This window comes from Mustelus asterias, chromosome 1 (genome assembly GCF_964213995.1).
Source record: "Mustelus asterias chromosome 1, sMusAst1.hap1.1, whole genome shotgun sequence".
Taxonomy (NCBI): Eukaryota; Metazoa; Chordata; class Chondrichthyes; order Carcharhiniformes; family Triakidae; genus Mustelus; species Mustelus asterias.
In genome coordinates this window covers 86,805,335-86,877,423 of record NC_135801.1, presented here as the reverse complement: position 1 = coordinate 86,877,423, position 72,089 = coordinate 86,805,335, and the positions used below count along the sequence as shown (strand labels likewise).

Here is a 72,089-nt window from a genome sequence, read left to right as displayed (position 1 = left end):
AGCATGTAGCCTGGAGCCAGCTGAGTCCTCGCCTCCGGCAGGCCCCCGCATGCCAGAGGCCTCAGACATTCCCTCCTCCACCCGATGTACATCAGCAGATGTGTCGTGCTCACCAGATTGTGACCCAGAAGCCTCACCACTAACTGGACCCACCGACGTGTCTGTTTCTGCGATGGTGAGTTGTGAGGTACAAACTGATGGATAAACGGTGCCACCCTCGGAGGTCCCTTCACCCATATCCTCCGAGGACTCGCCCGAGCTATCGTTCTCAGGATGGATGGGAGCTGTAGCTGGGGCCTGCGGTCCAGAAGGCCCCGGGGTGTCAGGATCTGTCCCTGAAACACAGGACACGAGGTTAAGTGCAAGGGAGGGAGAGGAATCCGGGATGCCAAACACATGAATCACATGTCTCCCTTGAACATAGAACATTGAACCCAGACAATTACATCACAGGAACAGGCCCTTCGGCCCTCCAACCCTGTAGGGACCAGGCTGCCCATCTGATTTGTTTGCCCCTACCCTTCCGGGGGCCATATGCCTCCATTCCCATCCCATTCAGATAGCTGTAGAGATGCCCCTTAAATGTCCCTATTGTTTCCACATCCACAACCTCCCCGGCAGTGAGTTCCAGGCACCCACTATCCTCTCTATGCAATAAACATGCCTCGTACATCTCCTTTACACCTTGCCCCTTGCACCCGAAACTTGTGCCCCCAAGAAGTTGCCTCAAAGTGAGTGTAGGAATGACAGGTGGTCACGTCTGGAGGGCAGACCGACCATGCTGTCGCTGACAGCCCGCGTCTCCTCTTCTCTGGGGAGCTCCAGAGCCCGCTCCTCGAACGGGGTGAGCACCTGGAGGTCTGGCTCACCACCCTCTGTCTTCGCCCTCTCACAGTCTTCTTCTGTGAAGACAGAAGGAACCAGGAAATAAATGGTGGTGTGACTCATGCAGAGAATCAGGTGGTGACCTTCAGAGGGCAAACACAGTGGGGCCCATTGGGGAGATGGAAGGAGGTGCTTGGGGGTCAGGAGCTGGAAGCATGCAGGGTGCTGGGGATGGGAGGATCTGGGGGAGATATGGGGGAGCATGCTAAATGGGGTTCAGCACTCACCCTTGATGCACAGAAGAGGTCATTGATTTTTTTCCAGCACTGCCTCGCGGTTCGGGGGGGCCAGTGCCCTGGCACTGAGCAAGGCGGTGACTGCCTCCCAGGCCGCAAGGCCATCAGACACCATGGGTCTGCGTCCTCCTGGGAGGAAGAGGGTGGCCCGCCTCGCCTCAGCTGCATCCAGCAGCCTCCCCAAGTCATCCTCAGAAAATCGGGGGGCTGGTCGTGCGCACATTGTCCTGTACTGCCTGCCTGTCCATTCTGAAGTTTTCTATGGAACTGCCCCTCGTTAGGGCAGATTAGCTACAGGCAGTTTGACAGAGCATTCCAGCAACTTCCATACAGTTTGCTTGTTAGCAGTGAGGAGAAAGCAAGTGAGCACTTGCAGGTGTGCTGCTGGGGAGGGGGGTGTGAGAGAAGGGGGAGTGTGGGGTGTGGTGGTGGATGAGTGCCTCAATGATTAGAGACAGGGGAGAGAGAGGGAGGTGTCACACAGCCATCGGAGTGTAGGTGAGATGGGGCCTTGTGCAGGAGGGTCCGTGGTGGGGGTCAGGGTGATCACTCTGCCTGATATCTGGAGGGTGGATATCTCTGCCTGAGATCGGTGGGGGGGAAGAGGGGGGTCCGCTGCCACTCTGCCTGAGATCAGTGGAGGGGAAAGGGGGAGGGGGCCGCGATTGTTCTGGGTGGCGGAGGGTGGGGGGGATAGGTGAGTCTGTAATGTTGTGGGGGTGGGGCAATGTCTGTGGGGGCCAGGGGGAGGCATTATCCGGCCCGGGAGCGATGTGACAGGCGCAGCGCAGTTCAGAGTTCCGATCGTTTCAGGCGCGCTAAGCCTCACCAACAGTGCGATTCGGACTCGCGATTTTTTTTTCAGGCTCAGTGCGTATGGGAGCGCCTGAAAGCAGATTTCCAAGTCGGATCTGAATTGTGCCCAGATTCAGCACTTAGAATGAAAATGGTAAAATCAGGCCCAGTGTCTGCTGCAAGGAGTGAGGTTGTGGGAAGGTGGGGTCGAAGTCCACCAGCAAGGGTCCTCAGTGGGCCTCAACTGGCAGCGGGAAGTTGGTGGGTCTCCAGCTCTGATTTAATGCCCTTACCACCAAACCCGCCACAGGGCTGGGCATTAAATTGCACCCCATGTATGTATTACTACAGCCTCTCTGTACATTGGGATGCTCTTCTCTTCTTCAGTGACTTGGGGCAGATGGAGGAACCTATTTCTTCTACAGCTCTTTAAATGCATCAGGTCAAGTCCCAGTTGTTTCTGTTACAAAGATCCAGGCCGTTAGCCTGACCAGGGACATTGAGACATTAGCCAACTCGCATTTCTACACACAATAACTCACAAACATGCTTCTAAAACATGCATATGAGCTGTCAAATGATAATCACAATGTTGACATTGTGAGAACTTCCACTGGGTTCACGCCTTCTGTTTAGAAGACAGTTAATGAAGTTTACATTGCACTTTGCTGCTTTCTGGCTCTCACTGATAGCTATGATTCTTCTTTGATTGGACAGTTAACTTTGGCACAATGTGGTTTGGGAAAGATAAAACAAAACCTAAAAGGAAGATTGGGAGTTAGAACACCCAGCTGTTACAAAAACAATAGTCAGAATTAATTCCATGGAACATACAGCAGTGAGTTCATAACTCTTTCAGCAAATGGAAAATAGCACTGACAACCTTCTTTACCTTGTATAAGGGCAAAATACTGCTGTTAGCGTCCATTAAGAGATCAGTACTTCCCCCTTGCAGAACAAATGTGCAGAGTGTAGGAATGTGGCAGATATGGCCCGAGTGGGGTGGGGGTGGTGAGTGGGGAGTGGGGGGTGGACGGGGGGGGGGGGGGGGGGGGGCGTGAAATAAGATGGAAAGTGAGATTTTTTTTATAGAGTCATAGAAGTTTACAGCACGGAAGCAGCCTTTCAGCCCAACCTATCCATGCTGCCCAGTTTTTATCACAAAGCTAATCCCAATTACCTGCATTTGGCCCATAACCCTCTCTCCCCATCTTATCCATGTAACTGTCTAATGCTTTTTAAAAGACAAAATTGTAACCGCTTGTACTACTGCCTCTGGCAGCTTGTTCCAGACACTAGATGTGGAAAACTAAAAATAAGAAAATAAAGTCATAAAAACGGATTAACAAGATGAAAAGAAGAAATGAAATAAAATGAATGGAAATGGGGTGAAGGTGGAGGAGAGAGTTGCTGCTCTGAAATTGTTGAACTCAATGTTCACTCCGGAAAGCTGTAAAGTGCCCAATGGGAAGATGAGATGCTGTTCCTCCAGTTTACATTGGGCTTCACTGGAACATTGCAACAGGCCCAGGATGGACATGTGGACAGGAGAGCAGGGTGGTGTGTTGAAATGGCAACAGGAAGGTTGATGCGCGTTATCACACACGAGGCTTGATGCTCAGGAAATAAAGGCTTTTATTTGCTGTAACAAGGCAGCTACTAATTATATACACGATCCCAGACTGAGGGGTCCCAGACAGAGCAGAGACCTTTATACCTCTCCCAGGAGGCGGAGCCCGACTGGGATGTACCACAATACTATAATACAAAGGTGTAACAACCCTACCCTAACCCCAACAGCAACAAGTAGAACAACCCATCCATAACCCCAACAGCAACATATATACATACTTGTAGTACTGGCCAGACCCTGGCTCAGTACTATCTAGTGGGAACCAACGATGGTTCACCACATTCACCCCTCCTTTGAAGACAAAGGCCGGCGGGGTACAAAAACAGAATAATTTGTCATCAGTCTATAAGTTCAGACAGTCAGGGGGACCGCACCGTCATTGTGACCTCCTCAATACCGGCGATGACACCGGAGTAGGCACTTGCGGTGGCGTTCTCCCCAAGGCGATGTCCAACTGTTCCTCCACAGACTCACGGGCCGGTTGACCCTGAGGTGATGGTAATCCATGGAGTTCCGACACGCCCTGAAGTGGCGACCATCCTCTGGAGTCAGGCAAGCTGTACACGGGAGTAAAAGGGTTAAGTAATGGTCCCGATGCTGCCCGCGCCGTGTCCGGAGGGGAAACAAGAGTTATGGGGTTTGTAACAGGGGTATGGGAGCGACAGGAGTTGCTACGTCCCCTGCTGGCGCCAGGTCTCGGATCGAGACCGTGTCCTCTCGCCCGTCAGGGTATGCCACATAGGCATACTGAGGGTTGGCGTGGAGGAGATGGACCTGTTCGACCAACGGGTCGGACTTGCGGGTCCTTACATGTCGCCGCAGGAGGACAGGTCCTGAGTACGTCAACCAAGACGGTAATGAGGTCCCCGAGGAAGACTTCCGAGGGAATGAAAACATCCTCTCATGGGGAGTAGCGTTGGTTGCCATACACAGGAGTGAGCGTATGGAATGGAGCGCATCAGGCAGCACCTCTTGCCAACGGGAGACTGGAAGGCTTTTTGACTTCAACGCCAGTAAGACAGCCTTCCAGACTGTAGCATTCTCACGTTCCACCTGTCCGTTACCCCTAGGGTTGTAGCTCGTGGTTCTACTAGAGGCAATCCCGTATGAGAGCAGGTATTGCCTCAAGTCATCGCTCATGAACGACGAGCCCCTGTCGCTGTGAATGTAGCTGGGGTACCCGAACAGGGTAAAAAGATCACGGAATGCCTTGATAACCGTGGCAGCGGATGTATCAGAGCAGGGAATAACAAAAGGGAATCGAGAGTACTCGTCAATGATGTTGAGGAAGTACACATTCCGATCTGTTGAGGGAAGGGGGCCCTTAAAATCGACACTCAGTCTCATGAAGGGACGAGTGGCCTTGACTAATTGTGCCCGGTCAGGTCGGTAAAAGTGCAGTTTGCATTCCGCGCATACCCGACAGCTTCTTGTTATGGACCTGACGTCCTCCACCGAGTAGGGCAGATTGCGAGCTTTTATAAAGTGGTAGAGCCGAGTGACCCCAGGATGGCATAGGTCATTATGGAGAGCCTGCAAACGGTCCTCCTGTATACTGGCGCATGTTCCACGCGAGAGGGCATCCGAGGGCTCATTGAGTTTCCCTGGACGATACATGATGTCATAGTTATAGGTGGAGAGTTCAATTCTCCACCGCAAGATCTTGTCGTTCTTGATCTTGCCCCTCAGCGTGTTATTAAACATGAACGCCACGGACCGCTGGTCCGTGATCAGGGTGAACCGTTTTCCCGCCAAGTAATGGCGCCAGTGCCTGACAGCCTCCACAATGGCCTGGGCCTCCTTTTCCACCGCTGAATGCCGAATTTCGGGCCCTTGGAGGGTGCGGGAAAAAAATGCGACGGGCCTGCCCGCCTGGTTAAGTGTGGCGGCCAGGGCGAAATCAGATGCATCGCTCTCCACCTGAAAGGGGATGGACTCATCAACAGCATGCATCGTAGCTTTCGCGATGTCGGCTTTTAATTTATCGAAGGCCAATCGGGCCTCTGGTGTTAGGGGAAAAGAAGTGGACTTAATGAGCGGACGGGCTTTGTCCGCGTAATTGGGAACCCACTGTGCATAATAAGAGAAGAAGCCTAAGCATCTTCTCAGTGCTTTTGCACTAGTGGGCAGGGGAAGTTTAGAAAGGGGGCGCATATGGTCTGGATCAGGGCCAGTGACCCCGTTTTCCACCACGTATCCTAGGATGGCTAAACGGCGCGTATGAAACACACACTTCTCCCTGTTGTAGGTCAGGTTCAGGCGAGATGCAGTGCGTAGGAAATTCAGGAGATTTGTTTCGTGGTCCTGCTGGTCATGGCCGCAGATGGTGACATTATCCAGGTACGGGAAGGTAGCCCGCAGCCCGTTCTGGTCCACCATTCGGTCCATAGCACGCTGGAAGACCGAGACCCCATTGGTGACACCAAAGGGAACCCTGAGAAAGTGATACAAGCGACCATCCGCCTCAAAAGCCGTGTGTTGTCGGTCCTCTGGGCGAATGGGGAGTTGGTGGTAGGCAGACTTGAGGTCTATGGTGGAGAACACCCGGTACTGCGCAATCTGATTGACCATATCAGATATGCGCGGGAGGGGATACGCATCCAGCTGCGTGTATCTATTAATGGTCTGACTATAGTCAATGACCATCCGGGGTTTGTTCCCACTCTTGACCACCATGACCTGCGCTCTCCATGGACTAGCGCTGGGTTGTATGATCCTTTCTTTGAGGAGCCGCTGAACTTCAGATCGAATGAAGATCCGATCCTCAGTGCTGTAACGCCTACTCTTTGTCGCAATGGGCTTGCAGCCTGGCACAAGATTCTGGAACAGGGAGGGTGTGGTGATCTTCAGCGTCGAGAGGCTACAGGCGGGGCGCGTTGGGTAATTTGGAGGCTGCAGTTCTCCCACTGAAAGCGAAGGGAGTGGCCCACCGTACTGTAGGGTTACGCTCCTCAAGTGGACCATGAAGTTTAGTCCAAGAAGTATTGGCGCGCAAAGGTGCGTCAGCACTAGGAGCTTGAAACGCTCGTAAACTGTGCCTTGCACCGTTAAAGTTACCACGCAACTCCCTAGCACGGTGACAGACCGGGACCTTGATGCCATAGAAATTGTCTGTTTGACAGGTTGAATCCGGAGTCCACACCGCTTCACAGCGTCTGGGTGGATAAAGCTCTCAGTGCTCCCGCTGTCAAACAGACAATAAATCACGTGGTCATTTACCTGAGTGTCCATCATAGACTTGTCAAGTGTATGAGGCTTGGCCTAGTCCAGGATGATCGACGCCACCGTTGGTTCATAAGCGCCACTGCAGGCAGCTGAAATTGACGGGAATGACCCCTGCTGGTCGTTCGCGGTCGGTGCCGACCAACATGGCCGCTCCCATAGGTCGCACGTGGGTGATGGCGCCAAACTCAGCGACCCCTGGTGGTCACACATCTCCGACTCCGTCGACCGTAATGGTGTCGTCCTGGCCTCGCACGTGGTCGAAACCCTCGACGATTTCGACGACGAAGAACCGGGCTCTGAGGAATCGCAGGCCGCACTGCTGTTCCTAGAAGCAGATTTAGATCGGCGCACTTTCGAATAGTGCCCCTTCTTACCGCAGGCAGAGCACAACACAGCTTTAGCGGGACACCATCGCCGAGTATGCTTCGCTCCCCCACAGAAGTAACACCGCGGGTCGCCCGGAGCTGCTGCCGTCGTCTGGCCTGAGTGTGAGCACGCCATTACGCAGCATTTCGAACCCTAGGGACGAGGAGGGATTGGCGACTGCTCCTGCCACGTTGCCTCCACGTGGTCTTCAGGATACAATACTAGGCTTTTGGAGGCCGTCTCCAGCATCTCCGCTAGTTCTATTGCCTGGCTGAGGTCAAGGTTACCTTTCTCCAGTAGTTTGAGTCGAATGTACGACGATCCAACTCCCGCCACAAACGCATCTCAAGCGAGGTCGTTCATATTCTGCTCAGCCGACACAGCTTTGCAGTTACAGCCCCTGGCTAGCTGTAGGAGCTCGTTCGCGTATTCCTCCATCGTTTCGCCGGACTGCCGTCGTCGAGTGGCTAAGAGGTAACGAGCGAGTATTTCGTTGGGCGGTTTAATATAACGCTTCTTCAGAAGCTCGAGGGCCTTTGTGTAATCGGTGGCTGCACAGATTGCGAGGTAGACGGTGTCGCTTACCCTCGCATGGAGGACCCGGAGTTTGTCATCATCTGTGGTGACCGCTGCGGAGGCTGCCAGGTAGTCCTCAAAACACTTCAACCAGTGGTCGAAGGTGTTAGAGGTGCCCACCGCACGTGGATCTAGTGTAAGGCGTTCAGGCTTCAGTATCTGCTCCATACTCTCTCTTTTTTTTTCTTCGATGAGAGTTTATTTACAGCAAATAAAATTGATGCGCGTTATCACACACGAGGCTTGATGCTCAGGAAATAAAGGCTTTTATTTGCTGTAACAAGGCAGCTACTAATTATATACACGATCCCAGACTGAGGGGTCCCAGACAGAGCAGAGACCTTTGTCCCTCTCCCAGGGGGTGGAGCCCGACTGGGATGTACCACAATACGTGAAGTGCTGCTTCACCTGAAAAGAGTGTTTGGGCCCTGGGATGGTGAGCAGGGAGGAGGTGAAGGGGCAGCTGTTGCACCTTCTGCAATTGCATGGGAAAGTGTCTTTGGCAGTGGCTGAGGTGTTGGGTGTAACGGAAAACACACTGACTACAACCAGCTAGATAGGAGCAGACCTATATGAGGGCAGGGCTGCACAGCTGACCAATGGGGAAGAGGCATTGGAGCATCTGGCATAATTTCAAAGGTAAGTCTGTTTATTTGATGAGATGTTCATGTCCATGTTTGCATGGAAATTAACTGGAAATTATTTTCACATTGACCCACTGCCAAAACGAGATAGCAGGTGAAAAAAAAATAATCCACCCTTGCATAGTCACCGCTCACCCCTCCCTGCGGAGCTCCCCCTGCCACCCCCCCACCACAGAACTCCCCCCTTGCAGAGCTCCCCATCCTCCCCATGGAACTCCCCTTTGCAGAGCTCCCCCTCGCCCCTGCGCAGAGCTCTCCCTTCCCCTGCGGAGCTCCCCCTTTGTCATAGCCCCACCCCCACTCAGACTCCATTCCCACAGAGGCCCCACCTCCTTGCACAGTTATGGTGCCTGGTGGACAGATGCTGCCTGAGACACAGGTCCCCTATACAGTGGATACAGTGGCACTCTGTACAGACTCCCCCAGAGGCCAAAGCAGTGAGTCCTGCACCCACAGAAACACGCTTCAGATGATCCACACTGAGGACAGCGGCCTGAGAAAAACTATAATACCACCGACCGGCATAACCACATGTTCAAGGCACCTGAGCAAATTGAACACAAGGTTCCAGGATTATATTACCACCTAGTTTAGAACTGCCATTCGAATCTCATCTTTCTACAACAAAGATGGCTGGGGCTGGAGGGGGCGGTGGTGTAGATTAATGAGACATGATGAGCTATGCACGAGCTGCAATAGCTTAATCCATTCCTCGATGTATGTAAATAGTATTGTTAGCTTATTTAACTTGTATGTTACAAAATATTATGTTCATAATTTCTGGTTGCACACACTATTACATCACATGACATTAATTGTTCCAACTGAACAGGGAAGATATAGACTGAGTGGTCAATTCTAATTGTAATTTTATTTTCATATTCAATATTCAATTAAATTGCTGTTTGAACACATTACTTGGCTTTATTATGTCCAGAGTACAGTTCCGATCCCAAGTGTGTCTCTGAAGGGACTTTCACTTCCCATTATAACGGTCACTGGAGGTCTCCACCTTCCACTCTCTGCAAATCACCTCAGACTTTCTTCCAGCTGAATCCCAACATGTCTACTGCACGTTGGTCTGGACGTATCCTGGATTGGCGTGATATCCCACTGGCAGTGAGGATAATTGGACAGGGAGGACCACTTTGGTCGGGGCTTCATCTGCATCCTATTAACAGGATTAAAATGGCTTCACACCGGCTTCTGTCGGCCGTCATAGCTTGCTAAATTGTCCTCTCTATGCAGCTTCACCTCTCTGTGCCATCGTACCTAAAACTGCTGGGACTGGATAAACCTGCCCTACATATTAAAAACATCAAAGGATATGGGGATATCGCAGTGAAATGGTGTTGATGTAGAAGATCAGCCATGATCCCATTGAATGGTGGAGCAGACTCAAAGGGCCGACTGACCTACTCCTGCTATTATTTCTCATGTTCTTACAAACACAAATATGGTGAAACCATGTCCTTGTATGAGTGTGCCAAAAGTAAACTGACCATATTATCTGAAACAAATCTGGGGACACATAGTTCAATATTTATCCGTGCCATCCAATGTGGCAGAGTTCGCTCTAGTCCATCTCTCAGGGCATTCACACAGCCTGGCTCTACCACTCATTAGACTGGTTACTAGAATTCACTGTTACTCAGGCATTGTTACTATGGGAACCATTTTCTCTTTAACAAAATTTCACAAGATATTGTGTGCAATCTAGGGATTAGGTCGAGAGGATGAAGTCGAATATAAGTACTGCAACCACAGGGCATGGTCTCTGCATAAATTAAAATCTCTTAATGAATACATGACTACTGTTTGAAAACAGGTGATTGCCATCTATTGCACCAATCAGAATCCTCACTTTATTGACTAATCACTGGGCGGTTTGGGGTTACATGGCTCCTGACTTGAGTGCAGTGACTGTTACTACTTAAAATATTCACCCATGGCTGGGTTTCGTGATCAGCATCCTTCAATGGACTACGTTTGCCCAGGGACACAATACCTCATCTGGGAGTAGACCCTGGAAAATGGGGACCTACGTGCAGACTGGGTGGTCATGTGGGTATTGGGATGACACAGGTACAAAAGGGGTCATGTGTTGGGAGCGTGGGATTTCTCCCGGAGTGCGGGCAGAGGCACACCATGTAAATGCAGCTCAGTTACTGTTAATAAACATTGACTATTGTTAGTTCCTGGTCACCAGTTATTGGAACCCAATACTTCTACAATATGGTCACCCTAAACAAAAGGCTGTGGATTTGATCAAAAACATTTAAGATTTTTACCATATTATTTTCTTCCCCTGCTATCTCATTAATATTTTCAAATGGGTTTGTGTGTTTAATAATTTACTTTCTACATTCTGACATCAAAGTCAATTTTTTTTCAATTATCTCTTTTGATTTATTTTTCTAATTTTCCTCAATATCTTCACAGAATCTTTAATTTGGTTTTTCCATTCTTGTCTCTATTTCTTTAAGTCTTTTTTAAAATATTAGTCATTTAAGCTATTTTTAAATATTCTTTTAACTATTGCATTCGAGTTCTGAAACTGACCTTCTACTTCTGCATGATGGATGTTTAATTTAGACTCACTCCGGCACATCTAACTAAAAGTAATCCATTGTTGTTTGCTGATTTGCCCTTCAGCGTTCTCCCCATTATTTTCATCATTTCAACACTTATGATCTAAAAGCTGTCTCATAAAATTTGATGTAGCAGAAGGCATTTTACCTTCAAGCAGCTAGGTCAGGGACAGAGGGCAGAGAGAGTGCTCCACCCACTCAACAATTCCCTCCTGATACCCCTCCTGACAGGAGATTCTCATTTGAAGGCAAGTGGTGGGCTGCCTGAACTAGCACGAGGGTGAGGGACAGTATTGGGTCCACTCATTCCTTTGAACAGACGAGGGGACAGCACTGGTATGGGGTTTAAAAATGCATTTCTTTATTGAACAGAACTTAAAGAAAATTAAATCATGACAGAGGCGAAAAGAAAACGCAAAGCGAACTTGGAGGCTGGCTTCTATGCAAGCCCCTGTACTGATCACACTGAGCTGAAAACACACACTAGAATCCAAACTATATCTCAACCCTTATCTCGTTATTGTAAGCGTCCTTCACATGCTGTCTCTGTCTAGAAATAACAAGTCTTGCAGCTGTAGGATTTGTTTTGCCTGCTGTGTATCCTTCAGGAATGCAGTCAATTTTCAGCTAACCTTTAGCCTTCTGAGTTTTAAAATGTAGCCAAGTTAGCAGTCATTTTTTTAAGCTTAGCAGTTAGTTACATAGGCAGAAATATCTTAAAATGAAGTATTTGCATAGACTGAAGCAAACAGAGCTAAGCATACAGAGGATCTCTCAGATAGTCTACCTAATGGGAGGATGGGAACACTCGGTACTCAAAGTGTGAACACACCTCTTAAATAGAAGGTTGTGTTCAACTCAACTAAATCTTTGTGGAACGGTTGCTAATTTGGAGATCAGCGAGGGAGGGGCTGGGGCTTCTGGTGGAGCAAATAAGGGAAAGCGAGGAGGCACTTTTGCTGTCAGAGCAGGAAGGTGCCCAAATATTCCAACAGGCATGAGGAGAGGTGGCAGATATTAATAATGCTGGCGGCATCAGCCCTAGGAACTTGATTCAGTGCCAGAAGCACTTCAATAGCTGGATTTGAACAGCAACTGTCTTTCCACCTCCATGTCTCTCTATTACACCAAGCGACAGCACCACTTCCACCCTTCAGCACTCATCACCATCCTCACTCCCACCCCCCTATCCTCCTACTCTGAACTTTATCCCTCACCATGTACATTGCCAGCATTCTCAAAGGGACATGTTACCATTCTCCTTATTTCAATTCCACACGCACTTTTTCCCTTCTGCATTCTGTTTTAGAAACTAAATGTTGCAGTAGAGTGCAACATCATTTCCCATTTCATATTCAGCCACTTTCTATAAGCTGAAGACCTACCTGGCCTGTCCACCACTTCTTACCTCACACTTTTGGGATGCTCACTATAAAATGAAGCATAGCACATCTGCTCCACCCTTGGCAACAATCATCCAGTAATGATTCCCCTTTCTTTCTAGAAGAGTAAAATTGGCTCACAATATAAGGAGGAGAATCATAAAATCCCTACAGTACAGAAGGAGACCATTCAGCCCATCAGGTCTGCACCGACCACAATCCCACCCAGACCCTATTCCCGTAACCCCACGTATTTACCCTGCTAATTCCCCTGACACTAGGAGGGATTTAGCATGGTCAATCTACCTAACCCGCACATCTTTGGACCGTGGGAGGAAAACAGAGCACCCAGAGGAAACCCACGCAAACACGGGGGGAATGTGCAAACTCCACACAGACAGTGACCTGAGGCCGGAATTGAATCCAGATCCCTGGTAGAATCATAGAAACCCTACAGTGCAGAAAGAGGCCATTTGGCCCATCGAGTCTGCACCGACCACAATCCCACCCAGGCCCTACCCCATATTCCCTACATATTTAGACACTAATCGCTCTAACCTACGCATCTCAGGATACTAAGGGGCAATTTTAGCACGGCCAATCAACCTAACCCGCACATCTTTGGACTGTGGGAGGAAACCGGAGCACCCGGAGGAAACCCACGCAGACACGAGGAGAATGTGCAAACTCCACACAGACAGTGACCCAAGCCGGGAATCGAACCCAGGTCCCTGGAGCTGTGAAGCAGCAGTGCTAACCACTGTGCTACCGTGCCGCCCCACGCCCTGGTGCTGTAAGGCAGCAGTGCTAATCATTGTGCCACCGTGCCACCCAACAGAAACCAGGAGTGGGGTGGGTGGGTGTCTGCCAACAAGCAATCAGGTTATCAGAATAATGGAATTGGCAACCAGAGCCAGGGCCATCAGCGATGGCAACACTGAAGGCCACACAAAGACCATTGGTTGCCTGACTGCTTCCTTTACCTTCACTTTTTCCTTGAATAATCTCTCATTCAGACAGTGCAGAAAATGAATGCTGCTATGATGCTGCTGTGTGCTGCCAACTATCTGTTACTGTCTGGTCTTGCACTCTGATGCTAACCCTTTCTCCTCTTCCATTTTTCTTACCCTTCTCACAAGGCAGAAACAAGAAGAGGACTTGGAAGAGGGCAATCCTTCTAAAAAAAAGCATTAACAATTGAACCATCTCTCCTAAACACCCTACAGGAAAGGTGATCCTTGGGTAGGCTAGACAGCATGTTAGAGGCGTAAACTTTATTGATCTACTTTCAGGTTTGTCATTCATTTGGATCCGCAAATTACCATGGAAATAATTAAAGAACCTCCAAAAGCTCTTACGTTAAACAAGGGTGTTTATCAAAGGAAAAGGAGGGAGAATGGAAAACAACTTATAGATTTAAATAGTCATACAATGCCTCGCTTAATCCAATTGTAACACAATGGCCTTTTTAGTGTATCCTTAGCAATAAGGATGCTCTGTCAATACAGCACCAACAAATATTCATACAATGATCCGAGTGTGGCCAGATCCTTTAGATCTCTTCTTCCAATATTGATGTTCCCTCTTTTGTTGACTCCTAGTTTCTATCCAATTAAGGATGGTAGATTGGCTCTTGAAGCTGGAAGGTCAATCAGAGGCCTTCTGGCTTGAGAGGAGCAACAGGCTGGATTGGAGGCTAAGAGACAGAAGCTTCAAATGGAGGTGCCTTCTCTCCAATTTCTGTGAATCATTAGTTAAAACATAGATTCAGTAGTCAGATCCAGCTGTGAGTGGGGGCAGCCTTTCTACAGGGTGGCCTTTGGGTGCTCCTGCACTCAGACAGGCAAGGAGGGCTTCTAGGCTTGCCTAAATATAGCTGCCCAACCTCCCCCACCACGGGGCCTACCACAGCGTACTCATCTCCAGGCACTTAAACTGACTTAAAAGTCCAGGTGGCCTCCTTTAATTGAATTCACTAATACTCTCAGTGAGTCTGATTGGCTAACCACCACATATAAGCAAATAGTCCGACTGCGACCCAAATCCTTCACCACAAAAATGGCCTGGAGTGGAATGGAGCCAAAGATGACACACTGGCCATGAGACTAATCTTCAACACCATCCGTAAATGATTCAAATCATAGTACCCCAAATGTAGGGCTATTCTAATCATGAATACTCAGGTGCTCATCCATGTGTACAGCTTCCCAGTTTAGGCCATACTGCTAAATACGAGAACAAGAATTTCCAGTTCATATTTACTAAATACTACAGGTTTTCTGTGTCAACAAAACAACTTTTAATACTTGAAGGGGTTTTCCTTGGGCTTCTAATTCTGTTCGAAAGGGCAGTGGTGTGATTACAGGCCAATGAGGAAAGAACAAATTAGATCAATTCCAAAGTGACTGATTATCTTTCGAAAATTGGTCTTCCGTTCCCTGTAAGGAACATAAAAGTTAAGTTGGCAATTATAACAAGGAAATTATGCTAAATCTTTAATGATTAGATAGACCTCAAGGGCAATATTGTGTCCAATTCTTGGGACTATATTGTAGGAAGGATGTCTGGTCCTTGAACCTTGGAGAATTGCTCAGGAAATTTTCTTGAATGATACGGGGGATGAGGGATTTCAGTGATATGGAGAACTGAGAATAGCTTATACTGTTCCAATGAAAACTGTCAGTTAAGGGAAGCGCATTCACATAATGAAGGGTTTTGATTTATCGTGAAGGACTTTGAGTAAACAAGAAGAATGTTTCCGTTGGTAAGAAATCAGTAACCAAAGGACGCAGATTTAAGATAAAGGCAGAAGAATGAGAGAGGAGATGAGCAGAAAGTTTTATACAGTCAGTTGTTACTGTCTGGAATACAATTTCTGAAAGAGGGGTAGAAGTAGATTTAATAGTCATTTTCAAAAGGGTATTGGATTATGTACTTCAAAAGAACAAATTTGATTCTTGAAAATTGTTTTTGGACTCAGGCACTCCATTTCCAAACACCAACCATTAGCCTGACTTCTGGGACTTTTGCTTTTGGTGCGGTGTAAAAGGAATGTCTACATACTCCAAACTAAAATGATTGGGGTACATGGGCATCAACTTAGGTTTGGGCTTGGATTAAAATTTAACTTATTAAAATAGGTGATTCCAATTTTCTCCATTTCCAAACCCCCCTAAACCTCTGGAATGCATGAACTCATGGATTGGAACACTGCAACGTGGGATTGGATCCCTTCCCCCAGACTTGTGGACTGAACCTCCCTGATCCTTTGGCCTGCTGTGGAGACCTCTCCACCCAGCTGAAAGTTAATCAGGGAATTTAATCGTAAAACTTGAATTCAATAAAACATATCTGGAATTAAGAATCTACTGATGACAATGAAACCATTGTCGATTGTCAGAAAAACCCAGCTAGTTCACTAATGTCCTTGAGGGAAGGAAATCTGCTGTCCTTACCTGGTCATGTCTACATGTGACTCCAGAGCCACAGTAATGTGGTTGACTCTCAACTACCGTATGAAATGGCCTAGCAAACCATTCAATTCAAGGGCAACTAGGGATGGGCAGTAAATGCTGGCCAACCAGCAACGCTCATCTCCCATGTATTAATAAAATGAAAATGCCCATCAAGTTGGCTACTGAACAGGAAACTTATCAATGACATAAGATACGTGCTGTGGAGTCAAAACTGCATTGTGTATGTGTGGGAAATACAGACTTCTGGATTTTCCATTCAAAGCTCCGCTCTTGCCCCCAGTCCGACCTGTGTATCTTGTCCTTTCCAATATTCAGACTCTGGTTTCTGAAATTTCTGAAGTGCAGTTTTCAGTCTTGGCTTTCATGGAGCAGAAAGCTCGCAGGTTTGGGTTTTAACCCACAGTGTGCTCCTTCCACACATCAGAACTTCATCTCCATTTTGTTCCTTCACCCCCCCCCCCCCACCTGTCACTTTTCTCTCATGTTCATTCTTGAAGTCGAGAGCACATCCTAATTACAATATCGTTTGCAAAAATATGTCAGTCAGATTTACTCATCACAAGTTAAATTTAGTTTTTGATAACTGCAGCTCGCCCGGACTAGTATTGTTATCTCCTCCCATTTATTTTTTTCTATTCTTTCCAAACATTTCTTTCTTCTTTGCTCAATTTGCATAAATATGATCTGAAATATCATCCTTCTGAAGTGTAAATTTTCAGCCAGGCATATAATCTGAATGAATATCGATGACACTATTACTGTGAGCTGCACTGAGCTGAAGAACCAGATATGGGCGCTGTTTCTTAAGAAATTTAGACCATTTAAACACTACTAGAATAGTTCTGCACATCACTCAAAACAGTTAGGGTGGTATGTCTTTGTTAGAATGTGACTGGCTAAGCTTACAAGGATGCTTTAATGGAGCAGCATTTTCCAGTGAATTAATCTATCATCCTAAACATCAGGAACAGAAGTAAATCTAAATGCCCACGGTTACAGAATCACAGAGTCACATATTGTTACAGTGAGGAAGGAATCCATTCAGCCCATTGTGTCTGCATTGGCTTTCCAAATGAGCACCATGGGAATTTCAGATGTTGCCCAGTTGGCCAACCCAAATGTTGCAGAGGAAGCTCCAGTCCATTTTAATGGCTAGGCCTCGTTACGATCCCACTGAGCAGTGGCCCATCTGAAATAGGCATTGAGAATAAGCGCACCACTTTTGTGCCTATACAGATCGGGTAGATCAGGGCCACCAGGTTAGCAATCGGATAAGTTATGGGGACTAAGGTTTCGGAAGGGTTTAACGTGTGGGAGTGTGTCAGAGCAATAGGTGGTATAACCTGAACTTTCTTCATGGGACCTGGTGGAGTGTTATAACCAACTGCTCATTTACTGAGTAAGAGAAGAATCGAGAGCCAATCTTTCCCTAACATAAGAAAAAACCCGAAGAACACAGATCACAAATGAAAGTCAGTTCTTCGATATACTTAAGAATAATGCTCTAACCCTTCACCAATTATTAACATCTACTCTCACTTACAACTAGGGCATGCACATCAATCTGACACAACTGCAACAAGGGACACTCTTGCCAAGGTGTGCAGGTTAGCTGGATTGGCCATGCTAACTTGACTCTGAGCGTTGAAAGATGTGTAGGTTAGGGGGATTAGCACAGTAAACGCATGGGATTACAGGGATAGGGTGGGAGGTTGGAAGGGTATACCTGAGTAAGATTCTTTGTCGGAGAGTCGGTGGGCCTCAATGGGCCGAATGGCCTTCTTCTGCACTGTAGGGATTCTATGATTCTACAATTTTCCAGGACTGACCAAAAATCTCCAGCTGTCTCCTAGGCTGGGTAATGTCAACCCCATGACACTTGGAGACTTTGAATAGAGACAGACAAAGAGAGAGAGGTGGAGAGAGAGATAAAGAACTGTAGTTGCTGCAGTCTGCATAGGGAAATGGCTATATTCTGTGTTAGCTACCAGGCAAAATACTGATGGCAGCTGGTCCATTGGCCAAAGAGAAGGAACCACAGCAATTAAAGAAAGCTGGAAGATTTGGCTCTGGTGAGGCCGGGAGAAGAAATCTCCCATGTAAGCGTTATGCTGAAAGTTTGTTCAGGCCTGAAGGTGAGGACATTTGTTGTTAACTAGATGTTATGATGAAACGAGGAGATGTGAGTTCATTGGAATCTGGGAGTAATATTGGACTAGGTCCTACAAAGTTCTGTGGAAAGTGTGAAGTATAAATGTAGTATAGGCTTATCGATCTTGTAGTTTAGAGCTACTAAGCAATGATTAGTCAGTGTTGATTTGGTTTTTTTTTACAGTAAAAGTCTTAAAACTTGAAATCTTGTTGGGTGATGATTTTGGTTGGTCATTGCAAAATTCATATCTCTTTTAAAAAATTAGAATAATAAGATCGGCTTTATCGGCAATCTTGTAAATAGGGCCTGAAACATTTGTTCACCATGCAAGCTTGATGTTGAAATTGAAATAAGACACATCAAAGCTATCCTGCAGGTTAATGACTACCCCGATCACTCTATATGTCATACTCACAATGGGTCTCAGGCTGCCAGTTTTGGACCTGAAAAATTCCAGCCAAACTCAAATTACCCTGGAAGGGTAAAGCATCTCAAAAGTGTTTTGGGCAACAGATGAAGCTAGCCATTTCATGTTGGTATTATGCAGAGACAAGACAAGTTGTATTTTCCACTGATAGGATTTTGTCATCAAGCCAAAAATGATGTTCTGCCCACCTCATGAATAAGTAACGTGGTATTTGAATTTCAGTGTCAGTGCAATGCCAGGTACGAAAGCCGTATGTCGCAATGACTGGTGGATCGTATCAAACAGTATATTCCTTCAGCTACCCACAATAGGCAGACCATACTCAACAATCTCATGCTTGCAAAACTCAGAAAATAATGCCTCACATTAGATGTGATTCCACAACTGGACAGTACTTGCTGGACGATCCTGAGTATGTTGAGAACCACCAATTAATTTAAGATTATCAGTCGGGTAAACTCAACGTGACTCACTTAGTCTTCTAGAAGGGCCCTGTCCTCTACAGGCAAAAGGAAAATGTCCAGATATTGCGCCTTTTTTGAATTAAAAAAAAAATGGGGACAATAGTTGTTTGGTGCATTCTCCAAGGTAACACCTCAGATTTGACTTATCAATCAGCCCCTTTTCTCATGCAGTATCAATTGTAGCTCCCTTTGACATTTGGCATTCTTGCATTTGTCCTACTGAGCGCAAGATGAAAAGCTCAGGATGCATGCCTTTTTTTCAGCAGTACTTATTTTTAATAATTATTGGTTTCCACTTTTTAATTATTTATTATTGGTGTCACAATTAGGCTTACATTAACACTGCAATGAAACTACTGTGAAAATCCCCTAGTCGCCACACTTCAGCGCCTGCTCAGGTATACTGAGGGAGGATTTAGCCTGGCCAATGCACCTCACCAGCAAGTCTTTTGGACAGTAACAATTCCTTAGCTAAAATGCACATACCAAAAGTTCAAGGTCTGGGTGGAATAGTGGGAAAGTTTTGATGGTCAAATTTTTAGAGCTTTGACGGCATCACCAACTTTTACAGATGCACCATAGAAAGCATTTTTTCTGGCTTGGTGTGGCTCCTCCTCTGCCCAAGACCGCAAGGAACTACAAAAGGTCGTGAATGTAGCCCAATCCATCATGCAAACTAGTCTCCCATCCATTGACTCCGTCTACACTTTCCACTGCCTCAGCAAAGCAGCCAGCATAATTAAGGACCCCACGCACCCCGGACATTCTTTCTTCCACCTTTTTCCATTGGAAAAAAGATACAGAAGTCTGAGGTCACGTACCAACCGACTCAAGAACAGCTTCTTCCCGGCTGCTGTCAGACTTTTGAATGGACCTACCTTGCATTAAGTTGATCTCCCTCTGCACCCTATCTATGACGGTAACACCACATTCTGCACTCTCTTCCTTCTCTATGAAGGGTATGCTTTGTCTGTATAGTGCGCAAGAAACAATACTTTTCACTGTATGTTAATACGTGACAATAATAAATCAAATCAAATCAAGCACGATACCGGGCAGCTTCAGGAAGCCCATCCCAGAGTGAAGAGAAACATTGCAGAGATTGCCCCGGGTGCCTGCAGCAGCATAAGCTGTTTAATTTCTTCATTTAGGGTGTCTGTTGTTTGTCAAATAAATTGGCTGTGTTCCTACTGGCCCTATCGCTGCTGGAACAGGATAGAAGCAGCTTTTATTTTAAATGTTAACTTTGCAAACAAAAGGCATGTTGAACCAATCAAGATGATGCAGTACATCAAGACCACACAATGTGACGAGTGGCCAGCATATGGCAGGAAACATGACATCCGCCTCTTTGCATTTGCTGTGGGATATCCTGGAAGTCGTGACAGAGAAGCAGTGGGAAACGTCCCTGACCAATTCTCTGCTCACACCCATTGGTGTCACACCAGGGAAGCAAGGTAACTCATTGTCGAGAAAAATCAGCTCCAAAATGAGCTCTCAAAGAATCCATGTCATTCTGTTTGCTTTGATTTAATTAGGTTTTGCTCTTGTCAAGCTGTTCTTTTACATACAATTTAATTTCTTTATTTAGGATATCTGTCTCCCTGTCAGAGGAATTGGCTGTGTTCCTGCTGGACCTATGCCCGTCCTCCTTAAGATTGTGGATTTGGGGAATTTCATTCATTAATTATGTAGAATTTGCTTGCTCTCTTCTGCAATTTAAAATAACAACCTTGTGGAAAATAAAGCGTTCTTTAATTATAAATGGTAACAGAAAAACATTGTGTAACATTTCTGGGTGGAATAAAAAATATTGACCTTAAAGTAAAAGTACACAGATAATAGCGTATTCATGAGCTTTTTGATAATGAGCACTTGGCACAAAAGGAGCAATATAAAGATGTTACCGCTGTGTTTCATTCTAAAAATATTACAACTTTGACGTAAAATTTTATGGTAGATTATAATTCTCCAATGAATTTTAAAATGTTACCCACTATTCAGTACAAACAAAAGTAATACACCAAGGATGCTGAAAATTGAGAACAAATGCAGAAAAAGCCAGAAATGTTCAGTAAGTTTGGCATTGCAAGCCAGGGGGAATATGTTTCCTCCCACAGTCCGAACGACGTGCTGGTTAGGCGCATTGGCCATGCTAAATTCTCCCTCAGTGTACCCGAACAGGAATCAGAGTGTGGCGACTGGGGGATTTTCACAGTAACTTCATTGCAGTGTTAATATAAACCTACTTGTGACATTAATACTTTACCAATAATTATCAGTCAATCACATTCGATATTTGGATAGTCAGAAGCTTTTTCCCAGGGTGGAAGAGTCAATTACTAGGGGGCATAGGTTTAAGGTGCGAGGGGCAAGGTTTAAAGGAGATGTACGAGGCAAGTTTTTTTACACAGAGGGTGGTGGGTGCCTGGGACTCACTGCCGGGGGGAGGTAGTGGAAGCAGATACGATATTGACTTTTAAGGGGCATCTTGACAAATACGTGAATAGGATGGGAATGGAGGGATATGGTCCCCAGAAGGGTAGGGGGTTTTAATTCAGTCGGGCAGCATGGTCAGTGCAAGCTTGGTGGGCCATAGGGCCTGTTCCTGTGCTGTAATTTTCTTTGTTCTTTGTTCTAATATGGTATAACATGTGGGAGCAGGGTGGGGCGGGGGGGTGTGTGGGATGATGGAAGCACCTATAATGAGGATTAGTTGGCTCCTGAAGTTGACCTCGATGGTTTTTTTGGAGTATGGAAAGGTTTGAAACAATAGTTCCAAAATCACAGATTTCCCTTGGATTACTGCCCACTTCAACTGCCCAAGTGCAGTGCTGATTGTTAATAAACCTGTGAAGTATAGATCACTTCACCAGCATAGCAACTTTAAGCCTGAAAATCAATCAGAACTGGACAGCTAGCAATTAGATATTGGTTATTGTGGTAACATATATATTGCCTATTTTGCGCAGTGAACAATCAGTGAGTGGCCTCTGCTGGATCTTTTTATGGAGAGAGGGGTGATGGATGTATTTCATAAAGCAAAAGGAATTCTGACTTCACTCAATTTTTTATTTCAACATGTTCTTTTTTGAACCCTGAACACAACTCTGCCAAATGTTATATAACTGATTAATTGATCTCAAAACATTCTTGACTGCCTGTGCCTCGAGGCGATCATTCTGGATTTGTTGGTCCAAATTATGATGATGTGCCTCCTCTTGACGTGAATGATGTCAGACTACTTTGTGGCAGAAAAAAGCGACATTTGCTCTTGAATTGAGGAAACAACATTCCACTCTCCTGTGCTGAGACATTTACGGCCCATGTTAACTCTGGCCCAGTTTCGAGTGGCGTGAGTCAGAAGCTCATTTGAGATGAGCCTGTTTAATTTTAGGCCTCATTTAAATCTCATTGGCTGACTACTGGAAATTGACATGGCCTGGAAGTCACCCATACCCAGAGCGGACAAGTGGTTGGATCAGTTCCTGTCCCATAGAGCTCAGCGTTTGGGTACAGCGCAGGACGTGTTAGGGGAGAATTTTTAAGCTTGGAAGAACATTCTACCTCTTCCTAGTCCTGAAAGAAAGTTTAGTGAAAAAAATACATCAAAGTTGATGTTTCTAGGCAGCAAACTTGTTGCTATTTCCCGCTCTTGCTGCCAATTTACAATTGCAGTTGGTGAATCTGTCAGGACTCAACGAATGTATTTTCAGAGGCACTCTACTGAATCATAGAAATCATAGAAACCCGACAGTGCAGGAAGAGGCCATTTGGCCCATCGAGTCTGCACCAACCACAATCCCACCCAGGCCCTACCCCTAATCCCTACATATTTTACCTGCTAATCCCCCGAACCTACACATCTCAGGACACTAAGGGACAATTTTAGCATGGCCAATCAACCTAACCCGCACATCTTTGAACTGTGGGAGGAAACCGGAGCACCCGGAGGAAACCCATGCAGACGTGAGGAGAATGTGCAAACTCCACACAGACAGTGACCCGAGCCGGGAATTGAACCCAGGTCCCTGGAGCTGTGAAGCAGCAGTGCTAACCACTGTGCTACCGTGCCATACTGGCTATGGATGGGTGTCTTTCTGTCTATTTGGGAGAGCATTGCAACCTGAATCTGTTTCCTGTGGTTCCAGGGTGAGTAAGTATCATGAGTGATTTTTATACTTGCTTCTGCCCCTAGCCCCCATAACCCTTGCCAGCAGAATTATTTTTAACAAGGAATCAAAGTGATTTTAATCCTATTCATCTGTTTACTGCTGGGCAAGTGGAATTAACATCAGCTCACTGATTTCACCTTAAAAAGGAGAACTAACTATTGGCTTGAATCTTCTGAGCATCAGCAATTCTGTGCCCAATGCTGCCGTGTGTCAACCTTTTCCCGACCCAACGTTACTGCCCATTCTTCAGGGATCTTCTGATCTCCATCATTAAAGAAATGCACAACACAGCTTACCCCAGGGAACTCCGTCGGAGTGGAGCAGAATCAGAGGGAGTGAGGAAACAGCATGAGCTGCCGTATTCTGATAAGTTTTAAAGTCCACATTTGGAATGTTAATAAGTAGTTGAATGAATGAATGGGTGGGTGGTTGATGTGGGTAGGTGGGTAGGTGAGTGAGTGAGGGAGGGTTAGGGTGGTCGTTAGTTAGTTGTTTGGTGTGGGGGGAGGAATGGTGGGGGAGATGGAATAGTTGGGTGGTCAGGGAAGTAGTCATGAGGGTCAGGGAGTATGATGAGGATTCGGTTGTGGAATTATCGAGATATTAAAAGGTTCAGGGAGCACTTAGAAGTTATATTTCCCGGGTAACTACACAGTTAAGAACTGCTGAAATCTCTGACTCTAACTCAGTGTAGGAGACATTCATGCTGGGTCCTGGGGGACAAGACAATTATCCATCGGAAGTTTAAGCATCCTGTGTAATTCTCACATAGGTCTGCGCTGCAGGATGTCCATAGGATCTTGACATGCAACTTCCATCATACATCCAGAGGCCAGAAGATTGAGGCCATTATTATTATTGACATATTTTGTTTATAGTTTATTCTAGTTAAGTGCTCGGGATCACCAAGAATGTCATCATCCACATTTCCAATTCATGACCTGGATTTCAGTCTGGAGTCAGAATCTGTGTGGATGTTAGATGCTGTTGTGAGGTTCAGAAATCTGGAAGAACAAGGAAGAATATTCTGCAGAATTAAACAGTAGGGCTGCTTTCAATTATTTTATGTGTGGTTCTCACCCAGAGGCAGCAGCCTGACTACCGAAGCCTATGAGATCAGGTAGGTGTATTCGGGGTGGAGGGGGTGAGAGGGATCATGGCAGGGGGATAGGGTGGGTGGTGTCTAGATCAGAGGGTGGGATTCTGGATTGCAGGGTCTGATTTTTACTCTTATGTGAGGAATAAAAGAATGACCAGGGTGAGGTTAGGGCCGGTCAAGGACAGTAGTGGGAACTTGTGTATGGAGTCAGTAGAGATAGGCGAGGTGATGAATGAATACTTTTCTTCAGTGTTCACCAAGGAGAGGGGCCATGTTTTTGAGGAAGAGAAGGTGTTACAGGCTAATAGGCTGGAGGAAATAGATGTTCGGAGAGAGGATGTCCTGGCAGTTTTGAATAAACTGAAGGTCGATAAGTCCCCTGGGCCTGATGAAATGTATCCTAGGATTCTTTGGGAGGCAAGGGATGAGATTGCAGAGCCTTTGGCTTTGATCTTTGGGTCCTCGCTGTCCACGGGGATGGTGCCAGAGGACTGGAGAATGGCGAATGTTGTTCCTCTGTTTAAGAAAGGGAATAGAAATGACCCTGGTAATTATAGACCGGTTAGTCTTACTTCGGTGGTTGGTAAATTGATGGAAAAGGTCCTTAGAGATGGGATTTACGACCATTTAGAAAGATGCGGATTAATCCGGGATAGTCAGCACGGATTCGTGAAGGGCAAGTCGTGCCTCACAAATTTGATAGAATTTTTTGAGGAGGTAACTAAGTATGTTGATGAAGGTAGGGCAGTTGATGTCATATACATGGATTTTAGTAAGGCGTTTGATAAGGTCCCCCATGGTCGGCTTATGATGAAAGTGAGGAGGTGTGGGATAGAGGGAAAGTTGGCCGATTGGATTGGTAACTGGCTGTCTGATCAAAGACAGAGGGTGGTGGTCGATGGAAAATTTTCGGATTGGCGGCAGGTTGCTAGCGGAGTGCCGCAGGGATCAGTGCTTGGTCCTCTGCTCTTTGTGATTTTTATTAATGATTTAGAAGAGGGGGCTGAAGGGTGGATCAGTAAATTTGCTGATGACACCAAGATTGGTGGAGTAGTGGATGAGGTGGAGGGCTATTGTAGGCTGCAAAGAGACATAGATAGGATGCAAAGCTGGGCTGAAAAATGGCAAATGGAGTTTAACCCTGATAAATGTGAGGTGATTCATTTTGGTAGGACTAATTTAAATGTGGATTACAGGGTCAAAGGTAGGGCTCTGAAGACTGTGGAGGAACAGAGAGATCTTGGGGTTCACATCCACAGATCTCTAAAGGTTGCCACTCAAGTGGATAGAGTTGTGAAGAAGGCCTATAGTGTGTTAGCTTTTATTAACAGGGGATTGGAGTTTAAGAGCCGTGGGGTTATGCTGCAACTGTACAGGACCTTGGTGAGACCACATTTGGAATATTGTGTGCAGTTCTGGTCACCTCACTATAAGAAGGATGTGGAAGCGCTGGAAAGCGTGCAGAGGAGATTTACAAGGATGCTGCCTGGTTTGGAGGGTAGGTCTTATGAGGAAAGGTTGTGGGAGCTAGGGCTGTTCTCTCTGGAGCGGAGGAGGCTGAGGGGAGACTTAATAGAGATTTATAAAATGATGATTTGGGTAGATAGAGTGAACGTTCAAAGACTATTTCCTCGGGTGGATGGAGCTATTACAAGGGGGCATAACTATAGGGTTCGTGGTGGGAGATATAGGAAGGATATCAGAGGTAGGTTCTTTACGCAGAGAGTGTTTGGGGTGTGGAATGGACTGCCTGCAGTGATAGTAGAGTCAGACACTTTAGGAACATTTAAGCGGTTATTGGATAGGCACATGGAGCACACCAGGATGATAGGGAGTGGGATAGCTTGATCTTGGTTTCAGATAAAGCTTGGCACAACATCGTGGGCCGAAGGGCCTGTTCTGTGCTGTACTGTTCTATGTTCTATGTTCTATGTTCTATGATGGTTTTCCAGGCAGGGCCATTATGGGAGAGGCGGAGGTCCAACGATGTCGGGGAGAAGCAGATGATGGAGAGATGGTGGGGAGCAGGCAGTATGTGGAAGGGGTTTTTCCTGGATAGGTGTTTGGCAGGAAACACATCTGCTTCTTCTGGCCCACTTGCAATGCTGTGAAGACATGGAGCTCATGGACTCCAAACATTTTCCCTTCCATAAACTGCTGAGTTTCACGAGGCCCGGGGAACCTGGCCCCCGTGGTTAAAGAGAGAATGTGTTTGACAACGAAGGTAGGCATTATAACATTGAAGTGACTAATCCATTTCCTGTAAGCAGGATGGCCATCCAGTCCTCATGCTGCCTCCGTTAAATGGGGGGATGCGAGGTGGGTTCAATTCCTGTTTCAGAACTGTTTGCATTTTAACTGCTGATATTATCTCAACCTATTTGGTTTTGACAGATTCAGTCCCATATACCTATTGCCTAAAGGCAAGAAGATACACAAAGCAAAAGCAATTGGTACTCATGAACCAGCATGAACTTCAGCAATATGAACAAATCATCCAACAAACAATTATAAACTTATACTGTTGAATTTGTGGAAGGATTCTTCTGATATTTACATTGATTTTCCATTCTCACTCAATAATAGGGAATAAGTTAAAACTATGGATTTTACTGGGCATCATGGTCTCAACCCTCCCCCTGTTACAATGTCAATGGCAACCCTGCCCACCATTCTGATGGCTGTCCCTCAGCAGTTTAACCATGGGGACATCATTAATTGCTTTAAGACATGTTTTGGATCCCTACCTTGGAGAAAGCCCTCCTTAGGTAGCTGCTGGAAAATTGACTGGCAGCTCTGTAGTCCCAACAGTGCCAAGCAGGAGTGGTGGCCATGCTGGAACTACATGCAGTCCTCAATGCACATTGTCGCTGGAGTCAGATGTAATGGGGGTTGGTGTGGGGGTTGGTGTGCAGCTAAGGTGGATTGGCCATGATAAATACATAGAATCATACATAGAAAATAGAAGCAGGAGTAGGCCACTTGGCCCTTTGAGCCTGCTCTGCCATTCACGGCTCATCAACAAATTCAATACCCTGATTCCCCCATTCCCCATATCCTTTAATCCCTTTAGCCCCAAGAGCTATATAGAACAAAGAACAATACAGCACAGGAACAGGCCCTTCAGCCCTCCAAGCCCATGCCGCTCCCTGGTCCAAACTGGACCATTCTTTTGTATCCCTCCATTCCCACTCCGTTCATGTGGCTATCTAGATAAGTCTTAAACATTCCCAGTGTGTCCGCCTCCACCACCTTGCCTGGCAGTGCATTCCAGGCCCCCACCACCCTCTGTGTAAAATATGTCCTTCTGATATCTGTGTTAAACCTCCCCCCCTTCACCTTGAACCTATGACCCCTCGTGAACGTCACCACCGACCTGGGGAAAAGCTTCCCACCGTTCACCCTATCTATGCCTTTCATAATTTTATACACCTCTATTAAGTCTCCCCTCATCCTCCGTCTTTCCAGTGAGAACAACCCCAGTTTACCCAATCTCTCCTCATAACTAAGCCCCTGCATACCAGGCAACATCCTGGTAAACCTCCTCTGTACTCTTTCCAAAGCCTCCACGTCCTTCTGGTAGTGTGGCGACCAGAACTGGACGCAGTATTCCAAATGCGGCCGAACCAACGTTCTATACATCTGCAACATCAGACCCCAACTTTTATACTCTATGCCCCGTCCTATAAAGGCAAGCATGCCATATGCCTTCTTCACCACCTTCTCCACCTGTGACGTCACCTTCAAGGATCTGTAGACTTGCACACCCAGGTCCCTCTGCGTATCTACACCCTTTATGGTTCTGCCATTTATCGTATAGCTCCTCCCTACATTATTTCTACCACAATGTATCACTTCGTATTTATCAGGATTGAACTCCATCTGCCATTTCTTTGCCCAAATTTCCAGCCTATCTATATCCTTCTGTAGCCTCTGACAATGTTCCTCACTATCTGCAAGTCCTGCCAATTTTGTGTCGTCCGCAAACTTACTGATCACCCCAGTTACACCTTCTTCCAGATCGTTTATATAAATCACAAACAGTAGAGGTCCCAATACAGAGCCCTGCGGAACACCACTAGTCATAGGCCTCCAGCCGGAAAAAGAGCCTTCCACTACCACCCTCTGTCTTCTGTGACCAAGCCAGTTCTCCACCCATCTAGCCACCTCACCCTTTATCCCATGAGATCCAACGTTTTGCACCAGCCTACCATGAGGGACTTTGTCAAACGCTTTACTAAAGTCCATATAGATGACATCCACGGCCCTTCCCTCATCAACCATTCTAGTCACTTCTTCAAAAAACTCCACCAGGTTAGTGAGGCATGACCTCCCTCTCACAAAACCATGCTGACTATCGCTAATGAGTTTATTCCTTTCTAAATGCGCATACATCCTATCTCTAAGAATCTTCTCCAACAACTTCCCCACCACGGACGTCAAGCTCACCAGCCTATAATTACCCGGGTTATCCTTCCTACCCTTCTTAAATAACGGGACCACATTAGCTATCCTCCAATCCTCTGGGACTTCACCTGTGTCCAGTGACGAGACAAAGATTTGCGTCAGATTCCTTCTTGAAATTACACAACATTTTCTGTGGTAGTGAATTCCACAGATTCACCACTCTCTGGGTGAAGAAATTTCTCTTCACCTCAGTCCTCAGTCAGGCAAACTTGATGGGTCGGATAGCCTCTTTCTGCACTGTAGGGACACTCTGATTCTATGATCAGTCCCAGATGACTAAGAAGTACCATGAGAGCAAGACACAGAACAGTCTGTGTCCAGAGAACCATGTGCCTGTCATGAAGTCCTGTAAATGGTGCAATGAGTTTCAAGAAAAGCTATGTACTAGCATAGTCCACTCACTCATTGAATGAGACCTCACCGAAACAGCAAGCTGCATTGGGATGCCGGTTCAGTGCTAGCAGTTTGTTGTTTTTATTTGAATGAAGCCACTGTTGAATGTTGCTCGTTTCCCAAGTCTGCACAAACCAGAGGGCAGTGCAATCGCTCATTTTGAGGGCCAGTTGAATTTCTCCTCCATCCCTTATTTTCTCCTTCCGAGTTTTGTCAGAATCTCAGTGTCCCTCTCTGCTGCTGCCAAACCCTAGGACTCTTAAACAAATGTAGCCAACTGCAGGACCATCCCCAAGAAGTGCTCCGCAGTCAGCTAAAAAGAAGCATTCACCCACACCCATATCACTAGCGCACAGTCTAGTTATGTGTCTTTGACTTTTAAAATGGGAAGCAATAATAATTAAACATAGAGGGAAAGGAATGTGTATAAATTCAGGAGGCTAATTTCTACATGTGAGAATAATCAGTGCCACTGATTTATATTTTTCACAGAATAATGAACAGAGCTTTTGCATTCAATCCCCAAAGCACTGCTAAGAATCCCAGATTACCATATAATGAAAATGGAATTTAATATACTGTGGATCAGTGGCTCTGACAGCACATTGCACAATACAGCTATGAATGTCATTCTTCCATCAGCAAACACCAAGGATATTAACCGGTGATTTACCTCATTTATTCTTTGAAAGACTGTGTCCCGCATAAATTGGCTGTCAAATTTGCCTAAAACAACACTGACTACGTCTCAAAGCTATTTCATTGGCTGTGACGCAATTTGGAACATGTTGGAAATGCGAAAGGTACTATATGAGTGCAACTTCTTCCTTTCTTGCTTGATTCCCTGAAGGCAGTGGGAGATGTGCAGGTCTATAAATGATGATTTGTATCCAGCAGTCATTTTGCAGTCACTATCTGATATCACACTTCGGTTTGAATGACTCAAATTCAAATTCATAAAACTGATAAATCATAACGGGTAAAGAACACATGCCAGTCAATCATGCGAAAAGTTAGGAGTTTAGCATTCAATGAGTAACCACTAAGATAGGATGAACACAACAAATTCATTATAAATAGGAAGGAAAATGAACAAATTTAAATAAGGAGAAGTTCAACTAATAACAATGTTGAAGCTATTATTGAGCAATGTGGAGATGCTAGCGTTGGACTAGGGTGGGCACACTAAAGAGTCTCACAACACCAGGTTAAAGTCCAACTAACCAAATACACCTGTTGGACTTTAATCTGGTGTTGTGAGACTTCTTACTGTGAGCAATATTTTAGTTAGTAGTGTGAGACAGTGAGAAGATAAAGGAGTGATTCTGATAGGGAGAAGAGTATGAGGCAGTGAGAGGATAAAAGAGCTTTTAGGATCCAGCAGCAAAAGACTCAAAAGCTCATACGAAGGGAGAAAATGAATTTTGAGAGAAAACTTGCATGCAACATGAGAACAAACGGTAAGAGTTTCTATGGATATATAAATAGGAAACAGGTAGCTAAGGGAAATGTAGGACCTCTACTGAATGAGGTGGATGAATTGCTAAACAAAGAAATGGCGGATATGCTAAATAATCTTTTTGCCTCACTCTTCACTGGGGCTGTGAATATCCTTAAGTTATCAGACAAGCTGATTTCAAACAACATGATAGAACATATAAAAACCCCAATCACAAGGGATAGAGTGTTAGAGAAACTCAAGGGGTTAAAGGCAGACAAGTCGCCAGGATCCGATGAAGATTTTAATGGAAGTGATTGCAGAGATAGTGGATCCATTGGTTGAATTTTGTCATAATTCACTAAATTCTGGGAGAGTACCAGAAGATCAGAAAACAGCCCTTGATCAGAAAGGCAGAACTATAGGTCAGTTAGGTTAACATCTATTATTGGCAAGATACTGGAGTCAATAATCAAAGAGGAAATATTTAGGAAAACTGAACATAATCAAACCTAGTCAACATGGTTTTATGAAAGGTAAATCATGTTTGACAAATTTGTTCAAAATTTTTGAAGATGTAACAGGGAGAGTCGATGGAAGGGAACCTGTAGATGTAGTGTATTTAGATTTTCATAAGGCATTTGACAAGGTGCTGCATAAGAGACTGGTACATAAAGTAAAAGCCCATGGAATTGGAGGAAGTGAGTTAGCATGGATTGAAAACTGACTGTCACATAGAAAACAGAAAGTTTGAATAAATGGGTCATTTTCAGAGTGGAAAGATGTAATTAGTGGATTACCGCAGGGATCAGTTCTTGGCCCGCAATTATTCACTATTTACATTAATGATCTGGAGAAAGGAACAGAATGTAAGTTTTCTAAATTTGCCAATGATATAAAGATAGGTGAAAAGATATATTGTGATGAGGATATTGTGATTCTGCAATGGGATATAGATAGATTGGGTGACTGGGTAAAAACCTGGCAAATGGAGCTTAATGTGGGGAAGTGGTAGAAGGAATCAAAAGGCAGATTATTATCTAAATGGAGAGAGACTGCAGGTGAGTGAAGTGCAGAGGGATCTAGGTGTCCTCGTTTATAAATCACAAAACGCTAGCAAGCAGCTCCAACAAGTAGTTAAGAATTCAAATTACATTTTGCTTTTATTGCGAAGGAATTGAAGTTTAACAATAGGGAGGTTTTGTTGCAATTGTACAGGGTGTTGGTGAGGCCTCACCTGGAATACTGCATACTCTGAATACTCCCTTTATCTTAAAAAGGATATAGTAACAGTGGAGGCAGTCCAAAGGAGATTCACCAGGCTAATTCCTAAGTGAACGGGTTGTCCTATCAAGAGAGACTAAATAGTCTGGGTCTGTATTCCTTGGAGTTTAGAAGAGCAAGGCGTGACCTTATTCAAACATACAAGATCCTGAAGGGATTTGATGGGTAGATGGTGGGATGTTTTCACTAGTGGAAGAGTCTTGAACAAGGGGACATAGCTGTGAGACAAAGAGTCGGTCATTTAAAACTGAGATGCATAGAAATTTCTTTTCGCATAGGTTGGTGAATCTCTGGAATTCTCTGCCCCAAAGGGTGGTGGAGGCTGCATCATTAGAAGTATTTAAAGCGGAGGTGGATAAATATTTGATGAATCAAGGAATAGATGGCTATGGGGAAATGGCACAGAAAAGGAGTTAAAGCCAGCCTAGTTCAGCCATGATTGTATTGAATGGCGGAACAGGCTTGAAGGGCCTGGTGGCCTACTCCTGCTTCTTTTCTTGTTTTCGTGTGTGTGTGTGTCAGTCTGAGAGGGAGCAGTGTAGGACAGTGAGAGGATGAAAGAGTGATTCTGAGAGAGAGCAGTATGAGCATGATGAGAGGATAGAGTGAGTCTGATTGGGAGCAGTTGGAGACCCCAGTATTTGTGACTGTTGGGAGTGATAATACCCTGCAGGAATGTAGCTCAAACCATAGCACCAATTGGAAATGCAGTATACAGGAGAGCAGAAATGCAGCTGTTATAGAGATGCCATAGATAGGGACACATCTGTAACTGTCACGCATGGTATGTTGCCTCCCTGGTGCCAGTATAAAAGACATCATGGAAAGGGTGCAAAATATTCCGCAGGGGACAGGAGTTGCAGAAGTAATGATACACATTAATACCAATGACATAGAGAGGGCAGGAATTGTGGTCTTTAGAAACATAGAAACTAGAAGCAGGAGTTGGCCATTCAGCCCTTCGAGCCTGCTCTGCTATTCATTTCGATTATGGCTGATCATCCAATTCAATATCCTGATCCCACCTTCATCCCCATCCCTTGATCCCTTTAGCCCCAAGAGCTATATCTAATTTCTTCTTGAAATCAGACAACATTTTGGTCTCAACTACGTTCTGTGGTCGTAAATTCCACACATTCATCACCCTCTGGGTGAAGAAATTTCTTCTAACCTCAGTTCTAAAAGGTTTATCCCTTATCTTCAAACTATGACCCCTAGTTCTAGACTTCCCCACCATTGAGAACATTCTTCCTGAATCTACCCTGTCTAACCCTGTTAGAATTTTATAAATTTCGATGAGATCCCTTATTTCTCTTCTAAACTCCAGTAATCCTAACCGACATAGTCTCACCTCATATGACAGACCTGCCATCCCAGGAATCAGCCTGGTAAACCTTCGCTGTACTCCCTCTATAGCAAGAACATCCTTCCTCAGATAAAGATACCAAAACTACACACAATTCTCCAGGTGCCCTATACAATTGCAGTAATGCATCCTTATCCCCATACTCAAATCCTCTCACTATGAAGGCCAATATGCCATTTGCCTTCTTTACTGCCTGCTGTACGTGCGTGTTTACTTTCAGCAATTGATGCACGAGGACACCAAGGTCTCGCTGAGTATCCACATCCTCTCAATTTATATCCATTCAAGTAACAATCCGTCTTCCTATTATTGCTACCAAAATGGATAACCTCACATTTATCCACATTATACTGCATCTGCCATGCATATGCCCATGCACTCAGCCTGTCCAAACCATGCTGAAGCTTCTCTGCATCCTCCTCACAGCTCACTCTCCCACCCAACTTTGTATCATATGCAAATTTGGAGGTAATACATCAGTTCCCTCTTCCAAATCATTAATATATAATGTGAACAGCTGGGGTCCCTGCAGAACCCCACTAGTCACTGACAATCAGAAAAAGATCCATTTATGCCAACTTTTTGCTTCTTATCTGCTAACCAGCTTTCTATCCATCTCAAGACATTACCTGCAATTCTATGTTCTTTAACTTTACATAGTAGTCTATTATGTTAGATCTTGTTGAAAGCCTTCTGAAAGTCTAAATAAAACACATCCACTGGTTCTCCTTGGTCAACTCTACTAGTTACATCCTCAAAGAATTCCAATAGATTTGTCAAACATGAGTTCCCTTCTGTAAATTTATGCTGACTTTGTCTGATTATACCACTGCCTTCCAAATGATGAGTTATGAAATCTTTGATAATGGACTTGAGCAACTTCCCCAGTACTGACATTAGGCTCACTGGTCTATAGTTCTCTATTTTCTCTTTACTTCCCCTTTTGAATAGTGGGCTTACATTAATTACCTTCCAATCTGTAGGAACCAATCCAGAGTCCAAAGAATTTTGGAAAATAACCACCAGTGGACCTACTATTTCCAGGGCCGCTTCTTTAAGTACTTTGGGATGAAGGTTATCAGAACCTGGAGATTTATCCACCTTCAATCCCATCAATTTCCCCAAAATCATTTCTCTACTAATGCTGATTTCCTTCAGCTCCTCACTAAAACGTGTTTCTCTCAGAACTTCTGATATATTATTCATGTCATCCTTTGTGAAGACTGAAGCAAAGTACAAATTTAATTCCTTGGCCATTTCTTTATTCCCTGTTATGAATTCTCCTGTTTCTCACTGTAAGGGGCCTACATCAGTTTTTGTCAATCTTGTTTCTCTTTACATACCTATAGAAACTTTTACAGTCAGTTTTTATGTTCCCTGCTAGCTTACTTTCAAACTGTATTTTCCTTTCTTAATCAATCCCTTGGTCCTCCTTTGCTAAACTTTAAACTGCTCCCAATCCTCAGGCCTATTGCTTTTTCTTGCCAATTTCTATGCTTCTTCCTTGAATCTGATACTATCTCTAATTTCCCTTGTAAGCCATGGTTTGTCCACAATTCCCTTACCACTCTAGCGCCAAACAGGAGTAAACAACTTCTGGAGTTCACCTATTCGTTCTTTAAATGCCTGCCATTGCCCTTCCTTTCAGTAATGTTTCCCAGTCCATCATGACTAATTCATCCCTCAGACTATCATAGTTACTTTTACTGAGATTCAATAAGGTCAGGTTTCAGGAGCTGGGGATGAAGTTAAAAAGTAGTAGCTCAAGGGTAGTAATCTGTGTATTACTCGGTGCCATATGCTCGGCAAAGTAGAAGTAGGAAGATAGAGAGGGTCAATGCATGGTGTGAAGAAGCATTATGCCACAGGGAAGTTTTGAGATTCTTGAGGCATGGGACCAATTCAGGAACAGAAATCACTCATACAAAAGGGGTGGGTTGTACTTCAGCAGAACTGGATCAATATCCTCATGGGGAGGTTCACTTGTGTGGCTGGGGAGGATTTCATCTAAATTGGCAGGGGGATGGGCACAATGGGATTGAAGTAGAAAAAAAGAAAAAGGTGCATGAAATGAGTGCATTGGACAGTACTCAAGAAGGAAGTAATATCATTATTAGATAGGAGCAGACAGAAGACAATGGGGAATGAAGTGACAGAATTACAATTCATGTACAGAAATGCACAAAGTGTATTCTGTTCTTGAATGGAACTCAATTAAATAGGGCAGTGATGAGTTGGCACAATTAACCACAGAAACCAGCTCTCCAGCTCCACATCTTCATTCATAACCCTGGTAGGAATGCATGCGAGTAAGTACAGTGAGAACAATTTGCTGTAGAGTAACCGTCCAAACCAATGCTGCCCTCGCATGTCTGGTACTAATCTAACTGTGTCCCATTGAAAAACAGATTCCTGGTTCAGGATTTTGCTGTTTCTGAGGTTTGGCTGGAATTTAACCCCCACAAATAGTGGGACTTTACTGTGGCAGCACATTTACTCAGGAAAACAGAAAGAATGGAGAGAGCACAGTGGCAGGAAAAGGCTGCATCGGCACAAAGAATGTCCATTCTGTAAGAGCACCATTCTGTAAGAGGAGGGGACATTTTATATCTGTGTGCTGCAGCAAAATCCTCCTAACACAGGCATTTCAGGAGCAACTAATTAAAGCATGAAGCGTTCAGAAAACTGAAGATGAAAAAGATAATGAAGTTCCATTTTTGGGAGAAATTGCAGCATCTAACTGTACTACAGACGGGCAGACATTGTGTTCAATGGACATAAAACAAACTTGAAATTAGACATTGGAGCAGGAGTTTCAGGCACAGACCAATGGCTAAAGCAAGACTTCCTCCAGCCTACTGACCATAGACTCCATCGTCCAGGAATCATTTAAAAGAATTTCAAAGGACAGTTGACTGATGAACCTCAGTACAAAGGAAGAGGAATCACAAAAACTTTTTTGTGATCAAAAAACAAGAGCGTCCACTGTTAAGTTGGAAAGCTTGCACAGATCTACAACTCATCTATAAAATAGATTATTGGCTTACATTCAAGTTTTCAAAAGGAAGTGTAAATGAAAATAACAGAAGGGTTTTCTTTATTTTTTTAATCTCCTCTATATATGGGGAAAGTGCCAGAGGATTGGAGAGTGGCAAATACCACACAAGTACCAGGCCATGACCATCTCCAACAAAAGAGAATCTAACCATCCACCTTGACGTTCAGTGGCATTACCATCACTGAATCACCCACTAACAACATCTTAGAACATAGAACATAGAACATAGAAAGCCACAGCACAAACAGGCCCTTCGGCCCACAAGTTGCGCCGATCACATCCCCACCTCTAGGCCTATCTATAGCCCTCAATCCCATTAAATCCCATGTACTCATCCAGAAGTCTCTTAAAAGACCCCAACGAGTTTGCCTCCACCACCACCGACGTCAGCCGATTCCACTCACCCACCACCCTCTGAGTGAAAAACTTACCCCTGACATCCCCCCTGTACCTACCCCCCAGCACCTTAAACCTGTGTCCTCTCGTAGCAACCATTTCAGCCCTTGGAAATAGCCTCTGAGAGTCCACCCTATCCAGACCCCTCAACATCTTGTAAACCTCTATCAGGTCACCTCTCATCCTTCGTCTCTCCAGGGAGAAGAGACCAAGCTCCCTCAACCTATCCTCATAAGGCATGCCCCCCAATCCAGGCAACATCCTTGTAAATCTCCTCTGCACCCTTTCAATGGCTTCAACATCTTTCCTGTAATGAGGTGACCAGAACTGCGCGCAGTACTCCAAGTGGGGTCTAACCAGGGTCCTATAAAGCTGCAGCATTATCTCCCGACTCCTAAACTCAATCCCTCGATTAGGGGCTACCATTGACCAAAAATGAACTGGGCTAGCCATATAAATACTTTGGCTACAGGAGCAGGTCAGAAGCTGGGAATTCTGTGCAAAGAAACTCACCTCCTGACTCCCCAAAGTCTGTCCATCATTTACAAAACACAAATCAGGAGTATTATGGAATACTCTCCACTTCCCTGGATGAGTGCATCTCCAACAGCACTTAAAAAGCTTAACAAAATCGAGGACAAAACAGCCCATTTGATTGGCACCCCATCCATCAACTTCAACATTTACTCCCTTCACCACTGACCCACAGTGTTAGGAGTGTGTCCCATCTACAAAATGCATTGTAGCAACTCAGAAAAGCTCCATCTAAACTCACAACCACAACTATCTAGAAGGATAAGAACAACAGATGCATGGGAAAATCACCAGCTGCAAATTCACTCCAAGTTATACCCATCCTGACTTGGAAGTATATCACTGTTCCTTCACTGTTGCTGGATCAAAATCCTGGAACCCCCTCCATTACAGCACTGTGGGTGTACCAAAACACATCGACTGTAGCAGTTTAAGAACAGTAAGAGTTTTAACAACACCAGGTTAAAATCCAACAGGTTTATTTGGTAGCAAATGCCATAAATGCCAGTTTAAGAAGGCAGCTTACCACCATCCTTGCGAGGGCAATTAAGAATGGGAATAAATGCTGGCCCAGCCAGCAATGCCCACATCCCATGAATAAAAAACAAATTGCCTATAATGGGGCATTCATAGTGTTGGAGCTAAAAAGATGTTCAGACACAGCATTCACGAGTGATGGATCCTTTATTGCCTTCTTATCGATAAGGAGAGAACTGAAGAATTCCTAAAGCTTCTTCAGTCTGCTCTGCTCAATTGTGTACAGTCAACCTTTTTTATAGGGCAAATCTTACAACTTCTAGGAAAGAGAATTGTTTCTAGTCATGCACACTGCTAAATTATTTATATATGATACAAAGAGGTAGACCTGAAACAATAGCTGTTTAATCGCGTTCCATCGATAATGTCATAATCTTTAGTGATAGATGGATGGAATGTCCATTCAGACAATGGTCACTTAATCATGCCTTAATTACAGTTTTGGTACTGTTAGCAATGACACTCAGCTATGTCCTATTGATAGATATAGTAAAACATCCACCTTTTGTCTGTGCTGTCAATTTCATGTATATGCAGCCAGTCTATAGTGAGGGTGCTGTTAATTTTCCTGGCCCCCTGGCCGACCCCCAGCTGAGTTCTCCCACTATAGGCCAGCTGAATAGGTAGATAGAATTTAATACAGAGTGGTGTGAGATGATTAATTTTGGCAGAAGGAATATAGAGATAATATAGACTTAACTCCCAATTCTAAAGAGTGTGGATAAACAGAGGGACTTAGGGGTGCATATGTATTTCTCTTTGAAGGTGACAGGACATGTTAAGAGTATGCTTCGCAAAGAGTATGGGATTGTGGGCTTCATTCATAGAGACATCAAAGACAAAAACAGGGAAGTTAAAGCTCTAGATAGGCCACAACTGTGTCTAGTTCTGGTCACCACACTTTCAGAACTATGTGAATGTACTTGAGAGCATGCAGAACAGAGTTACCAGAATGATACCAAGGACTGGGGGATGGGTTTACTTACAACGAGAATTGAAAAGGCTGGAGTGGTTCTCTTTGAAGCAAAAGAGATTGAGGGGAGATTTGATAAGGGTGAACAAAATGACGACAGGCTTGGATAAGGTGACAAGGAAAAACTCTTCACATTAGCTGATGGTACGAGGACTAAACGCAGATTTAAGATTTTGGATAATAGATATCAGGGGACTGTGAAAAAGAACTTTTTATGCAGTGAATGGTAATGACCTGGAAGGAAGTCATTGCCCACAAGGGTAAAGAAGGCATAGACAATCAATGAATTCAGAAGGCAGTTGGATGGGTGCTTGAATGAAATAAACTTGGTATATGCCACGGGCACAATGTCCTAATTATATTAGGGGTCGCGAGTTTTAAACAAAAAGGAAAAAGATGTGGTTTACATAAGTAGATTCAAAATAACAACAGATTTATTGTAGGAGCGATTTCCTGTACAGAGTACAAGATGATACCAAACGTGAGCCTAATGACTCAGTGAGGGCGTTGCTAATTTTCCTGGCCCCCTGGCCGACCCCCAGCTGAGCTCAGTTCTCCACTCCCACAATAGGCCAGCCGAATAGGGAGATGGAATTTAATACAGAGCGGTGTGGGGGGGCGGGGCAGGGGTTGGGACGGACAGGACAGGACAGAACAGTACCGGGCCGAGGCGATCTGAGCCGGGCCGGCCTGTGAGGGGGAGCTAGATTGAGGAAGCCAAACCCAGTGAAAAGCAAACTGAATCTGAAGGTCAAAGATTACATTGAGGTCCAGTGAAGGAGCACAATCCCATCGGCAGCTTTAGAATGGCAGGATTCCTGGACAATTTCCGCTGGCCAGAATTTGAATATATTGACTGGGGAGAAAGCAGAAATACTGTTGCTTCGATAGTTGCCGGGCTGTTGTTCTTTACCGTTTGGTGGATAATTATAGACGCTGCAGTGGTTTACTCAAAAAATGGAGAAATGAATCCTGCTTTTCACACATGTGGAGTCTTGTCAACCATAGCTTTTTTCATGATAAATGCTGTGTCTAATGGACAGGTTCGAGGGGATGGATACAGTGATGGCTGCCTGGGAAGAACAGGTGCATGAATCTGGCTTTTTATTGGCTTCATGCTAATGTTTGGATCTCTCATAGCTTCCATGTGGATCTTACTTGGGGTGTATGTTGTACCTAAGACCAATGTGTATCCAGGCCTGGCTGTGTTCTTTCAGAATGCATTAATATTTTTAGCAGCCTGATCTATAAGTTTGGAACAGAGGATCTTTGGGCATAAACTCTGCCCGTCTCAGCACTGACTCAGGACATTCTGCACACGAACGATAACTGCAAATGCACACTGCTTTGTATTGTTGGCCAAATATTAATTCAAGTTGGTTTTAAATAAGATGTATTAAAGATAATTTCCAAAAACTCATCTTTTTATTTTATGAACATTTAATATTTTGTATTCTGATACTGCTTTGTGAATAATAGTTATATTGAGTCATATAAACAGAAGATGATGCACTGTTTGAGCTAATGCTGTCCTATGACCCCTACTCTGTTAAATTAATTGGAAAAATATGGATAATATATCAAATGCATGTTGCTACTATTATTGTTGCTACAATTATTGTTGCTTTGTATTTTTTTTAAATCATTCTATGCTCCCCCCTAAAGCGTTTTAAACTTGTAAACCTTTGTGCTTAATATTTGTAGGGTTTTGTTGTTCTGTTTAACTTTTAAACACACTTATCTCACAGTCCAAAGATCAGAGTGCAGAAAGAGGCCATTTGGCCTATCGCGTCTGCACCGACCACAATCCCATCCAGGCCCCACCCCCGTATCCCCACATATTTACCCGCTAATCCCTCTAACCTAAGCATCTCAGGACACTAAGGGGCAATTTTAGCATGGTCAATCAACCTAATCCGCACATCTTTGGACTGTGGGAGGAAACCGGAGCACCCGGAGGAAACCCACACAGACACGAGGAGAATATGCAAACTCCACACAGACAGTGACCCAAGCCGGGAATCGAATACAGGTCCCTGGAGCTTTGAAGCAGCAGTGCTAACCACTGTGCTACCGTGCCGCCCAGTGTGTGAGTTAGGTGGATTGGCCATGCTAAATTGTCCCTTAGTGTCAGGGGGATTAGCAGGGTAAATGCATGGGGTTATGGGGATAGGGCCTGGGTGGGATTGTGGTCGGTGCAGACTCGATGGGCCGAATGACCTCCTTCTACACTGTAGGATTCTATGATTCTATGACATCACCATCAAATCATGTGGCCAGCTCTTAAAGCAATCATGCACCCACTTAAATATATAACAATGGGGATCAATTGGGGGTTATGGGACTGACTAAAATGCTCCCCAGGGAGTCAGCATGCACTCAGTGACTAAATGGCCTCTTTCGGTGCTGTAAATTGCCCTATGACTGTACATTATAAATAGAAGACTGGAACTAAAATGTGGAGCTTTATATTTGAAAGAAGTATGGCAAGGTATGACTTCCACCTTTCATGTTATCCTGTCCTGTCTCCAATCTGAGAGGAATAGGTCATTAGGACATTTGGGATGGCTATCCATGCTTGTGCCAAAGTGACTAATATGTCCATCCTGTTGAAGAGGTACAGAGTGACGCTATGTGTGGAGGTTGGGTGGGGGAGGGAATGGTGTGTGAGGCCTGAATTGGGCTGAAAAAGGACAAATAATCTGAAAACCTTTCACCCGATCTGCAAGACAGCTCTTTTGTGTTAAATAACCAGAGGTGTCCAATGGACAGAATCACAGCATAATTTCAAGGAGCACGGGATTATAAATTACTCAGTGTTTTGGACTGTAAAGGAAAAGAGATTTGAAAGGCCCTGTAATCCCTTGGAATTTGGGCTGCTGTGCTAGCATAACGCTGTCAGTATGTGCACTTGATGCCCAGTTTAAGTTTATAAACAGAGTTTCTGCCAAGCCTCTTACAAAGTTACAGAGGCAGAAGTCCTGAAGAAATTTAAAACCATATTTATTTATATATGAAATTGTAATGCCAGGGAAACAAATAGTTTTACTGACCTATGTGGCAGGGAATCTACTTTTTAGATATCTCATTATCCCTAAGGAGATCTCTCAAATCTGCTCCAAATTCTTTCTATGGAGTTATGCAGCCCTTCCTCAGTTCCACTCGAGACACCCCCCCCACGGAGTACCACCTCTGACTCAATGGGGGAAAGGCCATGGAGACGTACTGTGCTACAAGGATTTTGTGTTTAGTATGCATTTATCAAACCCAGAAACCACAAACCAGACCTCACAAACGGAAGTTTTATTACACATGCAAACAATATTAAAGAAAAAAACAAAGAAAAACAGCAACCCCACTGAGCATTCTTATGACCTTGAGCTTTCAATTTATAAGCAGCTACAAATGTGCTATGAATTGACATCAGCCTAGCAGGATTAGTGAGCAGAGATCTTAAAGGGACAGGAGAGATTAAAACTAAATCACAAACATATCCCTGCCTACCTGTCAGCAATAACACCAATGATAATGATGTTAACAAGAACATCAACAGGCATTCGTAGAGTGGGAGTGAAATTCATTCGCTCACTGCCACATTTAGTGACATTAAGCCGGCCTGCCTGCAGAGTTACATAGAAACTAGAGGCAGGAGGAGATCATTCGGCCCTTTGTGTCTGCTACACCATTCATTTTGATCATGGCTGATCATCAAATTCAATATTCTTGTCGCCCCTATCCCTCCATATCCCTTGATCCCTTTAACCCCAAGAGCTATATCTAATTTTTTCTTGAAATCACACAATATTTTGGCTTCAACTACATTTTGTGGTAGTGAATTCCACACACTCACCACTCTCTGGGTGAAGAAATTTTCACTCACCTCATTTCTTAAAGGTTTACCTCTTATCCTCAAATCACAACCCCTAGTCCTGGACTCCCCCACTATTGAGAACATTCTTTCTGAATCTACCCTGTCTAACTCTGTTAGAATTTTATAAGTTTCTCTGAGATTCCCTCTCACTCTTCTAAACTCCAGTGAGTATAATCCTAACCAATTTAGTCTCTCCTCATATGACAGACCTGCCATTCCAGGAATCAGTCTGGTAAATCTTTGCTGTTCCCCCTCTATGGCAAGGAAATCTTTCCTCAGATAAGGGCACCAAAGCTGCACACAATACTCCAGGTATGGCCTAACCAACACCCAGTACAATTACAGTAAAACAACCCTTTTCCTATACTCAAATCCTCACGATATAGTTGTCTTCTTTTCTGTTTTTTTTATTAGTGTAACAAGTAGGCTTACATTAACACTGCAATGATGTTACTGTGAAAATCCCCTATTCTCCACACTCACCTGTTTGGGTACACTGAGGGAGAATTTTTTTTTCAGCATGGCCAATGCACCTAACCAGAACATCTTTTTGGACAGTGGGAGGAAACTGGAGTCCTGGAGGAAAGTCATGCAGATTCTGCACGGACAGAAGTGAACAGCATTTAGGTAAGCATGGGGCTAATGGGTGTCATCTTGCCTTGCACTGTAGGGGAGACTGGAGGAGGTTGGTTGAGGGAGGAGGCCTCATAAAGGGCCATCCTCGAAATGCTCAAGATCCCCACTGATGTTGCCATATTATACACAAAAAAAATTAACCAGACGTCTTTGGGGTCTTGCCATATCTCTCTCAGTGCTGAGTCAGCTTGTGAAGGAGAGGAAAGAGGGGTTTTGCTCATGTTCATTTTTATTTAATTATTTAAAAGCCGGGAATCGAACCTGGGTCCCTGGCGCTGTGAGGCAGTGGCACTAACCACTGTGCCCAGGGATGCTGCCCTCCATTTCCCACGGCCCCTGTGGAGTGAGGCAGCAGGAGTGGGGCACGCACTTCGGTCCATATCCTGCATGTGCTTGAAGTCACAGGATGTGTGTGATCATGACGTCACTGATATCCATGGGGCGGTGCCATGCCAGCATACCAAATTGATCAACAAATGCACAGGCAACACCTTTCCTTATTCACCCCTAAAACAACAGCATTTGGAAGCCAGTGGACCCTGTTCTGCGTCTATTCAAAGGACAACTCAACAAGTACAGCTGTATTAATTTACTTGTGCTCAGATAAAGTTTGTGGAAAAGTGGTGAAGGAGTCTGGAGGTTTTTGCTGACTGTAGCTTAGGAGAAAATTACATTCCATTGTATAGGTATTTGGGATAGTAGTTGCAGTACCTCTTGCAACCTGAAGCCTATTAGGGAGTTCCTACATAAGCTGACCTATTATTCTTGTGAATCATCTGATCAGTGGCTCGAAAGGAGATATTCATTATTCTCATTGGTTATGGTGAAACAACATATATTTATATCGCATCATGTTCATCCGCATTTCCTTTTTTATCATATGTTGGATTGAGTTAAGTTGCAGGTTTGTCTTATTTTATCTCTGATCATTATTGTCTCATCTGGCTAAAGATCTTAAAATCAGCTCTGCTGCACAGTAGATTCCGAGAAGAAAATTGGCCCCACAGTTTCTCCGGGTTGTGATCCTAACACATATGCCAGACTGCATCTTCCAGTGTACTCTGATGTGACCCCATCAAAGTAGGCAGAATCAGGTGAACAGCATTTAGGTAAGCATGGGGCTAGTGGGTGTCATCTTGCCTTGCACTGTAGGGGAGACTGGGGGATGTTGGTTGAGGGAGGAGGCCTCATAAAGAGCCTTCCTCGAAATGCTCAAGATCATCACTGATGTTGCCATATTATACACAAAAAAAAATTAACCAGACGTCTTTGGGGTCTTGCCATATCTCTCTCAGTGCTGAGTCAGCTTGTGAAGGAGAAGAAAGAGGGGTTTTGCTCATGTTCATTTTAATTTAATTATTTAAAAAAATGATCGGAATCACAAAACCAAGTAATTATTTCTACTGGTATTTCATTGAACAATGGCTGCTGCAGTAAGATAAGTTGTAGAGTTGAGTGGCACGGTGGCTCAGTGATTAGCACTGCTGCCTCACAGCGCCAGGGAACCGGGTTCAATTCCCAGCTTGGGTCACTGACTCTATGGAGTTTGCACATTCTCCCCGTGTCTGCATGAGTTTCCTCCGGGTGCTCCGGTTTCTTCCCAATGTCCAAAGGTGTGGGGGTTAGGTGGATTGGCCATGCAAAATTGTCCCTTAGTGTCAGGGGGACTAGCTAGGGTAAATGGATGGGGTTGTGGCCTGGGTGAGATTGTGGTCGGTGCAGACTAGATAGGCCAAATGACCTCCTTCTGCACTGTAGGATTCTATGATTCTAGGAAGGATGGGGTGTCTGCGACAACAGCTACCTAGACTATTTCCATGGGTGTTGGAAGAGTTTCCTTTCAGGGACCTTTTCTCTTCTGTCTCCCATGGGAATAATTGGAGCTTGCGACCAGTTCCTACATAAAATGACACTCAGGTCCCAATATGTGCCTTGGGATGATGATTCCAATATTGAAAGTGGCCGATCAGACAGGTTGTTTGGTCACCTGGTGTCAGGCTCCTTTATAAAGGGAGCTAGCCGCATCATTAGTGTCAACTTAGTGGAAAGGTTACTGACTTAATTTTGAAATTATTTTGGTTTTGTTAGACCAGGCAAAATAAATGAGCGTCAACCCCAATGTGGTGGTATTACACTGGCAAAGCAGGATTTTTTTTGGCTTGTGTATCTATTGAATTGTCTTGGCAGGTGTGGTGGTATGGCCCTTTTAAGGGGGTGATCCCTGAGGGCCACATGATTGGGATTGTGGAGAGACAGGCGGGAAATCGGGTACAAGGGCACGGTCCTGGGTTGGGGAGGAACTGCAGTCGTAGTCAGGGAGCAGAAGAGAGTGGATGCGTGTTGCAGTTCTGTAGATCATTGCTCGTACATATATATATAAATATTGTTGACAATAAATCCTTCATAACTTGAAGCCACAACAAGTTGCCTTCGAAGTTATTACAGTCGGAATGTGGTTACCTAATTGCCTGTGGTGGTTTGTTTAACAATAGGTGGAGTTTGTAATAACTCACATTTGCATATGTGTTCATTTGCATATGTGTTCTTTTGCACTGAAATTGTTGATTTTATGCATTTTCTCCACAAACCAAAGTCAGGATATGACTAATTGAGAAAATTGAACTCTTAAACCCCATGAAAGTGTAGACATTGTGATGGACAACTTATTACAGATTCATTAGTTGCACATTTTTGCTCAAGAGTTCTTTGCTTGATTCCACCTGTCATGTCATACTCATTCCCTAGGGCTGTTCCCTGTTAATTGGATATGTTATATATTTAATTTATCGTGCAAGAAAGCTTATCTCAATGTCAAAAGTGGATGTAGATTTTAAAAAGCAATTTTAGATACACATTGCACTTTAGCTTAACGACAACCCATTTTCAGCATATTTTTGGTTCCACTACAGAAGTTATACATACAAATTACTCATAATTTTCATCAATTATATGGAATTCCTGATCCAGGCAGAAAGTTAAAGTGTAAAATCCTGAGCCAAGCATAAAACGTACCCCAATTATTCAGATGTCCATTGCTCAGCATACTGAATAATTCCATTGCAGTACATTCGTTCAGGCTAACAGTTTCTTATAAAGTATATTTTCTATTATAATGCATTTTGAATTAAACTCAGTAGCAGTATGAGTGATTGACGTGCTTTGAGTAGAGCATTAAAAGCTCCTCTTATTTACATAATCAGTGTATAAAATCCTGACCCAAGCATAATTCCTCTTCACCCATTCCATTTCTTGGCAAAGTTATTAATAGTTCATCAATACTCACCTGTAAGCGACGCCTGAATTTGATTCAAAACTAAATTATAAAAAATTAGAACCACACACTTTGTGCTTAATAAGTCTGCAAAAAATATTCTTCTTGGTAAAAGGTTGGATTGAACTAGACTAATGGAATAAGCTAAGTATTTAGTTCTGTTGCCCAAGATATAAAAGTTGGTTCAAGCATCGCATCCAGATAAAGAGCCTTTTTAACACAATGCATAATGAAAGGGGAAAAATACAACATAAGTGTGGTAAAATCTACAAAACAAACAGAGAAATGTACACTAGGTTGACCTAAAAGAAAATGACAGATTAATGTTTTTGGATCAGAATTCATGTTTGCCTTTTTGGTTCCCACATTTCATTGTGTTTAGGTGGGAGTGGGTTTTGGAACAATACATGTTGATTGGCTGCGAACCAGCTTTAAATATTTTTACAGCTCAGAGAGCCAGAAGAATGAAAACTACCATGGTGGCAAAAACTATTTTGTACACAAAGGACTTTGGGCCATCTATTCAGTTTGAATGTTTGTAATGTGTACCTACAAGATAGCAGATTTACCATGCTGACTGATCATGCATCGTCACAGCATGTTAGGCCACAATAGCTACTCTGTCACAAAGACAGGTCAGCATATTGAAAGTGTTACAAATATGTGACTTTAAAAGTAAAATATTATCTAGAAAAGATGAATGTGATGGCTTATGTTCGACTTGGGAGGATGTGAGTGAATGTATTTGTTGATGCTCTAAATAATCAGGTTTTCCTTCAAATTGAGGCTCATGGCAGAAATAATTTTTGAACTATTTTGGAAAGCATGGCTAGCAATAGCAACAACAATATAAGTTTAAACAAATCTAAACTGGCAGGAGGGCCAATCAATTTCAGCTGAGGATCAACAAACGAAGTCTTTTTGAAGTTTATTTATTAGTCACAGATAGGTTTACATTCACACTGCAATGAAGTTACTGTGAAAATAGGATTACGGTTTGAATGTTCCTAGGCCTATCTATAGTAAGGAGGGACTTCTGGCCATAAACATCCTTCTCATGACACTAGACTGCGTTTTTCCTGGGGGAGGGAGAATGGTCCCCAATTTGTTTTCACCCGTTCTCAGGATGACTGGCAATTCCGGGATTTATTGCCTGTTGCTCCTGTGAAAGTGGAAGTGAGCCTTTTCTTCATGAACCACTGCAGTCCATATAGTGAAGCTGCTCCCAGAATAATCTGGTCAGGAGTTTCATGACCATACAATGATGAAAGTGCAGTCATATATTCCTAAGTCAGAATGGTCTGTTCCTTGGATGGGAAATTGAAGGTGATTATTTTCCAATTTGCCTGCTGCTCATGTCCACTAAGTATCAGAGTATATGGAACGGATTCTCTGACTTCACTTGCAGCTGGCATTCTCCAGGAGGTCCCAGAGAATTGGAGAATAGCTAATGTTGTTCCTTTGTTTAAGAAGGATAGCAAGAATAATCCAGGTAATTACAGGCCGGTGAGACTTACATCAGTGGTAGGGAAATCATTGGAGAGGATTCTTCGAGACAGGATTTGTTCCCACTTGGAAATAAGTGGATGTATTAGTGAGAGGCAACATGGTTTTGTGAAGGGGAGGTCGTGTCTCCCTAACTTGATCGAGTTTTTCGAGGAAGTGACGAAGATAGGGCAGTGGATGTTGTCTACATGGATTTCAGTAAGCCCTTTGACAAGGTCCCTCATGGCAGACTGTTGCAGAAGGTGAAGTGGCATGGGATCAGAGGTGAGCTGGCAAGGTGGATACAAAACTGGCTCGGTCAAAGAAGACAGAGGGTAGCAGTGGAAGGGTGCATTTCTGAATGGAGGGCTGTAACAAGTGGTGTTCCTCAGGGATCAATGCTGGGATCTTTGCTGTTTGTAATATATATATAAATGATTTGGACGAAAATAACTGGATTGATTAGTAAGTTTGCGGATGACACAAAGGTTGGTGGATTTGCAGATAGCGATGAGGACCATCAGAGGATACAGCAGGATATAGATCAGTTGGCGACTTGGGCGGAGAGGTGGCACTTGGAGTTTAATCCAGACAAATGTGAGGTAATGCATTTTGGAAGGTCTAATACAAATAGGAAATATACAGTAAATGGCAGAACCCTTAAGAGTATTGATAGGCAAAGGGACCTGGGTGTACAGGTACACAGGTCACTGAAAATGGCAATGCAGGTGGAGAAGGTAGTCAAGAAGGCATACGGCATGCTTGCCTTCATCGGCCGGGGCAAAATTGGCAACTCATATTGCAGCTTTATAGAACCTTAGTTAGGCCGCACTTGGAATATAGTGTTCAATTCTGGTCGCCACACTACCCGAAGCATGTGAAGGCTTTGGAGAGGGTACAGAAAAGATTTACCAGGATGTTGCCTGGTATGGAGGCAACAATGATCAGCTATGAGGAGAGGTCGGAGAAACTTGGTTTGTTCTCACTGGAATGACGAAGGTCGAGGGGTGACCTGATAGAAGTCTACAAGATTATGAGAGGCATGGACATCGTGGATAGCTTTTTCCCAAGGTGGAAGAGTCAATTACTAGGGAGCACAGGTTTAAGGTGCGAGGGGCAAGGTTTAAAGGAGATGTATGAGGCAGATTTTTTACACAGAGGGTGGTGGGTGCCTGGAACTCGTTGCCGGGGGAGGTAGTGGAAGCGGATACGGTAGTGACTTTTAAGGGGCGTCTTGACAAATACATGAAAGGGGTGGGAATAGAGGGATATGGTCCCCGGAAGGGTATGGGGTTTTAGTTAAGTTGGGTAGCATGGCTGGTGCAGGCTTGGAGGGCCGAAGGGCCTGTTCCTGTGCTGTAATTTTCTTTGTTCTTTGTTCTCCAGTCCTGCTGCAGTGAACGGAGGTTTGGCTGAGCGCCAAATTTTCCATACTTACTGGCAGCAGTGTTGAACTGTGAACAGCCGGAGAGTTACGGCCTGTGTGTTTCGGGCATAATTTTCAAGAAGCCTTAGTGAATTATTGCAGTATGTCCAGTGGATGATAAACAATGTAGACACAATGAACCAATGCTGAAAGGAATCATAGAATCATCATAGAACCCTACAGTGCAGAAGGAGGCCATTCGGCCCATCGAGTCTGCACCGACCACAATCCCACCCAGGCCCTACCCCCACATATTTACCCGCTAATCCCACTAACCTACGCATCTCAGGACTCTAAGGGGCAATTTTTAACCTGGCCAATCAACCTAACCCGCACATCTTTGGACTGTGAGAGGAAACCGGAGCACCCGGAGGAAACCCACGCAGACACGAGGCGAATGTGCAAACTCCACACAGACAGTGACCCAAGCCGGGAATCGAACCCGGGACCCTGGAGCTGTGAAGCAGCAGTGCTAACCACTGTGCTACCGTGCCGCCCTAAGGAGTGAATACTTCAGCTGTAAATATGCTGCCAATCAAGAAATCTGACTTTTTTTCTGGATAACATTGATCTTCTTAAGTATTCCAAGAGCCCAGGCAAATGGAGAGTATGCCATTGTACTCTTCACTTGTGCCTGTTGCAGTAATCAGGTTGTGAGTTACTCAGTGCAGGATACCCAAGCTATAATCTGCTTTTGTAGTCATATCATTTAAGTGGCTGGTCCATTTGAATTGCTGGTCTATGGTGACTTCCAGTATGTTGGTGGCAGGAGATTTGGTGATGGTAATGCTAAGGGATCAAGAGTGGTGGTTAGACTGTCTCTTTCTAATTTCTTTTCAGGACGGGATAAATATGGGAATCTCACTGCTGGATGACTCAGGGCCCTGAGATGGAAGGGAATTTGCTACAAGAGAAAGGTTGCGAAAGAGCTAGAGGCATATTGATGCTGAAGGAGAGAGAAATAATGTAAAAACACAGAGGAGAATAACAGGAGATGAGTTGAATGCCTGCTATGATCACAATGCCAAGATTCCCTCAAGCTTGTTGGCAGAATCAAGGGTAATGTTATTCAAACCCAAAATAAAAGCCCAGAAAAGTATATTGAAGATAGCATGGAGGGAGCTGGTGCAGTCAGTCAGTGCCATATCAACAATCTCATGAAGTCAAATGTGGAGCTGGAAATATTTCAATTACCTCAACAACTTGGCCACAACTACCCTTGCAAATCCCACCTGCAAGCAAAAGTGAAGAAATAAATCAGGCAATTAATATGCATCAGATACCTTCCCACCGACCTCACCACAGACCCACACATCTCTTCCCCCACCAGTCCATTTTTCCTTTTCTTACTTTCTGAATTCAAGCCCATAGTATTTAACTGACTAGTGAAGAGATTATGGCACTGCAGTATTGTCTTTTATATCACATATCTATGCAGAGATGACATTATTTTCTATACCTGTAACAGGTTTTATTCACCGTACTTCAAAAAGTCCACTGCGTGCTTCAGCTCTGGATTCCAGTTCTTTCCACAGCTCTGTCTACTTTTTTCTGAGTCCAAGGCCAGGCTTAACCACCCAAGCACAGTGAGCATCAATAGTAAGCAGACTCACATGATCAAACATGGAACAATTAAATACTACAGCCAGAGTTTTACCACCACAGGAATCGGAACGGACAAGGGGGCAGAACATGGAAAGGTCCATTGACCTCAGATGAGATTTTACGGTTTTAGGATGAGCGAGGTCATAAAATCCCACCCTACATCTTTTTCCCCTTGTAAAACTGAGACTTTATTTTAAATTTAACCATCCTAAACAACAAGCACTTGAATCATTTCTTAGAGTTCAGCTTGTCAGTTTTCCCTAAATACAGAAGTTTTTGGGATATAAAGATCTCTGATGACTGTGCTGAAATTGACAAGTTTGTGGTTGTGGTTCTATAGTATTGATGAGGTGGATGAACAACGTCATAGTTGTTCATCGGAAAAGAAAATTATCCTCATAAACACTGTCCTTGAAATATCTGGTCTACTCGATATTAAGCATCTCACATTCCACTTAATGTTGTTAATTGCAGATAAGAGTTGGTACCAAGCAACCTCTTGATCTGTTTTAGTCTAGATAGAGGTAATGCAAGTCTGTGGTTGTGAATCAGCTGTTTCATGTAAACTCAACCTTCAGCAGAGTATTTGCGTTCAATTCCCAAGAGTGGGTGTAATGTGCAAGTGATTGGTCATTCACTTCCTTTAATGCACTGTGAGAGTACAGTTCCAGTTGCATTTCTAATGCATCGGTGTGGCATACATTAATGCACGTGGGTTGAAATGGACAAAGACTCTTCAAGATGATATCTTTGCATTAAACACATCAAATACTATTGCTGTACTATTGTCCATTCCCACAGTGCATCTTTGCACAGTATCTTCACAGGAAGCTTGTGATCTCTGTGTTCTTAAAGATGAATTAGTGATGAATGTTGGCAGTACCAAGGAACAAGACCAACTCTTCCACGTTAGATGGAGTCAGAAGCATAGGAATGGCTTTGGCATTGTCATATGTAGGCTTTATTCCAGCTGCTGTCACTCTTTACCCCAAAAAGGCAATCTCAAGTATTGTGAATGTGGATTTGTCCTTGTTTGCCAAATTGTATTGTGCGAGTCGGGTGAGCACTGCCGATTGTGTTCTGTTTTGTCCCCTCTGTGCATAACAATGTCATCAAGTCAGTGGAATACCCCCTCAACAGCTGACAAGACTAAAGAAATGATCTTCTGGAATGCTTCAGGTGCTGAACTTAGTCCATGGCCATCTTGCGGTGCTGAAATAAGTAAGAAAATCTGTAAGGTATCGGTTTTATTCTGCCATACATATCTGAAGATAGAGCTGTTGCATGTTGAGCTTCGTGAAGATGATGCTGGGGTTCTTGTAGAATGTGGATTCTTTTCTGAAATGACAACTTTCTTGACTGCCTTAAGATCAAAGCATAGTCTAAGTTTGCCATTTGCCACTTTTGTGTTGTGCAATGACTAGATTCGATATCTGCAATGATGAGTTGATTTGCCCACTGATGCTGTCTACTTCCAGTCATTTCAGCTCCTGTGATTGCAAATGCCAACCTTCTCAAATTTTGTGAAGCTCGCAGAATTGATGTGTCAATGCAAGGGGCATGACAGTACCTCTTGATCTCCCAAATCTGGTACATGAGGAAGAATACTGGTATGTATCGTCTGCACCATCAATCATGTTGATGCGTTCTGAGGTGGCGTCTTCAAGTTTGAATCTAAGACTAATTAAAACATTTACCCTATTAAGCTTTGGCTACAAAGTGAACCTATCTAGAGTGATGCTTTGTAATGGAACTGTGATCATTCCCAAATCCAGAATAGTTGAGTTGTCATGAGCTTGAAGAGTGTCACAGGAGTGAGAGAAATTTGTGAAAATAATGGCAAACTTTATCACTGAAAATAAATACTTTTGCATCATCATTGATGATAAGCAACATCGAGGTGCCTGCCATGTTGACGGAGAGTTCTTTAAAATGACATGGGTGCTTTGCACGGGTGGGTTCAAAACCTATCCTCATAACCAATATGTTGTATATTTTATAGCTCGGATCTATCCAGAGGTGACACTGGTTTCTATGGTATAACAGGTTGATTCACAATGCTTCATTGGCCGCGATTCTCCAGAATAAAGCCAAAGTGCTCCACCAGTGGGAAAGTCGGAGAGATTCCCGTTGGTGCGGTACTTCTCAGGCCAGATTCAATTCATTTAAATTAGCTTTCTCTTCCCCACATGACTTATGGTGGCCCCAATTCCCCAGGTGGATGGTTGGCTGTTCAGGTGACAGTCAAGACCACTTTTGGCTTTTCCTTCTGTCACAAGAACTGAATGAACAATAACCCATTCTCACATTACTGCAGGAAGCATTTCATGTTACATCTTTTATTAGACCAATCTTTCTGATTTTAAACCATAGTTTTACCTCTCACTGTCTGAATCGCAGCAAGAACACATGAAAAATCATTCCAGCCGGTAACACAATTGTTCCCCAAAGTTATTATTTAATTGGAAGATTAAATAGATATTTCACCCAATGTCCATGTAAAATATGTGACATAACTGAATCAAACCACTTGTTTTCCCCAGGACAACTGCATCTCAATGGTTCGATCCTTCACACATTCCCATGAAATTAGAATGAGGTGCAGTTCTGAAATTGGACCTTGTGTAGGAGGATCAGGGTGGCACAGGACTCTTAGATTTTGACCTAGTAGACAATAAAGCAGAAAAATATAGATGATCACATATAATGTCTCAGAGTTTCCAATCCCATCAACTAATTGGAAGAGGAGACGATGGCCCAGTGATATTATCGCTAGACTATTAATTCAGAAACTCAGCTAATGTCCTGGGGAGCCAGGTTCGAATCTGCCACAGTGGAAGGATGGTAGATGGTGGAATTTGAATTCAATAAAAAATATCTGGAATTAAGAATCTACTGATGACCATGAAACCATTGCTGATTGTCAGAAAAAACCATCTGGTTCACTAATGTCCTTTAGGGAAGAAAAGGTAACTCCCTTATCTGGTCTGGCCTACATGTGACTTCAGAGTCACAGCAATGACTCTCAATTCTTCAAGGGCAATGAGGATGGGCAATAAATGCTGGCCCGCCAGCGACACCCATGTCCTTCAAATAAATTTTTTAAAAATGATTGTATCAACAACGCAGTGTTTAATCTCCCCATCTGGCTCACCAATTTCCTTTAGAGAAGAAAATCTGCTATCCTTAGGTCGGGCCTACATGTGACTGTAGAGCCACAGCAATGTGGTTGACTCTTAACTGCCCTCCAAGGGCAAGTAGGGATAGGCAATAAATGCTCGCCAGCCAGCAATTTTTCATGTCCCACAAATGAATTTTTAAAACATCCTAGAGCCCCATGTGGTGAACCATCGTTGGTTCCCACTGGATAGTACTGAGCCAGGGTCTGGCCAGTACTACAAGGATGTACATATGTTACTGTTGGGTTGTGCTACTTGTTGCTGTTGGGGTTAGGGTGGGGTTGTTACACCTTTGTACTGTAGTGTTGTGGTACATCCCAGTCGGGCTCCGCCTCCTGGGAGAGGTATAAAGGTCCCTGCTCTGGCTGGGACCCCTCAGTCTGGGATCATGTATATAATTATTGGCTGCTTCATTACAGTAAATAAAAGCCTTTTATTTCCCGAGCATCTAGCCTCGTGTTTGATAACGCGCATCACCCCATTTACTATTTGTGCTCGGATTCAGTGAAAGTCGTTTGGGTTTGAGATGTCTGTTAGCCAAGTCAGCTGTATGGCTGTACAGCCCACATTCTGGCACTTTTATTGTAATTTATAAGCCACAGACAAGGTTATAAACAATGATTCAAGTCATCAGTCCTTTTTGTAGAGATGCTGCCAGACCTGCTGAGTATTTCCAATATTTTCTGTTTATATTTCAGATTTCCATTTTGATTTTGTGTTGATGCAGAAAATCTATCTTGCACATAAATTAACAAAGTTGCATGAAAAGGATTCTTGATGTGAAACCATTTTAAGATGTCAGTATGACCTCTGTTGTTAATTGGAGCTTTAATGTGTAGTGTGGACCTACCTGGTGTTACGAATATAATTCTGCCAAGGGTACCTACAAAGGTTCAAACATTCTCTTAAATGGTCTGGTGGCCTGTTTTTTCTCTCACACAGGAATGGACTCTCCTTGCCCCATATCTACTAGCACAGCAGGAAAACCAGGGAGTGCAACAATGGAACTCCCTTGTGATCTGCACCACATCTCCATGAGGAAGTGCGTCTAGAATATCTGTGTGGTTCTCCTGATCTGTTGTAACTTCAGTGAAAAATTTTATGGAAAAATAATTTATGCCGTTTCTCAAGAGTTTATGCCAAAATTCATGCTAGGAGACTGGGACCACGGGAAATCAATTCAGCTTGGCGGCACGGTGGCACATTAGTTAGCATTGCTGCTTCACAGCGCCAGGGACCTGAGTTCGATTCCCGGCTTGGGTCACTGACTGTGTGGAGTTTGCATGTTCTCCCTGTGTCTGCGTGGGTTTCCTCCGGATGCTCCGGCTTCCTCCCACAGTCCAAAAATGTGCAGGTTAGGTGGATTGACGATGCTAAATTGCCCCTTAATGTCAGGGGAACTAGCTGGGGTAAATGCATGGATTGGGCCTGGGTGGGATTGTGGTCAGTGCGGACTCGATGGGCCAAATGGCCTCCTTCTGCACTGTAGGATTCTATGATTCTATCCACATACTGTTGTAAAGGTAATGACCAGATTGCCCCTACCCCCCCAACTTTGGAGGGATTCTTCCTTAACTCCGAAAGATAAGTTGCTTTTCTACCAGTTCAAACAAGACTGTGAAAGTTAAACTCTTCCAGCCTTTCTGCTGGCTTGCCTGAGTTGATATTTAAAAGGTCTTCCTTGAAAGACAAGTGATCAAAGAAATTTGTTAGCACCAAATCACTGGAGGTCCAATGAGTGACCAAATGGTTAATTATTTTGAGAGCTGTGCTGTGACAACAACAACTGCATATCTACCCTGTATAGGACTGACTGGAGAAACTATTTAATTTCAAGCAAAGACCTGCACAAAACACATATTAAAATAACATGGGGATGATTTTCCCCAGATTATTTAGGTGCTACAGAGAGACTCTGAGGTGGCCAAGATTTGGCCTAAATGCTGTAATGTTGGTTCAGCCTATATTTACTCCAAGAGGTCATCTTGGTAAAGGAGTTGAAGCCTGCCCTTGGAAGACTGATTGATGTTTAACTTTTCTCTTAGCTCTCATTAAAGAGGCTGCAGAGCATTTTGATGGATAGCGCTGGCACTCATCCCTTCTCCTAACAGCAATCAGCCTAATGAGAATAAACTAGTTGGTGGAGAAGATGTCGAGCACTCCTTCAAGTGCTTATACTTGTTGCTGGAAGTTTGAACTTGTCCTCTTTTTCTGATTTGCAGTCAGTGTTCAGTGGGGTTCCGCAGGGATCTGTGCTAGGACCCTAACTGTTCATGTTATAAATTAATGATTTGGAAGAGGGAACTGAATGTAATATCTCCAAATTTGCAGATGACACGAAGTTGAGTGGGAGAGTGAGCTGTGAGGAGGATGCAGAGGTGCATGATTTGGACAGGCTGAGTGTGTGGGCATATGCATGGCAGATGCAATATAATGTGAATAAATGTGAGGTTATCCACTTTGGTAGCAATAATAGGAGGATATTATTACTTGAATGGGTGTAAATTGAGAGAGGTGGTTACTCAGCGAGACCTTGGTGTCCTCGTGCTTCAGTCACTGAAAGTAAGCGCGCAGGTACAGCAGGCAGTAAAGAAGGCAAATGGTATGTTGGCCTTCATAGCAAGCAGATTTGAGTATAGGGATAAGGATGTTTTACTGCAATTGTATAGGATGTTGGTGAGGCCACACCTGGGGTATTTTGTGTAGTTTTGGTGTCCTTATCTGAGGAAGGATGTTCTTGCTATAGAGGGACTACAGGGAAGGTTTACCAAGCTGAGTCCTGAATGGTAGGGTAGGTCTGTCATGTGAGAAGAGACCAAGTTGGTTAGGATTATATTCACTGGTGTTTAGAAGAGTAAGCAGGGATCTCATAGAAACTTATAAAATTCAAACAGGATTAGACAAGGTAGATTCAGAAAGAATGTTCCCAATGGTGGAGGAGTCCAGAACTAGAGGTCATAGTTTGAGGATAAGGGGTAAACCTTTAGAACTGAGGTGAGGAGAAATTTCTTCACCCGGAGAGTGGTGAATGTGTGGAATTCACTACACAGAATGTAGTTGAGGCCAAACCGTTCTCTGATTTCAAAAAGCAATTAGATACAGCTCTTGGGCTAAAGAGATCAAGGGATATGGGGGGAAGGGGGGATCAGGACATTGAATTTAATGATCAGCCATGATCAAGATGAATGGTGGAGTAGGCTGGAAGGGATGAATGGCCTATTCCTGCTTCCAGTTTCTATGTAACCTTTCAAACACATTGAAATTTTCTTGGACAACTTGTCCAAACTTTTCACCATTACCCTTATCAAAAATGATGCTGGAAAGGTCTCTGACAAATTTACCTAAGAAGGGCAAATACTGTGCTACTCAATTTTACTGGACCCCAATATAGGAGTTACCAAGAGAAAGGAGTTGCTTGGTTATTGGCATCTTGCAAGAGGTTTTCCTTGGCTAAAGGAGATGAGGCCAGGGAGAGCAGCATCATCTGCTGCAGGAGAGAGGGACCAGAGGGTGAGGTAGATACCTCCTGTTGTGTTTTATAATGATGTAAAGGTACCAGTCATTCAGAAGGGATTGTGCAAACATGTTGCGGGTTCAATCATTGAGACTAGATACTTGAAAATGTTGAAACAGAGGCATAAAGCTTGAAGATGCCAATAGCATTGTTTTTGAAAGCAAAAGTGAAACTAAACTGGATCACAGGACACATTTCCTTCTGGTGATGTCATGCTGCAATCCCTTAAAGAATATTACAACACCTCCCCAGTGTTTGTGCAAGAGATCCCCTTGTTTTCTTGTCCTCCCCTACCATTACCTCCAGTGTCACGTTCAATAATATTTGCACCCTCTCCCTCAGACCTTGAGCCATCCTGAAATATGCAGCTGTGTGTTAGGCAACACAATCCACACTTTCAGTGGAAGTGGATCCCTGTATATTGCTTCATGAAATTGCTTCTATTCAGTGCTTGAGTGCTAAACTGACAAATAGCTATTTAAGCACCTGCAGGCATTCAGATTATGGAAGTCAACAATTAAAACCAAAATTCCACTGAGCAACCTTTTCATCTTTTCACTACAAAAACACAGTCCACACCTCTTCCCTGTCTCAGTCTTCCTTCTGGAAAAACTTTGCCGCAAAATTCCAAACTGTGACACATGGGGGATAACAACCCACCAAAAGTTCGCAACTTTGGGTTCAGAGGTTATCTTTATTTAAATGACAAACCTGGCCGCAAACTGCCAAGAATTCAGCCACTTATCATTTTAACGGAGGTGGGACAGAGCTGAGAAATTAATCTGTGTTTGGTCGGTGGGCTGAGCAATACTAGCTTTTAAGAGGCTGTGTGCATCTATTTTTAACTAAGGTCAGCCGGCTTTCTTGAGATTGCTTCATGTGTTCAGACAGGAATAAGCCACGAGGAAGAGCTGCCAAATTGTAATAACTTTGTTTTAATACAGTATGGCAGAAGTATGTACTGCACACAGTTGTTGATGCTGTATAACTACACAACTGGCAAAAAACTTTGTTATATTAAAAGATTGCATCTCACTGAGGAAACTTCAATCCAATCCACATCGTACAACCTGCACTGAAAACTCTGCTCACCTTTTTGACAGTTGTGACAAATTCCACCACATCAGCTGAGACAAACCACAACATTCCAAAATGATCAACAATATTCAAAATAGTAAAAACCACAAAAGATGTTAAAAAAAGTCAGTTCCCCCCATCTCCCAATATGAATGTCTCCTCTAAAACATTCCAGGATCTGGACCTGGATCCAAACAAATAATTAGTTCTTCCTAGGACCATATCCTACCTGAGTTGTGTTCAAATTTGTCTATTAGTTTTTGAGATATAGTGTTTACAGTCTAATAAATATGGGCAAATTGTCTCCGTCAACTTTAAGTGGCAGAGGTAATTACTGTCACGGATACTGACTGAGCCCTCATTAATGAGGTTTACAGATATATATATATATAATGTACAATAAAATGTTATCATTTACACATCTCTAACTCTCTTAATGATCTGCAATGTGGTTTTTTTTCCCATTCATTTTGTTATCAGTTCCAAACATTTCAATAAAATGAAGCTACAAAAGCAGAACAGAATTACATTGTTGGATGACAGCATGTGTTACAGAATGAATATGGATCTATCAGTGATGCTGTGCCAGTTTTCAATGCTTTCATTACCATGGGGCGGTGGGCCTTCTTTTGCTGTTATATCTGTGTGGTTTCTATGGTTGAATAATTTGCTGGATCCTGTCTCAGTTTAGTGTCTATCACTGGAGGAGATGGAAGCTGGAAGGCGGAGCGGGGGGGAATGTCACAGGTGCAGGTATGATTGGCAGTCTCATCTTTCAAGAATGTCACTTGTTTCAGTGTCAGTGAGTACGCACCTCGTCTTTTCTTAAAATGGGCTTAGCGTTAAATTCATAATATGCCTCATTCTTTCCGTTAATAAAATCCAACAGTTCCGTCTATCTTGAAATCTCATCTTTTAGCACTATTTTAAAGCTGTTCAGATGAGGCTATGAGAACACAACAGGAGGAAATTGAACAGCTGCCTGTTGGCAATGAAAAAGGAAGGAGCTTTATAAAGATAGGAAATGGATGACTGAGAAAAATCTAGTGAAAACAGCAGTGAAGGAGGGAAGCTGATCGAGGGTGAGGGAACTGAAAAGAAAATAGAGTTCTGGACAAATGTGCACCTTATCCACTTCTCTCTGTAAAGTGTCATATTTAATGGTTTAACATTCATCTGCAGAATTGGATTTAGTTCATCAAAGAGTGGGGTACTGATGCAAGGAGTTATTAAATACCTTTCGGTTTTTTTAAATTCATTCATGGGACAAGGGCGTCACTGGCTGGGCCAGCATTCATTGCCCATCCCTAACTGTCCTCCATTTTAGAGGGGATTTGAGAGTCAATCACATTGCTGCGGCTCTGGAGTCACACACAGGCCATACAAGGTAAGGACAGCAGATTTCCTTCCCTAAAGGACATTAATGAACCAGGTGGGTTTTTCCGACAATGGTTTCATGGTCATCAGTAGATTCTTAATTTCAGATTTTTTATTGAACTCAAATTCCACCATCTGCCATGGCAGGATTTAACCCCCGGTTCCCAGATCTTGCCCTGGGTCTCTGGATTACTAGTCCAGTGATAATACCACAAGGCCACCACCTCCCCATGTTCCAAAGTGCTTGTTTGAAGCACAGTGTAATCTGTCCAGAGTAACCATCTCCTGAAGCTATCCAAAGCTAAAGTGACTAGCGTTTGAAGGAAATAGGTCGTTCTACTCAACATCAGGTGGGTAGGGTTCCCAGAGACATGTGTACTGGTACCCAAGATAGTTAAAAAAACTCCCTAAAAGCACTTCTATTTTCAGCAGTTGTGATGGGAAACTCTACCTGACAGACACTTGACATGTGCTGGAATGCAAGATATCACACGTATTTGTTAGGTGACAGGAAATAAAGTAGTGGTCATGGAAAATATATATTGGGCTGGATTTTACACTCCATCCACAGCATGTTTTAAGACAGGGCTTCATCAAAATGATACCGCGAAGAAGAGTGCCAAACTGGTACCTCCCTGCAGCTGGCTGATCAGGGAGGGAGGTAAATCAGGCCATCCCTGGACAGGTCAGGGCAGGTGTGGAATGAAGGGCACGTAATCCCTCTAGTTTCTCATTCGGGAAAAACTGACATGACCCACAGGGCAATGTGGGTCATGTCAGTTCTTCCAGTCAATGGCACTCTACACCATAGGGAAGCCTGTAATCCCAGCAAATCCAAGGATTCGCTCCACCAGCTTGTCTCTGGAAAGGGAGAAAGAGATATATTTAGTTGTTTTTGAATACATGGACTCAGTGGCCTCTCAGTGGCAACAATGGACAGCAAACTGGGTTATGTTACAACTATTTCCAGCCCCAGACTGGGAGCCGCTAGATGTTTAAAAGTTCATTGCCATGGTCAGCTTCATGGCAACTGGCAATGTGATTTTTGTCTTGCTCTGACATTACAATTGTGGCTGGGAGCCAAAGATAGAAGTCCTTATTGAAGCACAGGGATCTCACACATTATTCCTCACAGGGCAACAAAGTACGTGAATAGTTCGCTGAGTATCCTGGGCTGATATGTCCTTTTGCTAAGAGCCCTTCTCCTCCTCCTCCCTCTGACAGAAATTGATTCCCTTCTGTAGATCTTCTGTTCATTCTCCCAGTCAGGCTGTACTCCAAGCAGAATGTGTATCACCCATGCCCGGGAAGTAAGGAAAAAAATGGTCCTTCAATATCTGCCACGCCATTCGCTATGGACTTTTGCAACTTGATAAAATTGCAGAAAGTGTCAAACACTTGTAGAACTGTACCAATAGAAGAAACTAGCCAGCGACTAATCTGTAATGATCATTTTAAATACATAAGTGTGGGTTCCTCCTTGCTGCTCAGTGGTATATTCAGCTGTGTGAGGTTAAGATAGGACAACAGCTGGACAACGTTGCTGGTGTCAAATCAGCATTGCACACTGATTGACATCATGAGCTGCCTGCTCTGCATATGTCCAGGAGATGTTTGCTGCGTGTGCACAAACATCCCCACTAATATGGCATGTAGAAATATAGAAAATAGAAGTAGGAGTTGGCCATTTGGCCCTTTGAGCCGGCTCCGCCATTCATTTTGATCATGGCTGATCATCAAATTCAATACCCTGATCTCCCCTTCCCCCCGTATGGCTTGATCCCGTTAGCTCCAAGAGCTGTATCTAATTTCTTCTTGACATCAGACAACTTTTGGCCTCAACTACATTCTGTGGTAGTGAATTCCACACATTCACTGACCTCTGGGTGAAGAAATTTCTCCTCACCTCAGTTCTAAAATGTTTCTTCCTTATCCTCAAATAATGTCCTCTAGTTCTGGACTCCCCCACCATTGGGAACATTCTTTCTGAATCTACCCTGTCTAACCCTGTTAGAATTTTAAATGTTGCTATGAGATTCCCTCTCACTCTTCCAAATCCAGTGAATATAATCCTAAATGACTTAGTCTCTCCTCATATGACAGACCAGCCATCCCAGGAATCAGCCTGGTAAATCTTTGCTGTGCTCCCTCTATAATAAGGACATCCTTCCTCAGATAAGGACACCAAAACTGCACACAATACTCCAGGTATGGCCTCACCAATGCCGTATACTATTGCAGCAAAACATCCCTACCCCTATACTCAAATTCTCTCACTATGAAGGCCAACATCTAGTGTGACTTGGCCTACAGGTGTGCATACCTAGGCCAGTGATACTACTTGGGAGCTCCAAGAGCACTAGCAACATCCAAATAAAATGAGTGCTAACAAGTCCAACTTCTTGTCCAAAATATATAATCTGCTTCATAGGATTATTGGGGAAAAGTGCTTAAGTATTCTGAAAGATTGTTGAATTCATATCTGCAATGGTTTTATTGTACTGATATCTGACTATCAAAATATACATTTCAAAGTAGACTTGAGCCACCACTGATGCAGAGTGACAGTAGTATGTATCTTATAGAAGCACTGCAGCAACTTGGCAAGCCTCCTTCGACAACACCTTCCAAACTCTCAACCACTACTACCTAGAAGGACAAGGACAGTGGGCGCATGGGAATGCCACCACCTGCAAGTTTCCGTCCAAGTCACGCCGCATCCTGACTTGGAAATACATCACCATTCCTTCACTATCGCTGGATCGAAACCCTGGAACTCCCTCCCTAACAACACTGTGTGTGCACCTACACCACATGGTCTGCAGCGATTCAAGACTTTCTCAAGGGGAATTAGGTAGGGATGGCAATAAATGCTGGCTTTTCCAGTAATGCCCACATCCCCAGAAATAAATGATAAAAAAATAATATTTTATAGTAAAAGAAAAATTACTGGGAATAATTGAAAAGTTGCAATTGGGGTTTCTTTAATCAAGACACTCCATGAAGTACTAATACCAACAATCTTTTTGCATTTCAAAATATGCTAATCTTTTGCATCATATAAACCAAACCTTTTGTATGTAAGCAAAAACGTTTTTTTTTCATATCTTTTTAATACCTGAAAGAGAAATTCAAAATAAGCACAGACCTTTGGGAATTTCTTGCTTCACTTTGTTTTGGAATAAACTAAAAAGACAATCAAATCTAATCTCCTTTTAAACTTTTTGGATTTCCATACTGGGATGCAACTGCTTTTCTCAAAGGTTTAAAGTCATCATTCATATAAATAGTTGTATTGATTTACGATCCAGACTCTGCGTGTGAAGATTTAGACTTTTTAAATGCATATTGGCATTTTCTAGGAGTGCAGTTTATTATGAGTGTATTTGGTTTTGTAGATCAATGTCTGTGTGTCAGTATAGTGATTATAACAAAGCAAGCCTTTCATTAAAACACCTCCTGGAGCTGATCTGAGTTGTTTATGGCTGACTGCTTCCCTGTTTTTACAATTGGCTATTAGATATGAATCATTTGAGTTGCTTTGTTACTGACTAGATTTCAATGTTACACACATACTTAAGTTGTGCAGAAACCAATTTTATTCTTTCTGGCCTGAGAGATTATTCTTACATTTTGTTTTTATTATTGCTGTAGATCCATATTTACTATATTAAAGAAAGTTCTACAATATTACAGAGAATGTAACAATGCTGTAGGGAGCTCAGGAAGAGGTGAACATGTGCTCAATTTTCAAACTGATATTCTTGGGAATGTAGCATAGTTCAATGTAGCATAGTTCAACTAGGCGATGGCCTAGTGGTATTATCGCTAGACTATTAATCCAGAAATTCAACTAATGTGTTGAGGGACCTGGGTTTGAATCCTGCCACAGCAGATGGTGGAATTTGAATTCAATAAAAAAAAAAATTTGGAATTAATAATCTACTGGTGACCATGAAACCATTGTTGATTGTTGGAAAAACTCATCTGGTTCACTAATGTAGAGAAGGAAATCTGCCATCCTTGCCTGGTCTGGCCTACATGTGACTTCAGAGCCACAGCAATGTGGTTGACTTTCAGGTGCCCTCAGGCAACTGGGGATGGGCAATAAATGCAGGCCAGTCAGTGACACCCATGTCCCACAAGTGAATAAAAATTTTTTTTTAAGGATTTTCCTTTCATTTAGATAAAGTTATCAACATTTGCTATGTTTTTTTCAGCTTCTCTGCATGTTTCAACATACCTGTAACTTCCTCAGAGGTCAGCGGCAGATTGTCATTGCGTACCAACTTCAATCAAATCCATATCTTACAACCTGCTCTGAAAACTCTGCTCACCTTTTTGACAGTTGTGACAAATTCCACCACACCAGCTGAGATAAGCCACAACATTCCAAAATGATCAACAACATTCGAAATAATAAAAACCACAAAAGACTTCTAAAAAAGTCAGTTCACCCCATCTCCCAATATGAATGTCTCCTCGAGAACACTTCAGGATCTGGACCTGGATCCAAACAAATAATTATCTCTTCCTTGGATTGTATCCTACCTGTGTACCGAGTTTTGTTCAAATCCATCTATTAGTTTTTGAGATATATTATTTACACTCTAACAAATATTTAACAATTGTGCTTAAATTGTGAAACGCCTGTCTTGCCCGACCTTTCTGGCTCAGGCGGGTGAGACTGATCAAGTGAAGTGCATAGATGGCTCTAGTGGTGAAATGCAAACAGAGCCGAGAGAAGGAAAAAGCATCACCTTTTGGCACTAGCTGATGCGAAGCCTCTGAGTTTCAATGTCCTATTGAAAGGGTGACAGTAGGTTTCTAATGTAAGAGAATTGGATGTGTGGTTGGGATCTGGACATCGACAGACATGGAGTGGGGCGGGTCTGGACTTCAGAAGGGTGGAGGTTTGGACATTGTGGGGGAGGGGAGTGGCCTTTGAGGGAAGTTGGACCTCGGGTGAGGAGTCGGTCATCAGGGTGGGGACATTGGGAGCAGAATGAGCAGGGTGCGGGTGCAGAGGTGTTAGGGCTGGGTCAGGGTGGGAGGCAGGGTGGGAATGCCGTGGGATGTGGGGTGGGGGTGGTGTGGGTGTCCCCTGGGGGTTGGGGGTGTGGGAGTGTTGCACGTAGGGCGCTGACTGGGTGATTAAAATAGTTACTTTAGAGTTAGAAGTGTTTTTTTCCTTCCAGCTCTTTCTGAGTAACTATGAGTGTAAAACTGGCAGAAACCTCTGAATGAAGTTAGCGATTTAAATCACTTTGTCAGATAGTTCCAGCCCAGCGCAGTTGGCCAGGGGAAGTTAGCCCTTCTGGACAATTGTCAAATAAATCCTTACCTTGGAACTTCTGAGAGGGATTGCCCAGCACATCTTTGGGGTATCTCCCAAATGCTGGGGAGCCAAGAAGTTATAACTAGATAGCATTCAGTTAACAAAAGCATGGATGATTCTTGCTCGGATCCAGAGATTTCCAGAGACTCAAAGAGCTGAATCGGTGTTCAATGAAACAAAGTTAATTGAGAGACGGATACCACTCAGGACTATAAATTCTGAGAGCCTTTTTGAATCAATTAACTCAGATTATGAGCAGAGAACTCAAGGAGACTGATTTAAAATTAACACACCTTAGCTGAGGCTAGAGATTAATGATTTTTGTTTCAATCAGATTTTGGAAATGGAAACAGATTCACAACAAATTGGGTTAGGGAATGTTGATTGTGGATGGATATAAATTGAGGTCACCCATTACTCATGACTTCTGGGACCCAGGCAGATTGGAAATATGTTCTAGGGGGATGATGAAGCATTGTGAAATTGAGCTGCTGGATAGTCGACTTGTGGAATGCACAGGCAGACTGATATGGAGTTACTACTGAAGGCCAGGCCCATTTTTGTGGCAAGGCCTCAGTTAAGTTCACTTATTGAGGTGCTCACCTGAAACAGACATCCAGAGACAAACTTGTTTTGTTCTTGATTCTCAACACAAACTTGCCAAAATTGTGAAGGTGATTATTGCCTAAAAAAGAGATATGCTGTCGAAGCTTTTTGTCTTGCACTTATCATGACTCAAATTTAAAAGAGAGCAATAATTTACACAGCATGAAAAAAGGATGCTGATTGGTTGGCAAGTCAACACTGATTGGTCAAGAGGGCTCTGCTCCTGCATTTGATGAACTGCCGTCGCATTCTCCTCTGTCTCCTATTCTACCTATAAGCAACAAGGTGGACCACAAGGTCAACAAGTTCTATCATCCTGATGGTCTCCTCACTGCAGTATCAAAGAGCAATTCACAATGATCACCATTTGCCTGCTAAGGTTTTTTTCAAGACATCGCATGTGGCTGCCACTGGAGGCCCCTTTATAGAAACTGCAGAGTCTTGGTCGCCATGTGAATGCCCGGCGTTTCGTGCGCATAATGGTTGACCAGCATCCTCCCATCCACCCACACCCCCACTCCTGCAACACTTCTCCACTCCACATGACTGAGTGGCAACAGCTTCAACCACTCGACCGCATCCTGAGCTCTCAACTCAGACACAGGCATTGTCCGAATCTGCACTTTAAGGCCCTGTGCTTTGCTTGGACCATGAGGGGCGCATGTCAACATGAACTTTAGCCTGGAGCAAGTGATTAGGAGCACACTCCACTGTCAGTGCTCAATGGCCACCTTTCTTAGTGGATTTTCAAGTTTGCTCAGTCGCCCAATGGTTCTGCCAAACCAGACCCCTCACTGGATTTGGAAGTCTGCGCACAAAGGGTTAAATGTATAGCAGAAATCATTGGCATTCTCAGAAAGTAATTCTGATTGAGTGGGCACAATTGGTTGATAAGCCTGACCCCAAGCATATCAATTCAGCTCAAGCTAATCGACCTCAGCTACAAAAGAATATCCCTTCTTGACATGTTTTTCCATTTGCATTGCCGTTTGCTTCACACACTCCTCCCTATCACACACCCGACCGCCTTTTGTTTGCCTGCAACCTTCATTCTGTGCTATTGGGAACTCTGTCTTATTCTTTCCACTGCTTCTTGTTGAACTATGGTTTACTGTGGCCTCTGACTGCTTCCATGCTGCCAGACCTTCTGCGCACTCTTACCCAGTGTCTCTTTAGACCACATGCCTTGCAGATAACTCTCAATGCAGAATAGTTACATGCCTGGTACATTTGACTGCACACCTTGCTCTGTCTAGGTTCCTAGGCTACATCATTATGATTGTTGCCGCTACAGACACGAGCGTATATTTTCTGCTCCCAGCTATGGCTTCGTACTTCTGCCATTATTGAGCAGACAATTGACATTGAATCTTTTTTAGCTCGCTGATCCTTTTGAAATGCTTCTATCGAAGTCGATGTGATTACCAGCTCCATTATTCTGTCAGAGGCTTTCTGTCAGAGAAATCGAAGTCTTTGCCTTTGCCTCGACATCTGCTCAGAAATTGGTCAATGGTTTATTTGGACTGTTGCCTGTACGCCATCAATTTGAGTTGATGGATTCTCAAGTTGACTTTGACCTTTAGCTGTTCTTCCAACGTTGTCAAGCACTTAGAAGGTTCTTTCTGGTCTGTTTCTGAAAGTCCCAATGTGTTGCTGTGATAAAGACCTTCATTGCCAATTTATTTTGCTTGCTTGCTTGTCTGGCACTGCAACTGCCATGTATCATTTCATTTGTTATCTGAGCAGTTGGAATTCATTGGAGACGTCTGGAACATTCCAGCTTATAGTTGGATGTTTAACCGCCAGGATTTTCCTTATAAACTGCTTTTATTTTAACAACTTTTCTTTGAGGAAAATCAATGCATGTTTACTGCACCTGCAGCACTGGACCTCCGCTGCACCTTGAGCTCTGTGGCTGGAAGGTAGACTTTCAGTGACTGCACAGGATGTCTCCAACCATGAAGCTCTTTTTGGAGGGAAAATACATGACATCTAGTGACTTTGCAGCTTTGCAACCCTGACTCGGATCGACTTTGTGTTTATTCATTCAGTGAGCTCATTGATTTAATGAAGAGTAATTTTCAACCCAAACCATCAGTCTCAATCCAGAGATCCCAATTTAAATCGAGGGTGAGAGCCCCAGGCAAATCGATCGCGACTTATGTTGCTAAACTAAAGCAATCATCAGAGTATTGTGACTTTGGAGCAACCTTAAATGACACACTGTGTGATCGGTTAGTTTGTAGTGTAAGCATGGCACCATACAGCTAGCAGAAGTTGACATAAATTTCCAGCATAAATTATGGAAAGTACAGAAAAAGATTAATGGCAGCTGCAGGGTTCACAACATGATGCTGCATACCAATTAGGGTGGGAACCTGCAGCCAGTCATCGTACCAAAGCCACCAAATCAGTCGCAAAGTGGGAAACAATTCCAGTCACCTACAGAACAAAACAATAAAGCTGAGGCAACTGGGCAATGGTTCTTAAGGTGAAATGTTACCAATGTGGGGGTAACCATACTTCTGAATCATGTAAGTCTAAAGTAAAGTTGAAGTTTATTTATTAGTCACAGGTAAGGCTTACACTAACACTGCAATGAAGTTTTAAGGAGATTGAGTGGTATTATTGTCACAAAATTGAACATTGACTAAACAGTGCAGAGCTAAGTAAGACTGCCAAGAAACTGATCTGCCAAGACTTTACAAGTGCTCAAAGTGAAAGAGGCTGACACCATTGATTCTGATATTTGCTCTCTTTTTAATCTTAAAGCAGTCAAGGCAGACCCTACTCCTGTAACACTCCATGTAAATGGCAAGCCGCTAAGTATGGAAGTGGATATAGGGGCATCGGCCACCGTGATGGGTGCGCATACATTTCAATACCTGTGAGTTGGATGTCCAACCATTGGACATGGAGAGCACTTATGCCAAGTTGAAGACATACATGGGAGAAGCAATAAAAGTAAAAGGCTTGACAATAGTACCTGTGAGACATGAGCAACAGTCTGCCTAGCTCCAGACAATAATAGTAACAGATGAAGGACCAAGCCTTCTAGGCATAATTAGCTTAATAAAACGAAGTTGATTTGGTCCAAGTTGAATTGGTCCAAGATCTTGCAAGTGTGGGCAGGGGGGCTGCCAGAATTGTTAAGCAAATACAACAACATGTTTTATAATGAATTAGGCAAAATCAAAGGTTTGTAAGCCAAGATTTATGTTGATCCAGAGGCAACTCCCTAATTCTGTATGGCAAGACCGGTACCACACACCTGACGAGAAAAAGTGGATACCGAATTAAACAGGTTGGAAGAACTAGGCACAAAGAACAAGAACGAAGAACAGTACAGCACAGGAAACAAGCCCTTCGGCCCTCCAAGCCTGTGCTGCTGATTGGTCCAACTAGACCATTCGTTTGTATCCCTCCATTCCCAGACTGCTCATGTGACTATCCAGGTAAGTCTTAAACGATGCCAGCGTGTCTGCCTCCACCACCCTACTTGGCAGCGCATTCCAGGCCCCCACCACTCTCTGTGTAAAAAACGTCCCTCTGATATCTGAGTTATACCTCGCCCCTCTCACCTTGAGCCCGTGACCCCTCGTGATCGTCATCTCCGACCTGGGAAAAAGCTTCCCACTGTTCACCCTGTCTATACCCTTCATAATTTTGTACACCTCTATTAGGTCTCCCCTCATTCTCCATCTTTCCAGGGAGAACAAGCCCAGTTTACCCAATCTCTCCTCATAGCTAAGACCCTCCATACCAGGCAACATCCTGGTAAACCTTCTCTGCCCTCTCTCTAAAGGCTCCACGTCCTTCTGGTAGTGCGGTGACCAGAACTGGACGCAGTACTTCAAATGTGGCCTAACCAGCGTTCTATACAGCTGCAACATCAGACTCCAGCTTTTATACTCTATACCCCATCCTATAAAGGCAAGCATACCGTATGCCTTCTTCGCCACCTTCTCCACCTGTGCTGCCACCTTCAAGGATTTGTGGACTTGCACACCTAGGTCCCTCTGTGTTTCTATACTCTTGATGGCTCTGCCATTTATTGTATAACTCCCCCCTACATTAGTTCTTCCAAAATGCATCACTTCACATTCATCTGGATTAAATTCCATCTGCTATTTCTCCGCCCAATTTTCCAGCCTATCTATATCCTGCTGTATTGTCCGACAATGTTCATCGCTATCTGCAAGTCGAGCCATCTTCGTGCCATCCGCAAACTTGCTGATATCACCAGTTACACCTTCCAAATTATTTATATATATCACAAATCGCAGAGGTCCCAGTACAGAGCCCTGCGGAACACCACTGATCACAGACCTCCAGCCGGAAAAAGACCCTTCGACTGCTACCCTCTGTCTCCTGTGGCCAAGCCAGTTTTCTGCCCATCAGCCAGTTCAGCCGGTTCAGTTTTTAGAATGGGGCAGCACCCGTCTTCCCCATATTGAAATCAGATCAGAACATCGGCACTTGCAGCGATTATAAACCTCCAGTTAATCAGGCCACCAAATTATCCGATTCTGAGAATTGAAGACCCGTATGCAAAGCTAGCAGAAGATCAATCTTGCAGAAAGCTGGATATGAGTCATGGGTCTGGCAAATTGAATCAGATTACATTTAGAAACATAGAAACATAGAAAAACTACAGCACAAACAGGCCCTTCGGCCCCACAAGTTGTGCCGATCATATCCCTACCTTCTAGGCCTATCTATAACCCTCCATCCTATTAAGTCCCATGTACTCATCCAGGAGTCGGCGGCACGGTAGCACAGTGGTTAGCACTGCTGCTTCACAGCTCCAGGGTTCCGGGTTCGATTCCCGGCTCGGGTCACTGTCTGTGTGGAGTTTGCACATTCTCCTCGTGTCTGCGTGGGTTTCCTCCGGGTGCTCCGGTTTCCTCCCACAGTCCAAAGATGTGCAGGTTAGGTGGATTGGCCAGGTTAAAATAAATTGCCCCTTAGAGTCCTGGGATGCGTAGGTTAGAGGGAGTAGCGGGTAAAATGTGTGGGGGTGGGGCCTGGGTGGGATTGTGGTCGGTGCAGACTCGATGGGCCGAATGGCCTCCTTCTGCACTGTAGGGTTTCTATGAGTCTCTTAAAAGTCCCTATTGAGTTTGCCTCCACCACCACTGACGGCGGCCGATTCCACTCGCCCACCACCCTCTGTGTGAAAACTTCCCCCTAACATTTCCCCTGTACCTACCCCCCAGCACCCTAAACCTGTGTCCTCTCGTAGCAGTCATTTCCACCCTGGGAAAAAGCCTCTGAGAGTCCACCCGATCTATGCCTCTCAACATCTTATATACCTCTATTAGGTCTCCTCTCATCCTACGTCTCTCCAAGGAGAAAAGACCGAGCTCCCTCAGCCTATCCTCATAAGGCATGCCACTCAATCCAGGCAACATCCTTGTAAATCTCCTCTGCACCCTTTCAATCTTTTCCACATCCTTCCTGTAATGAGGCGACCAGAACTGAGCACAGTACTCCAAGTGGGGTCTGACGAGGGTCTTATATAGCTGCATCATTATCCCCAGACTCCTAAACTCAATCCCTCGATTGATAAAGGCCAGCACACCATACGCCTTCTTAACCACCTCCTCCACCTGCGGGGCCGATTTTAGAGTCCTATGGACCCGGACCCCAAGGTCCGGGGGCATGTCACAATAAACACACACAAAGGCCTATTCCAGTGGTGACACCTGCTTTTTGATTTGTCTTCGCCATGTACAATACTTGAAAGGATGATGGAGAGTCTGCTACAGGGGCTACCATGAGCTGTAGTATTCCCTGGCAAAATACTTACAACTGGATCAACAGAGGCTGAGCATTTAGCAAACTTCAAGGAGGTGTTAAAGCGATTTTAGGTGGCTGGAGTTCACTCAAGAAAGAGAAGTGCACCTTTCAAGCTAGAGAGATGATCTACCTGGGGCACCGTGTAGACGCTCAAGAGTTACACCCCATGGAAGAAAAGGTCAAGGCAATAAAGGTGGTTCCTTCCCCCACAAACATAACTGAACTGAAATTATTTTTCGGGATGGTAAACTATGATGAATGGTTTTTAAGCAAAAACAACTGTACTGGCCCCATTCCATATTCTGCTAAAGAAACACAATAGTTGGCTTT

The 72,089-nt window shown here is 44.1% G+C and overlaps 1 pseudogene; it reads left to right on the top strand.

Annotated features, from left to right (window-relative positions):
* Nucleotides 1-39,378: 39,378 nt before the first annotated feature.
* Nucleotides 39,379-39,915, top strand: LOC144496149 (transmembrane protein 50B pseudogene; annotated as a pseudogene).
* The last annotated feature ends 32,174 nt before the right edge of the window (nt 39,916-72,089 follow it).